Below are 72,089 nucleotides of genomic sequence, written 5' to 3'. Positions count from 1 at the left end.
TTACAGGTCAAGCTCTTCAAAGACTGTCAGCTCAAGCAAATCCACTCTGCAAATTTAAAGCTCTTCACCCTGAAGCGTCAAGCAATTTATTCTGTTTTAGAAGAGAAATAAGCTGTGACCCTGTTTCTTGTATTTCTAGCTACTATCTTTGACTTATTGTAGTCATCATTCAACCACTTTGTGAGAGGCATGTAGCATCGGTAACATGGAAAAGTTCCCAGAAAGCTTTTCAGTACTTACTCTGCAAGTCGAAAAGAAAGATGCTCAGCTACCTGCTCTTTGACATCAGAAAGTGCAGTTTGCTATCTGCAGAGATTTGCTACACAGATTTAATTTAGGGACGCTTTTTTAAAATTAACTTTGTATGCCGCTATTGAACATGTCTACCTGAAAAATGACGGAGTACCATGACTACAAGTAACATCTGTATGTGTCATTGCCCCCCCGCATGCGCCTACGGTTCTATACACTCACCTGACACATACAGAAAATGATATGCGAATCAAGGAGTAGGAAAGTCTGTTTCTTACTGAAGCATCTCATGTCTTAACATGGCCCCTTCTAAAATAATTTTTCATATAAGAACATTTCACACTATTGATACTCTGAGTGTAAGAAGGAAGAAGCGAGGAGACACCCATAACCATTCAGACATGCTCGCATCTGCGCGTCTTTGCCCTTGTTACCGCGCAACACTAATTATCAGCTGAAGTGCTAGAAGTTTTGAAACATGCCAGTTTCAGTTGAGAATTGGAATTGTCAAATACCACAAAAAAAAAGGCAGTTGGTCACATTTCCAGCTCAGTTTTCCAAATTCAAAAAAATGTGGACAGGTTGGACAAGCTTCAAGTAAACACCCAAACAGTTCAAAGCAGAGCAGTAGATCCAAACCAAACCAAGAGCCTGGATCTGAAAGTTCCCGCATTTCATAGACACTTGGATGCAGATCCAAAAAGCTCTGTGGGCCCCATATGTACAAAGGGATGAATCAAAACCGTGTCCAAATCACCTTTCTTTTCTTCTTCCTCCTTGAGCTCTGAAGATGTTTGAATCCGAAACCAAGTCTGAACATCGCTTCTTACGTCGTTCTCCAGTTGGGTGGTTGTTCACACTTGAACCTAAATACGGATCTTTTGAGGCTTGGCCAGCAAAAAACAAAGGCTTGAACAAATACTGTTGACTTGGCTATGATCTCATGAGACAGCATAATTGTGTCTGCTCCCAAGGCCAAAATATTTCAGATGGCAATATGAGCTACTTTATCAGTGAATACAGTGGCAGTGAGAGGTTCAGCACTTGTAGGCTTAGTTTTTCAAAAGTAACCAGTAATTTGGGATTCTTAGTTTGAGACACCGTATGCTTAATTTTCAGAAAATGCTGAATATCTTGATTCTGAAAATTAGAATATCTCAGAATTACTGGTCTTTTTTTTTTTTTTTTTTATCTTTAAAGCATCAGGTAGCAGTTTCCAGAAATATGAAAATGTTGCCACACTAGACATTATTTCTGTAAAAAACCCGACTCCCAGTCTGCTGTTATTTTCTCACTTCTACATAGCGGGCATTTTTGTAAATGATGTCTACACATCCTCTAAAAGAAAAAAAAAAACCAAACCAAAAAACCCTTTGTTGCATCAACTTTGTCAGATGCAGTCTGATATCTGAACAGCTGCATTAACCGCTAAAGCATAAAATACATTCTTAAAAAAAAAAAACCACAATAATAATAATAAATCAGCCTAATGCCTAGTGCTGGACTCCGGCGAGGTGTGTACGGACGTTGGCCGTTAATAAACGCTTAAAGGGAAAACGCAGGCAGATGCCCCCGGCTGGTACCACCGGGGTCACCTGGGGAAGCGCGGACGGACGGACGGACGGACGGAGGGACGGACTGACTGACGGACGGACGGACGGACCGACCGACCGGCAGGCCGGGCGGGTTCCGTGGGGGGGCAGCGCCACCTGCCGGCGGAAGCCGCCCCCGGGCGGCGTCGGGGGAGGCGCTGGGGGAGCGGGGGACGGGACGGGACGGGACGGGACGGGACGGGACGGGACGGGACGGACCCCCCCGCCCCCCGAAGTGTCCCCTTCCTTCGAAACACAGTGGGCCTCTCTCAAATTCCGCCTGTGGCTGCAGGGCTAGCAGCTCCCCCATGGCCGAATGGGGTCTCAAAGCTGAAGAGCAAACGGGTGGATAAAAGCCCCCGAGGCTTCGGCAGCCCCGAATGAGGAAATTCCCCAGCCGGAGGGTCCGGGGGGTCTCTGCAGACTCGGTGCTTTTGTAGGGCTGCGTGGCTTAGCAGAGCTGCCCGTTGGCTCGGGGTGTAAATAAAGGAAACGGGACGCATGGGGTAAACTGAGGGTGACAGGCGGCCTCCGAGAGGGAAATGCGTGAGACCAAATCGGCTGGATCAGCGCAGAAATTAATTAAGATAGGGCTGGGTTATGAACTGAGGCTCCGACTGACTAACAGGGATGGATTTACAGAGTGGAATCAGAAAATAAGGTAAACACCTGGGTTTACATACATGCTTTTGTCATTTATAATCTCGGTGTAAAGCACTGAGGAGACCTCTTCAACTTCAGCGTTGAGCAATTTACAGTTTTCATCTTTGTTATTTTATCCCCCCCTTGCTAAAATGTCTTTTCAGTACTCCAAGCGGTTATACAGTCCTTGCAAAATACACAATGACAAAAAAAAAAAAAAAGTGGTTACTACCCAAAACCAGAACAAAACCTAAAAACTTCCCAAATTTCTTCCATCATTCCCCTCCTGCAAAAAGAATGCTGTGAGAAAGACTTTCCTGTGCTTGAACTGATGATCAACTAACTTGGATTCCAGCAAATAAGAAATCAGGAGATATTTAGGATAGATAATACTTAGTGTTATTTAGAGCTAATGATCACTGTAGATTAATCAGAAAACAATGTTGGGGCTCAACCGCATATTTATCTGCAGTGGAGTCCCACTGCTGTATTAGTGGGCTGGCTCCTCTGGCAGCGCTGAAATATAACTTTCTTCAGAAAGTATTCATTTCAAGTGTAAGAACAAACTGAATGCAGCGACTGACTCAGTCTTTGATGTTGCATGTAAGGATATGGTAGATCTCATCAATGGTAAACGGCTAACAAAGAATCAGGCATTTAACAGTAAGCCATTGCAGCCTTCTCTGGGAATGCCTGTCTGGAAATAAAGTTCTTCAGAAGAAAAAAAGAAGTGAATCTAGACATGGTTTTTGAATTATTTTTACCCTTCCTTTTTACTTTTTCTGCCTGCATATTCTCAGCCATAATTATTTGTGCTGGTTTTAAATACATACAACCACCTATCCATGGATGAACCCAATCAGGGTAATACTTTTGCAGGTTCCTTGCAGCACAGGAAAACTGCAGTGTTGTATCTGAAATAAATTGCGAGCAGAAAGCTTAGTGTAAAAAAAAAAAAAAAAAAAAAAAAGTTAGTTGGAGCTTTAAAAATAATCCGGATTTGGCATGAAAACTAAAATTGTTGCGTCTGTGTTGTCTCCAGTTATTTCAGTTACGTAGTTGGTCTCATGGACTCTGCAGAGGAAAACCAGCCATTGGGGGTCTGCTCTGCTAACAGAGAGATGAGTAAAACGGTTACACGCTCATTTGTATTTTTTACTTGAGAGGATATAAGATGGCATTTATCTTTTTTGGCACTTGAGGTGTTGCTGATATTGGACTGTTAGTCTATATTAAACAACTGAGGCACAGTTTAAAGAGAGGTCAGTATTTTCACTATTAGACCGGTTGATAGAATTGGCAAATGACGCAACAAACTTTCCAGCATGTAAGCACTTCTTCAGATATGAAAAAGAATTTGTGGACCTCATTTTTCCTCTTCTTGATAACATGAAGAGATATAATATCAAGTTATTGCCTCTCTCTACGTACCGAGCTCCACTTAACATCCTTAGTCTATCATGCTATGGGTTAAGCATAGTCCAGTTCCACCACCTGCTCAGTGCCTGGAGGGTGCACTATGACACTGGTGGGTGACCGGACTTTCCTTTTGTTCCTTTGCTGAAGAATAGCTTTGGGATACTGATCACAGAGAAGTTTAGCAGAAAACTAATACAGGAACAGAGCAATAAAGTGGTATTTGGCATATTTGGCAGGAGAGAGAGATTTTCCAGAAGTCCTTTCTTCCTTGCAGCACTGCTTCTCTTCCCCAGTAAATTTCCCCGCCTCCCTTGGACTCCTTCCAGCCACTTTATGCCACCACCACTATGACAGCCCTTTTCTGGGTGGCAGCACTGGCAGTGACAGCAGATGAAGTGTCTGGGATATCCTTACTCCCATTTGGAATGTTCCTCTCACCTCCCCCTCGCTGACTGCTGGATAACCTCAGGTGCTGGTGTAAGGCAGCAACCAGAATTGTCCTCGATCTATTCATTCCCAATTTCTCCCCCCAACCCACCTTGCCTTGCTGGGGAACAGCAAGGCTGTGGCAGTGGTCACAACGACTCTCTCCACTGCTCCGCGCAGGGCACCCTGCAAGCTGCGGTCATGAAGCCAGGGTCATGCTGGAGGGAATGCCATTTGCTTCACGGGTAAGGTTAGGGAGATGCATAACGTTTTGTGAGACAGAAGCCTAGGAAGGAATTTAAAAGAAAGGAATGTGGGCAAGGGATCAGGAATTGCTGTCCGAGATATATTACAACTTGGAAGCAAATAAGCCTAAATAATAACCAGTGACATGCTGAATGCAGTTTTTAAATTACCAGGATGGTGTAAGTCCCCACTACTAATACCTCTGTTCCCACACACACACATATGCACATGTACATACCTACATGTAAAATCTCATCTGGTTTACAACTGTGGCCTCTGTTGAGAAGGATCTTCCCCAGAAAAGCTCAAGATCTGGCACTCTATCTTTTTGAAAGGGTACAAGCTCCAAAACACAACTGTTACAAGAGTAAGTCACTTTGCCCTAGAATAATGTTATGAACTTGATACCCCATCCAGAAATGAGACTGCAGCGAAATGAGGTGGTGTTGTTTATGTGAAAGAATATTTGTACTAGATACCTGATTTTTTTATTATTTTATAATCAGTCCTAATAGATCATTATCAAACTAAAATAAACCTCTTAAATGCTCAATTTGTGCATGTGTAAATGAAGCTATGCAGAAAGGCCTCGGGATAGAATGAAGTTTATGAGATTGTAAGTGAGCTCTATTTATAAAACTGTTTGGAAATGAAACAAAGAGTTGTTCACGGCTTGCTCTGCACACACCATCATCCCTAACAACCAGCCTGGGACACTCTACATTTGGGACTTCCTCGTTCAGAAGGATTAAAATATAAAATTCCTGTGTTTCAATACAAACAGGGCTTTTTCTAGCAAATAGTCTGATTTTGAAATGTACTGGAATAGAATATGCTGGAAGTGTAAAAGGATAGTGGGTCAAGTTCAGTTTGTGTCAGGAAGTAAAATGTTGGTGCGAAAATCTATACTGTGTTTTAACAGGCCTGATTTGTGCCCCTTTTTTTTTAGGACATAATGTTTCATGGATATCAGAAATTACTGGGACTATTTTCCAGTCTTCTTCAGATTTACAGGCTTGACTCCACTGTAGTTACCATGCATTAAAATACTATATATTTATTAGTCCATGTCCTTGTGCGTGTGTATAATTGCTTGATAGAGAATTTATGTCATAAATTAACTATCTGAAGATCAAAGATTCGTTTTAGAATTTCAACGGGTGTATACCAGGGTCACTGTTTCCTTTGTTTTTTTATACAGAGTGAATCATATGATATTTAAAAGAAAGTCATTGTACTAGATTTTTTCTGTGGTCTTGAGGAGCACGCAAACCCTTCCAGGCACTAATCTGTCTTTTTATGACCCCTTCTTTCAGTCCTAGGAAGTGACTTTTTATCTTACTTCATAAGCTGAGCATCTCTACAGTGCCTCTATTACAGCAGGATCTGATGAGGAAAATTATCAAAATAAACCATTCTGGTGACGCAGTTATTTTTGTCTTTAGAGTTTGCACCTGTTGAACTGTTGGCAAAAATTCAGTTAAGATTCAAACTAGAACAATTATATGCCACAAATGCAGGTTGTTGGGCTTGGGACCATGGCGTTGGAACAAAGACAACCGGTATTTACCCTTTAGAAAGTTTACCCCAGCCTAGATAAAATATCCTTTAGCCTCCCATTTAACTTTCACAGATCTGTCTTTATTAGCAGGCATGCGCTTTGAAAAGACCTTTAAAATATATGTATGTATCTATACATGCTCATACACACGTACATATGTACAAATATGAAGAGCTTGAATCATAGGTTAAAATGGTTGAAAATGCCTATGGAGGGGAAATCTTAAATTGTCTGTTGTTTGAACCATTTTTAAGTTCAGGAACTTTGTTCAAAGACATGCAGATTTAATAGCGAGTGTTCAGCAAAACTCATTGCAGAGGGTTGTGCCACAGCCTCACTTGTGAACACCAGCACCGCCCAGGGCTTCCCCTGGTCCCCTTCCCAACGTGTCAGGACTTTGCACCTGGGGTTTCTCTCACACGCGCTCAATAGCTGTCTGGATCCAGGAGCAAATCGGTTTATGGCGAGATCTTGCAGGCACGGGCACAATTTGAAGCTGGCTTCCCAAAGAGAGAGCGCAGCAGCACGGCTGTGGGCGCTGGGGTCCGTGGCTGCTCCTGCCCCATGCCCCTTGGTCACCCGCCGTGTGTGGGTCCCCCAGCTGCCCTGCTGGCACAGGTCCCTCAGCATCACCACGGCTCCTCCATGGCTCCACGTAAGGAGCAGGGCTCATCCTCGCTTCCCGACAGGAAGTACCGTATCTGTCGTGGTTTAACCCCAGCCAGCAACTAAACACCACGCAGCCGCTCACTCACTCCCCCCCCACCCAGTGGGATGGGGGAGAAAACCAGGAAAAAGAAGCAAAACCCGTGGGTTGAGATAAGAACGGTTTAATAGAACAGAAAAGAAGAAACTAATAATGATAATGATAACACTAATAAAATGACAACAGCAATAATGAAAGGATTGGAATGTACAAATGATGCGCAGTGCAATTGCTCACCACCCGCCGACCGACACCCAGCCAGTCCCCGAGCGGCGAATCCCTGCCCCCCACTTCCCCGTTCCTATACCGGATGGGACGTCACATGGTATGGAATACACCGTTGGCCAGTTTGGGTCAGCTGCCCTGGCTGTGTCCTGTGCCAACTTCTTGTGCCCCTCCAGCTTTCTCACTGGCTGGGCATGAGAAGCTGAAAAATCCTTGATTTGAGACTAAACATTACTTAGCAACAACTGAAAACATCAGTGTTATCAACATTCTTCGCTCTGAACTCAAAACATAGCACTGTACCAGCTACTAGGAAGACAGTTAACTCTATCCCAGCTGAAACCAGGACAGTATCGCATCGCGGTATTTGGAAACCTCCCTGGGCACCGAAGGATGCAAGTCCAGGACCATGGGAGCAGAGGGAGGTCTGGGCTCCAGTCCTCTGCAACTGCAAATGCTCTGGCACAGAGGGAAATCAGGAGTGATGTCCTGACAGCCTCTTCCACATACGGTCTAAAATGTTTCCTTCTGTACAAAAATGCAGACAAACTGAATGTGAAACGAGAGACTTGTTGCAGGACAAATGAAGCTTTCCTTTTTTTTTTTTTTTTTTTTTACTTTGGCAAACAAAATGAAAGCCCTTCATTACAAGCCGAATTCATTTTTCCTTAAAAAATTAAAACCTTTTCAGCTACAGTGATGAATTGCATCTCATGTCTGAAAAATGCACTTTCTGGCTGAGGAAAGTGGGTTTTTTCTCTCTCACTACTGGCATGTTCCACCATGCAAACAGCTTGAGCTAATATTTAATTAGGTAAATAGAACATTAGCGTTAGAGCAAGAGGGGCTGGTCAAGCATTCCTGTCTCAGGACAACCTCTTAGACACTCTGACCAGAAAGGAAATACTGCTACATGTGGGCGAATGAAAAATGAGATGTTTTATATGCAGTATTATTTATTGTTCTATTTGAAGTTTGGATAACAATTGTAAACCATGTGCATGCATACATGTGCATGCACTTAACATAAATAGTTAATGAAATCTGGACACAAATGCCGCTGCTGATCTCCTTCTATATATAGTGGACCTAGCCAAAACACAGTCCTCAGGTTTTCCAGACCTGGATCGAGATCGAAATGTCGTGGCTCGTGCCCACCCCTACTTCTTTTCAAGGAACTCATTCATCAGTGGTGCGGACGTTTCCCTGGACTTCATTTTAGCTGCCAGAGATTTTTTGGCATTTTATAATAAGACTAATTGCAGTGCATGTGAGCCCCAAGGAATGAAGACGCTTCTCTGCTTTAAAATTAGTAGCTGTGACTGCCAAAGTGACATGCAGAAATATTCTGGAGGGCAGATAGAAAGCTCAATGAGAGTTTCCAAGGCCACACAACAGAGTGCTGACTTTTTCAACTTAGCAAATACAGTTTTCCAAAATACTTGTCTTCCTTTTATTCCTACGGGGTGCTGCAGCTAAAAGGGTAGAGCGAGCAATTCTTGGACTTAACCACTGGATTTCCTCTCTGATGAGCTTTCATCTCTTTCTTACTGCACAGCACAAGTCTTTTCTTGACTGTTTTGAATATTGGCTCCTTGGCTAATAAAATTTTACAAGTGATTTTGAAAACAAACAATACTATATTATCCCTTTTTTTTAACTCATGAAATAAATATTCCATCAAAGAGACTTTTATGTTTCACAGTGGCAGCTCTCAAGTGACCAGCATGGTATCATGTTCAAAACAGGGCACGGTCCATTTTTACAGTAGATTTACTCAATCACAGTTACTAATCAGATTAGTACTGCTTTTATGTCTGACAAATTTTTAAAAGTTGGGGGTCATTAAAGCACTTGCACACAGAGAGCCTGTGGTGCTGGACTGTGTTTTTCCAGTTAACCATTTCTGCTTTGAAACAAATCAGGCAATTTTTTTTAATGCACGTAGAAGCTAAGTTGCTCTTTTAGATTGCAGTGTCACTGAGCATTTAAATCTATTGCTCAACTTAGCAAAGTACATGCCTATGTATGGAGTTAAGAAAGAACATCAGTTTAAAAGATAGGAGAGGCTGAATGCTAGGAAGGGAGTCATGCATGCTACTATTATCCAAAAGGAAAACATTTACTTCTGCCTTGCTCTTCTCTTTCAACCATATGCAGGAACTAAGCCTTACCATCTGAATCATAGCTTTTGATATTATTCCTTCACAACTGCTGTCCAAAGTTCTAAGAAAAAATATTAGGGTTAGAATTAGCTGTCACAAGCTTGCAAGTGATTTCTCTAAGAAGTTAAGAAGAAACTAGATGTACCTCCAAAGGGAGAATTTGGCCACTAAAAGGCTAAGTTTTGCTTAGTGGGCTGAACTCCAGTATTTCAGATCTTGTAGAATTATGTTACAGGCCTTGTTTGGATGCTAGGGGTGTGTGTCCTACTTCAGCTGTTCTCATGAATTGCACAGGAAAACAACTAGAAACCTTTTACTCATAGAACTATAGGAGGGTCCAATATCCTCTATCAGACAGTTGGCTGAAAGCTCAAGTAGAGTTAGTCCTGTATAAAAAGGAAGCAGACAAAGCAGAGAAAAAGGGTAGAAAATGAAGCCTGATCTTTCATTTCTACTAGAAATTCCCTCCTGGAGCTGAAGGAGGGAGCAGAGGTCATGCAATAACTGTTCCAATAGCTATTGCAGCATTAAAATGGTAGGAGTGGTTCTGACTCATTGCTCAACAAGCAGAAATGGGATGTAAAATTGGTCAAAAACATACAAAACATTCCACGTGTCATACTGTACCAAAAGCAACTAACAGTGTCTGTCTTTTTTGAAAATCAAGTCTATTTTAGTTTTAAAAGACTGTTACCAAAAGGCTGTCTTGCTAAAATCACCATAGATGGTTCCACTGCTGCCTCCCCCAAATGCATGCAAACAAGCAGCTTTCCTACAGCCATTGAAATGCCATTCTTTGCTCCAGTTTAGTAAGTCTGAAGGGTATAGGCAAAGATTAGATTTCTTAATGGATAAAGAAAAATAATATATTTAATTTTTTTTAACACAAATCAGTTATTAAGAAAGATTTCAGTAGAAACAGATGCACTAGAATACAAAATAACTAAACCAAAAATTGAATGAAATATGTCTCTGTTTGTACATGCTCTCTATAAATACTAACTTTATGAGAAAGCGAATGGGTTAGCATCAGCCAAGCACAAGTCAGGAAATGATCAAATTAAATTTACACACTGAAGCTTAGACTCTGTCCCCTGGGTACGTGCACTGCTGTGAGATCTTTGATATTAATATCATATGTCATTTTCCAAACAATAAAGTGCAGTAGCATACATCTTTTTAAAAAACTTAATTCACATATATAAACACGTATACAATGGAGTCTTGCTGCCTGTGTGTCAAATCTCTTTGGAATGGAAAAACAAAATAAAGATAAAACCTAAAAGCTGAGGTCTCCTCTGCAAGACTGCAAAGCTCTGTTGATTTGTAGAGTAAAAATAGTATATAAATATAAATCTAGCTTGTTATTTGTTAACAGAGCTATTAGCTAGTCTGAAGAGGAGATTATTAATGCAATTCTGTCTCCTTTTTGTGGTCAGGGAGCAGTTTCATGTCTTCTCAGTGGAAAGCAAGAGAGGAGTCTTTCCTTTGTTCTACCCCAAATCAGTAACTCCTCGAGTCTCAGAGCTGAACACCATCTGATACCTACAAAGACTGTGCAACTAGCACTAATTCCTCAGCACTTCACAAATTAGCACAAATAAACTATACAGAGCAACACACTGACAGAGTTATACAACTTCGAAGCAGTAATAATTTCTATTAACATAAGGCTGCTACTGTGGAGACACTGCAAAATACTGTATACGATGTGAATAATATTATATTAGATATTATAGTATAATATCGTATTGTAATAGAAAGCTCTTCTAGCAAAATTAAGGCTCAGTGAGGTTTTGGCATTTATAAGCAAAGGTAATGATTGAATTAAGAGAATCCCAATTAGAAAAAAATATTTTCTTCTGTGGCACAGCAGGTCTTCCAAATGCTACTGTTGAGCAAGTTGCCAAATCCATGAACAACACCTCCTGGATCAGTAAGTTTGTTTTAAAGGAAAACTCATGAGAGATGAAATCAATCTCTGTTGTGTTTTGTCAGTGCAAGTTCCTCCACATCTTAAATCCCTTTTAAGGTCCCCTGTGAGAACATCAGCACCACTATATGCTGTGATTAGAGGGACAAACTGACCCAAATAAGTAGTCCTTAACCCGGGGCATGTTGAGAAATACTAATTGTGATCCTGAAGATTCAGGAGCTCTTCTGCAGGGGCACAAGGAGCAGGCTTCAGACAGAAAGTCACCAGAATTTAAGTGTCTACTGTGAGCCAAGATCATCTTAAACTTCCAGAGTAATCAATGGAGACCTAGCCAATACCGTCAATGAAGCCAAGAGAGAAATTCACCTTATCCTAAGACAAATGAACAAAAGAGGCATTTGCTCTCCTAAAGAGAGATGTCTAGAGCTGTTTGAGATGCTCTAGGATGCTTGGGACATAACCAGGGGAGGCTGAGCACAAGACCTACAGAAAATCTTTGCCCTTCAAGATCAGCAAATGGTTGCCAGATGAAATATCCTGGCGCATCAAAAAGGTCACTAGACACACATGATTAGGCAACCAAATCCCATCTGCACTGGATAGTCAGTTGAAGAGCTCCCTAAGAAGCTCTAAGTTTATGCGCTAGACAGATAGTGCACATATGCATTCACTGCTAAATTTAGGTAGACACCTAAATCCCAAGTATTGTGTCAGTTCCATAGCTCCTAACTACAAGATGGATGGCCACGTACTTCTGACTGCCTGAGTACATGGGACACTGAGAGCAGAGAAGAGGATAATCTTAGGAGCAGTTACTTGCTGAACACTGGACAATGATGACCCTCAGAGAAGAAAAACATTGAAAGCACTAACTTACACATTTCATGTGTTGAAAGTCTTGGCATGTAACTAGTCACGCTGTCCCAGTTTATTTATTCTTCTCAAACAAAAATAAACAACCACAAATCCTCAGGTCTATGGCAAGAAGACACTAATAGTATTCATCTATTTCCAGAAACAGATGGTGTAAAAGTATGGGCAGTAAAAGTTCATGGTAAAGATGGTCAAACAATTTGGGGATAAAGAATTACCACGGGAAGGACCCCACTCCTGGTTCATTTGCTAGGCTGTCTTTAACTCAGACCAGCAAGCCCTACAGTAGCACAACATTTTTCCATCAGCAGGTCAGGAGGAAAGGCATATTTCATGCTCACGTCGCTGACCCAGACCTCTGGCCGAAAGGGAGTGATATTGATGCACTCTGGAGCAGGTTTATCTGACTCTTAATCAGAAAGCCATTAGCCTGACACAAGGGTCAAAGTAGGGAGTATAAAATGCACTGATATAGAAGGGATCCACATGATTTCCAGAAAAGGCTTGGAAAAAGAGAGTCTGTGGCACTTCCTCTAATTATTTTTATTACCATGTTGGACTTCAAAACAGCAGCTCAGGAAAAGAAACAGCGAGATAAAGCCTTGACCCCCATGAAATCAATGGGAATTTTATTACTGACCTCAGTAGGACAAAACTTGACTTTTTCCTAAGTTTAAAAGAGTGCCTGCTTGTTTTGAGCATATAAATATCACAAGATGGGCAGAGATTTCAGTGAGACTGAGAAATGTCCCTCTGATTTCCTGCACAAACCAGAGGCTGTCAAATCCAAAACATTGGCGCAGCTCGTCCCTGTTGTGTATGCTTCCCTGTTGTGTCTGTCAGGGCCCTGACTGCACAAACTGGCTTTAATTGCCCTGACCAGCCTCACCTGGGACACCCACCACACCTTCTGCCCACAGGAGCCCCATTTCAGTCTGGCCCTGAGCTGCAGACTGGCTTTCCTGGATGCATACTGGGCCTGTGTGGCAGACAGCTTTCTCTCCAACCCTATTTCTAGCTGCAGCTCCTGGACGGACATCAGACCTGGGCAGTAGCCTGTTCCTGACTGGTGTCCCTGGCTGGACTTTGGACCTAAATCATTCCTTTGGCTTGTCAGAGACTGTCAGCTGAAGCTAGCTGCAGCAGCAGGACCCTGTTCAGGTACTGTGGGACTGTGGCTTGGTTACACGTGTAACAAATGACAATTGTGGCCAGTTTTCTAGGGAGAGCAAGAGTAGTCATCATTGCTCCTTTGCTGCTCTGTTTAATGTCTATCTCCCTAATATGATACTCAGAAAGTTAGGTTCAGCAATTGCAACTAAAGCGTTCAAACCGCTGTGTTTCCCATTTGTTTTTTGTTTTGTCATTTTTACACTGCTAGTGTGGTAGGTGGTTACTCATCTGTCCTTAATGTAGCTAGTGTGCTGCTAGAAATCTATTCTTATTAGAAGTTTAAAGTAATCATCAACAAATTAGACCTGGTGCTTGTTAAGATGTGGATCTCTGCATATGCAGTTTCCTGTCACACTGCAACACTAACAGCATATCAAAGATTCTGGATGATAAATTCTGATAGCTGCGTTACATGAAAAACCTACTACCAGTGGCAGTACTCCGTCTCCAGGTCTTGTTCTTCCATCACCTTTGCTTGTACTAGACTGGAGGCAAGCATCTTTTAGACTGGTGGTAAGGAACTGGGACAAGCTTGTGCTAAAATTGTATCTATATTTAATAGCCCTCAAATAATTTTTATTTGGGGGTGGTGGTGTTTGTTTGTTCCCCTCCTCCCCCCCAGTGGCTGAGTAAACTCACACAATCTCTCAACATCCCCTGCATCTATGGCAAGAGCTTTCATAGCATATAAAAGTCTCTCCTTTTGTTTTGAAAATGGCACATCTGTTTTATTTGATTCCCTGTTCTTATATCGCTATGTAAATAGAGAGTGATTATTTCCTTTTCTGTGTCAATAGCAATTTTGTAGACCTGTAGTATATCACCTTTTGGTTCACTCTAGTCTGAAGTTTTGATATAATCTATTTTTTTCTGTGAAAGTTGTGAAATAGCTTTAATCATGCTTGTCTCCTTATAGGTATCTTTTGTAATCATATGTTCTTCTTCTGAGATGGCACAATAAGAATTGCATACAGTATTTGTGGTCAGCACATTGTGGAGTTGTAGAGTGGCGTAATACTGCTGTAAAAACAATCCCTTCACAAAAGTGTTGAGAAACAAGATGTTATCTCAGTTTGGAGTTCAACTGCAGCTCTTCTGGCTTAAAGAGAAGCCAGGCCTACAGTTCATCTACAAAGGCAAGTGACTGACTCAGTAACACAAGGAATTTTAAACAACTTAAACTGCAATCACTTAAATTATTATCCCATTCAATTAAACAACCGATCAACCCTTGATCTGTTGGACCAAGGCTTGGGTAATAGGGGATTGAAATAGTCTTCTCTAATAATCCAGAGATTCCTACATAATCCTAGGATAATTATAATTCTTCAGGCAAATCCAAACCCTCAGCCTGTATTTATGTACCTAACCTTCACTGCTTAGCTATGGAGGTGCTCAAGCCCACGAGTTGAGTACCTCACTAGATCTTCTCTGGCTACTTGCTAGCTCCACTGAAGTTCTCATCTGGGGGAACTGCGGCAATTTAATCACAGAATCAAAACAAGAGAAGCTAACAATTCCTTATCCCACACTCTAACTGACATAAGTAACACCGATGCCACTTCTTCCACGTGGCAACTTTTCTAAAAAATTTTAATGTTCAAGTTCCTGCTACCTGACCTTTTTCAGGCTGACACTGGTTAAACAAAGAGCCTGACTTGATAGGACAGCGTGGGTTGAAAACATGCCATTACCTGTGTTGTAAATTTTTGTGCATAAAAAGAGAAATTCTACTGCTGGCATTGTCAACCTCCCAACTTTGTAAGCCAAGGGAAAAACAAAACCTTGACAGATAGAGGGGGAGTAGGGAGTAAAATGGAGTGATACAAAATGTTGCTAAAAAAATTTAGTCTGTGAAATTATTTTTGTGCCTGTATTACATTCCTTTCTTTGATAATCACTTAGGCAATTAAATTTCCAAAATGGAGAATGCGTTCTTCACAGACTGAAATTCTGACATATCGTGCAAGGAAATCATCATACCATGCCCTGATGCCTATTTGAAAGATTGCGAAGTCTTTTTAGTAATTCTGCAAAGAATGTGTTTCTAATGGAAACTGTTTTCCAAATGAAAATAGTGCCTAGATAAAGACAGTCGACTGCATGATGAATGCTAGAGCTGCTGATTAATAGTTTATGCATGAAGTAGATTAGTTGGTAGGTAACAGACCAAGGATGTCAAAGAAGGATTAGGAAAATGAAAAGCAGCCCCCACACTTGTGGTTGCTCATACAGTAAACAATAGTGCCTCTCCCAGCACGGCAACAACTGTTTTCATTATATATGCGAATGTTTTGTAGTGCTTCTTGCTATTTTTGTTAGTATCATGTTTGCTCTGTTTGTTGTACCAGAAGACATCACTGGCAGAGATGCTCTTTTTGCAGTCAGCTGTGTTGCCTAGAGTAATAGGGGTAAAATACTTAAGATGAAACAAATGCAGATTATGCAGACATATATAAGCCAGGCTATAGGAACATAAGTTAAAAAGAAGAGACGTCAGACTCTGGAGTCCTGGAGTTACTGACCCAAGCCAGTCCATCCGCATGGATCAGTGAAGCACTGTGGGGATATTTTGGCTGAAGCCCAGAGGCCCTTACTCACACAGCACCATAACTGCACTAACAAACTCTCTGTGCCCAAGATGCTCACTAAGCAGCTCTCTGCAGTACACTTCTTGGTGCCTCCCTTCACAAGGGGTTTAGAGCCAGTCCCCGTGCCCTTGCCTTCGCAGCATGGTCAGTCTGCAGCTCGTGTGGACACCCACAATGAAGATGTGACTCTTCAGCCTCACTCTATAGGAAGTTATGGGAACAGCAATCTTAGGAAGGGTCCTATGGTATTGTTAAAATATGTAGGCTGAGATTTTTCACAAACCATATAAATAAGGAAGACTACATCAGGCTTTTCTATTAATATTTAGGTGTTGAGAGCCTTGTAAAAGCTACAACTCTTTCTGGCAATTGGGTCCATGTTGTGTTTCCAAATTTTACCTAGAAACCCTGAGTACTGTGGCATGCTCGTACATTGCAATGCTATTTCAGGATCTGGGGTCTTTTCATGGTGTGCCTCCTTTTTCAGGTTTTTCCAGCCCAAAATTCCAAAGTATAACTATATTTTCATGTGATAACCTCCAGCAATAATGAAATATAGACAGGAATTGCATTTCTTACCTCACTTTCACTGGTTATTCAAAATATTATGTAATAGGAATGATTTTTTTTTTCGAAGACTTCTGATTGCTGCTTTTCTATAGTTACAGAAATTCCCCAACTGCAGTCCTGTTACAGCTGCAACATACAGCAATGTTCCTGGCTTGGAAGCCACGTTGCTGTCTGAAAATATTTCCTCTTCACTTATTCCCAGTACCCTTTCAAGATTATCACTGTGAAAATTAGGGGTTTTTTTAAATGTTCCTAGTTTTGTCTTGTTTGCTTACCTGCAGATGACTTGACACCACTTCTGTGTGCCCAGATGTAGTATACTAACTTCTGAATGTTGCAGCTGACTGTTCCCTGAAGTACAGATGACAGAGGACAACCCCTTTTAGCTGGGGGAAATTTGGATGGATATGAAAGAAGGTGGAAGGACAACTGAAGACCTTTGCATCTGTTCAGATAAGCCACTAATTCAAACACATTTGCAATTGATTATAGATCAAAGAATGGTCAGCAGAACTAACTAGCATGTTCCAACATAGTATGTCTTCTTATCTTATCTTACAAACACCCCAGCTGGCTCTAGGTGTCCCTGCTTGAGCAGGTGGACCAGATGACCTCCAGCAGTCCCTTCTAACCTCAGCTGTTCTGTGATTGTGACAGAGCTGGACAGAAAGAGAAGTCCTAAGTGAGTAACAAAATCATGTCTGGGCCAGAAGTACAGCTATGTCACTGGTGTACGCATTGGAGGGTTGAGAAAGCACATAAAAGCATGAAGGAACAGGACAAGACCTAGGAAAATGAGGATGAGTGCACAGAAGCAGTAAAATGGTTGAAATGGGACATTGACAGACTGCCTTAGATAGGAAGAATGGGTGGAAAAGACACTAGAAAAAAGTTCCTTGCACTTGCTGAGAACCTGCTTCTAGATCTCAGTAGGCAGTAGGAGAATCCAGGCATCTAAAACTTATGAAAGAGGCTTTTTATTTTTTTTTTAGCATGGTACCCTATTGAATGGGTTTATTCCCCTAGGCAACACCCATCAGCTTCCTGAGATCAGCTACAGTAAACCGTATCAGTAACCACAGATTCTTTCTAATATACTGCTGAGAAAAACCTTTTTTAAAAACAAAAACTCAGATGAAGGTCTTACACCAAACCAAGAATTCTACATGATTTATGGCTGTCTAACACATACATAAGATACAACTGACACAATACTGTCGGGACTTTTGTAAGCAGTAAATAGATCATTGCTTTGACAGTCACCCTTTTGCACATTTTATTGATAAATGGAAGCTGGAAGTGGAAGACTTAGTGTTTTAGTGGGATTCTGTTGCTTTCTTCTTAAGTGGTTGAGCTGAAAACTCACTCCATCCTTTCTCAAAACACCCAAGCATAAGTAGCCATTAACCAGTGAACAAGGAGCCACCCACTTTACATGTGGAGTTCGGTAACTGCTGAACCTCAGAGGTCCAGCCCACTTTGGTGGGGTGAAAACAATCACTGCCCATGACAAGGCCTGCAAGTTATTTGTTTCTATTCTCCCATGCACAATCCCTCATTAGCAAAAAAACCCCTTGGGCTTTTGCGTTTTGTTTTTCTTTCTGACTAAAGAAGGCCACACCCAGCTGCTTTAATTATATTTCTAAATACATACATGTAAACATTATTTCTTTGGCTGGGAGAACATAAGTGAGAGAAGGCTTTGGGGGTTTTAATTTCTTTTTTTCAAAGAGAGGCATAAATTCATTACTGATATTTACAATAGCTGTTCAAGTCTGATTATAATTATAGACATTAAATCACTAATTATGATTTTATATTCATTTTTTCACACAATAGTCATTCTTGTTTGAAACTGCCATGCTTATTTCTTTTTATAAAATTCCCCAGATGTTTAACAGAACACAGTAGAAATGGACATGCAACTTGAAAAATAACTTTGCTTATATTATGCTTTTTAAAAAGCTGTTGATTATGATAACTGTCTGCCAAAGCGTAAGCTCATTAGCCTATGCAAATTCTGATACTGTAATTTAAGAAGTTGTTTAGAAGGGACTTCTTCCATGCTATATGGCCTAGCCTGTTTTCCCTCGTGTTTATATAACTGTGCCATTCAGCTTTGCAGACTATAAGGTCACAGTCGGTTAAGATCATGTAGTCGATGCCATGGTAGAGAACCCAGGGAGAATTCACCAGGGTGAGTTCCTTCCACTTCTCTTCTCAAGTGAGAAAATGTTATAGGGTCATATCAGCAAGTTGCACCTAAGCAAAACCTAATACAAGTTGATATGCATTTAACTTTAAAATACTTAAAGTGGTTGCTTACTACAATGAAGGCGCTAATACTAAGTTTCAGAGGAAGGTTACTTATTTCAACATGCTGTTCAGAAATGGTCCAAAGGCTTTAATAAGGCAGTCTGAAATTCTAAATGTAAGCCATTATGCAGAAGAAGCAAATGAGATTCAAAGGATCTCAGCATCCCAGAGAAGTCCATGTGTATAGGAGAAAGAAGATGCATTCTTTATGTTAGGGAATGTTTTGACTGTTCAGTGCTACACGATTCTGATGACAAGGTGGAGTGCTTATGGGTGAGGGTGAGAGGGAAAGCCAACAAGACAGATATTGTGCTGGGAGTCTGTTATAGACCGCCTGACCAGGTTGAAGAGACGGATGAATCGTTCTACAAGAGGCTGGCAGTAGTCTCAGAATCGTGTGCCCTTGTCCTTGTGGGAGACTTTAACTTTCCAGACATCTGCTGGAAATACAACACAGCAGTGAGTAAACAATCTAGGAGGTTCCTGGAGTGTGTGGAAGATAACTTCTTGACACAGCTGGTGGGTGAGCCAACCAGGGGAGGAGCCTTGCTAGATCTGTTGTTTATGAACAGGGAAGGACTGGTGGGAGGTGTGATGGTTGGAGGCCGTCTTGGGCTTAGTGACCATGAAATGGTAGAATTTTCAATTCTTGGTGAGGCAAAGAAGGTGGTCAGCAAAACCACCACTATGGACTTCCGGAGGGCTAACTTTGGCCTCTTCAAGGCACTGGTTGAGAGAGTCCCTTGGGAGACGGTCCTGAAGGGCAAAGGGGTCCAGGAGGGATGGACATTCTTTAAAAAGGAAATCTTAATGGCTCAGGACCAGGCTATTCCCATGTGCCGCAAGTCAAACCGCCGAGGAAAACGACCAGCCTGGCTGAATGGGGAGCTTTTGCTAGGACTTAAGAAAAAAAGGAGAGTTTATAATCTCTGGAGGAAAGGGCGGGCAACTTGGGAGGAGTACAGGGACCTTGTTAGATCATACAGAGAGAAAATTAGAAAGGCAAAAGCTCAGCTAGAACTAAATCTGGCCACTATTGTAAGGGACAACAAAAAATGTTTTTACAAATATGTTAACAGTAAAAAGAATCCCAAGGAGAATATCTATCCTTTAATGGATACAGAAGGGAACATAGCAACCAGTGATGAGGAAAAGGCCGAGGTACTTAATGCCTTCTTTGCCTCAGTCTTTAATAGTGAGTCCAATCATCCTCAGGGTACTCCACCTCATGAGCTGGAAGGTAAGGATGAAGAGCATAACATACCGCCCTTAATCCAGGAGGAATTAGTTAGGGACCTGTTACGCCATCTGGACACTCACAAATCTATGGGACCTGATGGGATCCATCCAAGAGTACTGAGGGAACTGGCAGAGGTCCTTGCCAAGCCACTCTCTATCATCTATCAGCGTTCCTGGTCAACAGGGGAGGTCCCAGGGGACTGGAGGCTTGCCAATGTGACTCCCATTTATAAGAAGGGTCGGAGGGAGGATCTGGGGAACTACAGGCCTGTCAGCCTGACCTCGGTACCGGGAAAGATTATGGAACGGTTTGTCTTGAGAGCACTCACACGGCAGCTCCAGGATAAGAGGGGGATCAGGCCCAGTCAGCATGGGTTTACGAAAGTCAGGTCCTGCTTGACCAACCTGATCTCCTTCTATGACCAGGTGACCCGCCTAGTGGATGAGGGAAAGGCTGTCGATGTTATTTTCCTAGACTTCAGCAAGGCCTTTGACACTGTCTCTCATGGCATACTCCTTGAGAAGCTGGCGTCTCGTGGCCTGGATAAGTGCACTATTCACTGGGTGAAAAACTGGCTGGATGGCCGAGCCCAGAGGGTCGTGGTGAATGGGGTGAAATCCAGCTGGCGGCGGGTCACGAGTGGTGTTCCCCAGGGCTCGGTGTTGGGCCCTGTTCTGTTTAATATCTTTATTTATGATTTGGATGAGGGGATTGAGTGCACCCTCAGCAAGTTTGCAGACGACACCAAGTTGGGAGGCAGGGTCGATCTGCTTGAGGGTAGGGAGGCTCTACAAAGAGATCTGGACAGGCTGGATCGATGGGCTGAGGCCAATTGTATGAAGTTTAACACGGCCACGTGCCGGGTCCTGCACTTGGGTCACGGCAACCCCATGCAGCGCTACAGGCTTGGGGAAGAGTGGCTGGAAAGCTGCCTGGCAGAGAAAGACCTGGGTGTGCTGGTTGACAGCCGGCTGAATATGAGCCAGCAGTGTGCCCAGGTGGCCAAGAAGGCCAATCGCATCCTAGCCTGTATCAGGAACAGTGTGGCCAGCAGGAGCAGGGAGGTGGTTGTTCCCCTGTACTCGGCACTGGTGAGGCCGCACCTCGAGTACTGTGTTCAGTTTTGGGCCCCTCACTACAGGAAAGACATTGAGGTGCTGGAGCGTGTCCAGAGAAGGGCAACCAAGTTGGTGAGGGGCCTTGAGCACAAGTCTTATGAGGAGCGGCTGAGGGATCTGGGGTTGTTCAGTCTAGAAAAGAGGAGGCTGAGGGGAGACCTTATCACTCTCTACAACTACCTGAAAGGGGGTTGTAGTGAGGTGGGTGTTGGTCTCTTCTGTCAGGTGGCTGGAGATAGGACAAGAGGAAATGGCCTCAAGTTGAGGCAAGGGAGATTTAGGTTAGATATTAGGAAAAATTTTTTTACTGAGAGGGTTGTCAGGCATTGGAACAGGCTGCCCAGGGAAGTGGTTGAGTCACCATCCCTGGAGGTATTCAAAAAGCGAGTGGACAGGGTACTCCAGGGCATGGTTTAGGGGGCATGGTTAATGGTTGGACTTGATGATCTTGAAGGTCTTTTCCAACCGAAATGATTCTATGATTCTATGATTCCCACCATTCAGTTTTTAGCTTTTTCAATGGTTGAAATAGCCGACTAATATCCCTATATAGACAATCTGAAGAAAGATTCTTGCTGATAACTTACTGGGGTTCTGCTACATGTGATAGAATTACTATCCAAAGGGTCAGTTATATCACCTAATTTTACCTACCTAAATTGCATGCTGTCAATGTTCCTTCTGTAGTCAATGGAAAAGGGTACCTCTAAAGGAATATTCATCACATCCTAAATAGGTAGCAGGGTAGACAGGATGACAGTCCTCTGGGTGTGATTTTTTTTTTTTTTTTTCCCCTCCTCTGTTGATTGTAGAGGACCCTATACAACTTACCATCCAATTGGAATTAATTGTGTATGGCAGAAAACTGAGATAAATACCAACCTACAAGCAAGGGTACCAACACCACTCTGATAATGCTGCCACGCATTAGTGACTGTGGCAAAGCAGCACAGAGCTATATGAGGTACTGTTTTGCTGCTTTGGAGTGCTGACAAAAGCAACTGACAGGTGACTAAGACTTATCCTTTTAAATCTAAGTTTAGGAACGACTATAGCCCAGGAAAACACAGCCCAAAACGGCTTGGAAGAGACCTGCAGTATGTAATCTTTTGCATTGTTGTACCTATTGTATGACGCCATTTTCCAGAGCTCAGATTACAAAAACACTTTCTTCTCACACTGCCTTTTCATCTAGTTCAAACGGTATTACAAAGACCTGACAGTTTACAAAACCATCAACAGCATGCAGTCTCGATCATGGCAGTGGCACATATCCCCACACAGTGTAACTTCAGCCAGGCAAATGCATTTCTTTTCTCAGCTGAATAATGCAATGTCCACTGAAGATGTACATTTTCATGTAGGACATAGTTTTGGAAAACTACAAATATAGGCATAGCAGAATTATAAAAAGCCAATGGACTTTTCCTCAAGACTCTCAAACTTTTATGTGAACACCCAGCTAAACTCCTATCACTAAACATTTGCCATTGAAGAGGAGAAGCTGTTTTCTAGACCATGGGCTGAATATTCATGGAACAAATCTCTGAAGGAAGCCAGGCCCTAAAGAAGGCAGGAGCTGAACTTCATCTTACAGTTAAAACCAAACACCCAAAGGGGAAAGAGCAGATAAGGCAATGCTTCTGCACAAAAATATTTGTGCTACAGTGCATTGAACATGAGTCACTGAAAGTCACGATGTCATAAAAAAAGACAAAAACTGTAATTATGATATAAAAATAGGATTATAGCCTGTGGACACAAGAAGTAATCCATCTGATACAGTCAGCAGTAGCTAGAGTACTGCATAAAGATATCGGTCCTATACTTCAAGGAGGACATGGTCAACTGGAAGAGAAAGCAGAAGGAAGGATCATCAGTCTAGAAGACAAGACATACATGATTAAGTGGTTTCATGTGTTTGGCACGCAGAGAAGTCTGAGAACATAATAATTATATTTAAATATGTAAAATAGTGCTTCACAGAAGAAGGAAACCATCTGCTCTGCAAGGCAGGGAAGACAAGGGGCTCAGACTGCAGTAATGAGGCTGGACACAGGAGGCTTCTGACTGACAAGACTGTATATAGATCTGGGGGAGATTAGTTGGGACATTGTGTTTTCTAGAACCAGTTAGAAAACTTCTGCCAGGAATGGCACAAGCACAGTGGTCCTGCTGCAGGACAAGCTACAAAATCACGTTTGAGGTCCCTTTCTGCTCTACTACAGCATGACACACTTCAAGTTGGACCAAATGTGTAGAGTATGCTACTTTGAAAAGGGCTGAAAAACACCAGCTCCCACTGTCTCTGTTCGCTATGCCTTCCTCTCCTTACCTTCATCTTTGCAAGTGACTTTCAAACATGTAGCTTTGTTGTTTACTTTCTCACAGCAGCCAGGAACTGTACAGGGACATTTAGCCCTTGATTTGCAGAAGTTGACCTACTCCACAGAGAACAAAATGGGTAACCATCTCTTCTCCAAGAGGTTTGTAAGCTGCCATTAAAAAATACCTGTGTTTAATCAGAGAGACTTAAGATCACTTATAAGCGCTGAGCAGACAAAGCATGACAGAACTTTACTACCAACTTTTTGTTGCATTCCAGTTGCAACAGATACATATTCTTCTAAGTATTGTCATCCTAGACACCTGGACAAAGTGCCAGTAGTAGTAACAATAATGGTAATGATGATGATGATTTTGTATTGAGATTAGCAAAATCACACTAGAGTTTCTGAGGTATGAATGTGCACTTAAAAGCTTCCTATCCTTTCTCATTCTGCTCTGTTATTTACAGCTGTGTTCACTGTTCGAAATAAAACCAGTATGCTAAAAATAGGAACATATATGGAAACCCACACACAATCATAGGAAGGCCAATGCAGTTTGTAGTTTCAACAGGTGTTAGCAGGCTAAGGTAAACTTGAAGCATCACTTCCTATCCCACCAAGGTCTACATTTTACTGAGTAAGACTTGCATAGGGGGAATCTTCAGTGACTTCTATTTGTTATATGTTAGCTAATTGGAGGTAAAAGAAGAAAAATTTTTTATGCAGGTGAATTCCAAGGGGTTATCTGCACTCCATTCAAATACTGATTGTACAGCCCATCTACCGTGCTATTCTATTACAAATCTGTAAAATGAAACTAAGGTGCTAGGAAGTAGAGAAGGGCACAAAGAGGTAGAACAGGAAAATTCTTCAGCTGGAATGACTGACAAGTACATGTATTGCCTCAGGTTCAGACAAGATAAGTTGCTTAACCTCTCAAAGCTTATCTTTTTTTGGAAGAATATACACATGCTAAAAACTGGGCAGAATGCAGGTAAGCCTAAAAACAGATACCTTTGAGCTGTGTGCATGCTTCTACACTGCATAATAAAAATGAGAGATGCTAGTTTTGAAACCATCTTTGAGATGTAAGACTTTCTGGTAGAAAAAAGAGCTGGTACTTTAATGTCTAAATATACAAAGGTTAATGTTTGGGCTTGGGGCTTTTAGAAAGAAATACGTATAGTACCAGTAACAAGCAAGAGGTGTAACTCAGCACTCTGAAGGGTTAAAGTGAACTTTAGTCTTCCACCAATCACCCTCTGGTACTGTGTCTTCATAAATTTCCCCCATTTATGGAGTGTTTTTGATGGCAGGCAATTCTTTGTTGAAAGTTAAGTGCTCTTTTATATGAATAAATAAAGAAGGCTTTGGTTTGAATGAATACATTATTTTGACAAATGTTTATTGGAAGCTCAATTATGGCTTCATAAATCAGTGCTATCTGTGGTACATCAGGTGAGCTCACCCATGCCATCAAATGGCACGTTGAATATTAGTAGGATAATTAAAACAATTCTGTTGAATGTTGTCCCTTTTACCCAGGTCTGACAGTAGTCAAAACAGGAAGAAATTGTTTATTATTTTTATTTAACTTATTAAAATACTTCTTGTAAGATGTAATGGACATACTGAATGAAAAAGAAAAAAAAACATTTGTTTTCAATTTGCAGTTAGATTAAAATGACAAGGTCAGGCACAATGCATGAACTGAGTGGCAGCTGAATTTTAAGAGTAGTTGGGGAACAGAAAGGATATGTATGAAGCCTATTGTTTGAACTTTACACCTAGGTGAAGTGGGGCTTTGTTTTGTCTGAAGTGGTCACTGGTGATATGAAATGTGTCTAGAGTCAATTCGTGTGCTTCCTTGTCCTCCCTGCTACAGTGATTCAGAGTTAGAATGACCAAATGAATGAGAAGCCATTTTCGTAAGTATGAAAATGAAGGGAATCAACTGAAAATCTTCAACTTAAGGTCAAGAAGAAAGGGAGGAGGTTAAAGTTGAAAGTAAATAAATAAAAGTCTACAGAGGACAAGCTAACAGGAATCCCCATCTCTTGAGGCCCTCTGACTGATGACAGCAAAATGGAGACATTTACAGTATCTGTGGCAGGATACCGAAGAACTGTTTAAGCTTTATGAAAAGAATCTGCGTGATTTCCCAAAAGGATTATTTCCCAGTTTTAGGATATGGCTAAATTTATATCCACTACGACTTACAAGCATAAAATAGGGATTGAAACTTAAGTAGTTGAGTTTGGTGTATATTTGAATTAGTGTGATATAAATAGCCACCTAGATGCCTTTCTTACTAACTCAACTTCAGTGTAACATTCTTCTCAGTAGCACAGAAGAGGGAATGAGAAGACGTAAGGAGAACAACAGAAGGCAGCACAACATTCGCCTTCTTTCCCATGAAAGAAAATCAGTGTTAGGAGTTGGCCAGAGAGATGGCAATGAACTACTTTTATTTGAAATTTGTCAGTTCACTGAAAGGAAAAAAAAAAAACCACCAAGACAAATTTTTTTGTTTCACCAGAAACTAACCTTCCTCCAGAGCAACTCAGGCTCCAGATTTCTGGCATCTGGCAGCAAGCAGACAACCTGGAGGCCCCAGGGCTGAAGCTCTCGCCCTAGGACTTCTCAGAAGCTCGTATTTCCCCAGAGATCTGCTTCTCAGATAATGTACAAAGTTTGAGGTCGTCTTCCAAATAACAGTTAGACAAAATTTTGTAATTTTCTGCAAGATGAGATAATATTCTCCCTTTTCCACCCTACCTTACCCTAGTCCCTTCTCAGGATTTCAGATGAACAAACAATAAAAGTCTGGGAAGCAATATAGGGATAGTCCTCACTATTTAGGGTCCTATTTTTTCATAGCAATATAAGAGTACATTGAACTTAAAACCAGGCATGCATTCTGCTGCCGAGGGTACCGTCACCAGTAATAAATACTCTGTAGATAAAGGAGACACAACTTAGGACAATCATGGTACATGAAGCAGGATGGAGCCCTGGGCTTTTTCTCTTGCCTAAGGAGCCATTCCAGGGCAAATAAATCTGGAAATCTCTTTTCCAGAGTAGAGGGAAGTGAAAGTACTGTTTTATGTATTCATTTTAGGAAAACTATTGCTTAAGTCTCATGGATTGTGCTTTTTTATGTCTTAACTTCTGGACCCACATTCTAGTCAGCCCTAAGTGGAAATGAGGGATTGTAGAAGTAAACTCTTCTTACTACACTGCTTTTTCATGTGTATCCTCAGAAAGGCAGACCATTCAGTCCAAGCTATGCACCTAGAAATTAATTTCCTTGAATAGGATTAAGGAGATGTAAGTGGTTGGCCTAGTAAAAAGAACTATGGAAATGGAACGGGAAAGAAACATATTTAGAAACTTTCCTGAGCTCTGCTAAGGCTGGAAGGGTAACAAGAAAAAGGCAGTCTGCTGTCCAAGGACTTGACACAAAAGGCACAAGACACAGCTCTTCAGCACCCTAATTATCAACCAAAGCATCAGCCCTTCCCCCAAAGTTTCAGGGAATTTTGCTGTTGATCAATAATGCAAACAGATTTGGTTCCTGGCAAAGTTTATCAGTTTTTCTTATCTCCAGTCTCTTTTCTCAAACTCGGTTTCCTCCCTTTGCCTGTGGGTACTCTAACTGCAAATGTGAGTTATTGGAAGGGGGAAGGAGGGGAGAGGAAGAGCCCACTTTTCATAATTCAGATTTAAAACACAGCAGCTCTGAAAGACTTCCCCTTAGATTTTATTTCTGAAGAAGCTGTGCCTACCAACCTTATTTCCTTTGTTGTTGATTTAGCATTTGAACACAGGACTGAAATGTTGTCTAATTTCACTCTGCCTTCTGCCAAAAAAATCTTGAGGGACAAGCTGGTTATTCCATGGTTTCCCAGCCCCTGTGAGTGAAATGCATCAGAACAGTTGCTTCTCTTTTCTCCAGTGACAAAAACAAAAGAAGCTGCACCACTGCATACCTTGCATAGCCTCCTATTTCATTGGAAACCAGCATTTAAAGTATTACATCTTATAGCTCAAATGAGAGGAAAGCTTCAAGGAAGATAGTTCTTCCTTTATATGCAAGACTCCTGTTGCCATCCATAAATCACTCAAGCTGCTATTATAATCCCAAACAACAAGCTGGCATCACCCCTAAATACAGAAGGTTGTGTGTAAGTTTAGCAGAACAAAAACAATAAAGGAGTCATTAAAACACCTAGAAGAGAAAATGCCTGAATATATCTCCCCAAATTTCCTTGTGGCAAGACAATGATTGAGCCATAAATCAAAGCTATTTTTCTTCAAGGGATATTTAGGGAGAAGGCAGTATGGTTTGTAACTATGCTCATCTGAAGAACTGCAGCTCTTACACTAATGGGGAGAAGCTGATAACTGATCACTGCCCTCAATTATTTCAAATGCACTCCTCTTTCCTTCCAGCACGAAAAGAAAAACAAGTCTTGTTTTTAACAGAGTCAACATAAATGAATAGACTATGGTTTAATGCTAGCTTTCATTTGATTAACTTTTAGCTTTTCCTATGTTTTATTTGCATTGCTAAAAGGTGACAGTGGATTGTGTTGGATGGATCGATTATATTTCTTCTTCTTCAAAAGTAACTTTTACCAGCACACAGAGAAATATTTATGTTATAAAGGCTTTGTACAGCATCACAGAAAACAATAGTTATTCAGAGCCAGTAACTCTGGTCCATTATGTACTACTCAGTGATGATACACGAGAAACAATGACAGAGAAACAGACTATCCAGCAAGTATTTGCTTTGAAGTCCACACAAAAAAATCTGTACTGTTCATTGCATTATGAAGTTTTGAAATCTACCAATTTTCACTCTATCTTTTTGTCCTGCCTCTCCATCAACTTCATCTGAACATGCCTGTGGTCTGCAATAAGCAGTGGGATGAAAATGCCTATAATAAACAACAAGAAAAATAATACCTAACACCAGACTAAGAATAGTTAGGATGCTTACAATTGTAAAATGTATTTCCTTGATAATGGAAGGTTTCCAGAACATATATACAAACAAAATACCTAGAGTTACAACAGTGTGAGTAGCATAATAAATAGAAATGCAAACTTTTGTTTTTTTCCCCTTTATGTTAAAAAAGGTAAAAATTAGAATGATTCCAACAACAGTTCTGTACAGATATTCCATCTTCCTAGATTTGCAAAATGTCGTATGTTGTTTCAAAGTCCAGGTGAAGCCACAGATCCAAAGAAATATCAGCAGAATTACAGAACTTCTAACACTTAGTACAGTGATCAGTGAAATACTGAGTATCCAAGAAGTGATGGTAAGCAGTTTATAGAGGAGATACACTAACTTGGGAAGCACACGAAATTCATCTTTATCAGGCAGAGATTTTCGTAATGATATCTGATAATCAACCATTGAAAAGGAGATACCACAAAAAGACAAAATAATGGCAGCATCTAAAAAAAACACAAAGAAAAATGTCAGACTGAAGAAAAAGATACTTATTTTACATTATAATTTCTGAATGAACTTTTGGACAAGTCTGTGCTTTCTTAACACTTTCTTTATACCAATTTTATATTTACTCTGTGCTCCTGAACAAGTCACCTTAATTTTAAGGCTCAGTTTAGTTACCTAAATCTAGGCATCTAATGCTGTTTGGTATGCCTATGTTATTCTGCCCGGCCTCTGGCCGTTAATGGTCTTGCCTAAGTTGTGTGCCATATTTGCCATCTTCATACACAGATGACTTAGAAATTCCCCAGGAATTGCAAATAGCCCATAAAACCTTAAGCTTCAGCAACTGATATTGACTCTGGGGTGTCTATAATGTCAAAATCTATAACTAAGACTTGACCCTTCACATGGTGATATTTAAGATGAGATTCGTCTGACCATTTTGTCTGAGTACCTATTAACTCCATGGATTATGAAGGAACACTAGACAGCAGTGCAGGTCTTGTTTAGATAAAATCCAGCCTTAAGTCAATGTCTTGCCAATAATCCTGCTAGTTTTAGAGCTGGAAATGGTAGAGCTGCTGTCTTGCTTCTGAAACTTGAACCAGTATCTCTTCATCATACTGCATTCTGCAATGCTGACACATCCTTAGTTTTTTTCTGACTCTGTCCCTCATCTGTAACGTGGGTGATGGTAGTGACAGTTCACAGGGCTGCTCTAAATACATTAGTGATTTCAAGATGCCCAGTTAGCAGTTTTAAAAGAAACTGTAAGCAAAAGCACACACAACAAACTGCTCTGCAAATCATATACTAATTGTACTCAATATCTCATTTTCAAGTGATGTATCATTATGTTTCTATTAGATATTATGACTTGTTATAGTGAAATCTTCCTTCTCATGGATTTAGCAGAACAGACCATCTACTAGACAGAAATTCTAACTAAATGCAGTAATATTACAGTGGACTGTATGTTTTCCAAGGTATGTTTAAAATGTTATCCAATCACATAAGTTATCGTTTTAGGTAAGATACTCAACTTGCAAATTAAGGAGAAAGACAGACTCACATTGACAGAAATTATTTTTCTCATGTTCCATGAGGATGTAAATCTGGACAAAAAGCTGTGGTGTGGTCTCAAGAAAAGTCTTGAATACCCTGAGCATGTTAATATCAGTCACTACATCAACAGCTTGTTTTTGAATGAAGTTGGGAGGGTCTGTTTCTGATGCATCTCTGCTGCTTTTTTGTTTAAATGCAGCTTGGCAGCCATACTTCAAAGCAAACCAATACCTATAAAAAAAGGAGACTTGATTAGACAGTGTTTTTTGGAAGTGCAACTCAATAAAATGATATAGCCTAACAATGATTTTTCCCATTTCATTCTCCATTCACATTTTATCTTTGAATGTAATCCAGCACCTCCTACTAAGATAAAATTTTGTCCAGTATCTGTCTGGTAGCAGTGATATCAGATAATCATTTAAGTTCAGCGATACCGATGCAATGTAAAAACTACTAGAACAGAATGAGCCTTGCCTGAATAAAGATTACAAGCTTTATTTTGTTAGGTTCTTATTTCTTTAAAAGTAACACATTTCTGAAAATTCCCTTAGCATCTCTCCTCAGTCTCTCTTTGAGATACTCATTCACTTTCTTTGTATGCTTTTAAGGGTATTAGTGAATATCCAGCTGTGAATATCCACATCTATGTACATATAATATAGATCCATAAGCCCCAAGGATATCTGATGAATTGCAAACATACAACAGACTTGAAAATAACACTGTAGTGATTTTTTTTTTTTTTAAATACTCAGGAAGACTTTCATTTCAGAAAATTATTTTCAAGACACATGGATGCCTGGGTTGACAGATTCTATTAATAATCTGAGTGGTTTTACATGAAGAAGCCATTTGCCTTGGCAAATGAGTGCACCTGAATGACTTCAGAACAGTTCTGGTTTATTTTCAATTAAGCCTAAATGAACACTTTCTCTAAAGAGCAGTGAATGCAAAGCTACATGGAATTAGTTAGTCATGACTGGTGTACATTCTGTGTGGTAAAGAACCTTTTCTGTTCAGGATATCTCTAATGCTTTGCTTAGAGATAAATAAAACCTAGCTCTTATTCCCATTTTCAAGACTTTTGCTTCAGGCCTGGATGTGAACATAGCACCTCAGAGGGGAGAGAATGCTTAAGTTTTTATCAAACAAACTATTTTGATAATGAAGGGAGGAACCAGCTATTGTACCTGGTAATCTTTATGGCTGTGTTTAGGAAAACAGGGTGATGGCTACAACCTGACTGATGTAGGACCAAAGCTCCAGCTGCTGGAAATTACAGTTTTTTCCACTGTCCCTAATGAACTCGCACAAACACACACAGCCCTGGTGAATGACCTGGCTCATTGCAGTAGTTCTTTGGAAGCCAAGCAAGGTAGGTAATGCTGTAATAGATGAAATGGAGCAATTCCAGAAGAAGGGGTTTTCACAGCTAAAGACCTCCTTCCAGTTGAACTGTCCAGCAGCAGTCTTTTGGAACTAGTTAACAAACGAAAGCAGGGAGAAGTATCCTCGTAAGTATGCATGTAAATCCTATCTTGAAGCAAAGCAATGCTTGCTCCCTTCTGCTGTTTGCTTGATTTCAAGCGATCAGTAGCACTGGCCATGCACATTGTAGACTAAGCCTTCTTACTCTGCAGCACCGTAATAAGCACTGTCATTGCTAGTAACACAGCATAAGCTTTGCAAGGCCTCAGGACAGATGCTTGTCAGGCTTGCTCTCATTTTTCATGACCTGCCTGTGACTTTGCTTGGTTTAGCTTGGATTTTCTGCAGAAAAGTTGGTGATTTCTTCCAAGTGACGAGGTGGGTAATTTGGTTTACTTTTGTTTATTTTTGTGTGGTACAGCCATAGTTTTATATAGGCAACAGTAACAAGTAGATATTCTATATTGAATGAGGTATTTCTGACAGACATGATGACCTAGAATAGGGAAATATAGTCCTGGTATGATAGCAGAGGTCCTGAGATGTGGAGACACCAGAGGCAGTGTGGAAGAAGATGCATAGGATGCTAAGTGATGGCTTGACACTGGAGACTCCACAGCTATAACCAGATTGCCAATGGTCAGTTATAGAAATGAGGACCTGGAGCTGGGTGGAACCAGTTTTAGGGGTAACAGAGAAAAAAGAAATAGGATCTAACATGTGTAAAAGGCAGCACAGATACCGAGTTTGGATTAACATGAAGCTGCAGAGAAATTAAGAAAAAGCAAAATGTGTTAGCAAACATACAAAAAAGACCCAAAGTGGATCCTAAGGGTGAAGAAGCAATCATCGACGTGAACATCAGTCATGTTCCTCCCAGCAAGACTCTAGATGTGAAGGGAGAAGCCACTGCCCGAGCATTCACACAGCAATCAAGGAGTCGTGCACACACACACACCACCCGAGACTTTAACTGCTCGGAGCAGAGTCCCTTCGCAGCGAGCGACTCCGGTGAGCCGACAGGTACCCCTTGCGATTCCTCACACGCACACACTCACCCTCGGGCGCTTCTTCTTCTCTCAGGCTCGACCCTAGGTTCCCCGAAGCAGATTCTCTAATCAAGGCCTTCAAAATAAAAAGCGCAATTTATTCTATCTGCGGTGCACAGACTTATGGGTGCCTCCGGAGGGGGACCCCAAACACTACAATCCTTGGGCAAGTATACCATTACAATTGAAATTCCTGCCCCTCACACCATAGTCTGATCCAATAGTAATATTCAGGTCTGGGGTTGTCTTCTCTCTCATTGGGTCCTTTTTCTCACCTCTAGGCAGGTTCTTTCTCTTTCCTGTTTTTCAGGCTAGTTGTTACTATGTCTCCTTTTCCTGCCTGAAACTGGCTCTGGGGCTTTCCAAATCTTCTTATTCCTCCAATCACAGAACAGACCAACGAAGCAAAAGCATTAAGCAAGCTATGAGTTCTGCTTTATCATGAAAGACTACTTTTAAGCAGCTAAACAAAGTCCTTAAAGCCCTCCAAAACATACTAACAACCTCTATAATTTATATACATTGCTCTGCTATCATAGGCTCACAGTCTTATCCCATTATTGCCACGTGCTGCTTACATCTCGTTCAGGTGTGATCCACGCGCTCCTGTAGCTCGGCTTTGCCACCTTCCACAGCACAGACACTGGCAACAGCCGTAACCCCCCCCATGCACCATAATGGAACTGTTGACCTTAAGACCCAGAGGAGCAGAGGAGAGGTGAGCAGAACACAAGGAAAAGGGATAGCAACTAAGAAAGGTGTGTCTAACAGTTGTAACCGTATTATTATTACTGAAACTTTTTATGCATAGAAGTATTATTTCTTTTCCTGTAATACATAAATCTAGACTAATAATGATTCTTGGAATCAACTGTTACAATTTCACTTGTACTAAGTTCTTGGCTTTATAGGTATATAAATCCCGTGTGTTTGCTCATAAACAGGATTTTGAGCATAAGAGCCTTCAGACATCACTTTCAAGCCTGTTTCTGCCTATTCAGTTCCCAGATGTCTTGAGCTTCCAATATTCTTCTCCAGTGAACCCATTTTTACTATAACTGGCAGGCAAGGACAGCAAAAGCAGCCCTTTTCCAAGAAAACTCACTGTTATTCAGCCAATTTTTCTAGCATTATAAACATTGCTAAAGGCCTTCCCCCTCAACAGAAAAATTTAGTCATCTGGATTATGAAGATTACACTGTTCATTCAGATCTATTTTCCTGAGAAATCAAGCAGAACACCACAGACCATCACTTGGTGATCTTACACGGTTGTACAAGCCTGCTAACGTGCAGGCTGAGAAAGGCAAGGTCCTATGCCTTAGCTTGCCTCCTACTTCCATTCCCTAAGGCTGCATCTGAGACGATTTCAAGATTCATGCTAAAGTGCCGCAGGTTCCCAATTCCCTGATTGTCCACAGGATCATACACACTACGGACCCCGTGAAACCCATGCAGTTGGATTTCCTTTATGTAGAAAATGGGGGGGCAGCAGATCATTAGACACCCAGGTCTCACAGGATCATCTCGTCCCAATATAACATTGGAGCACAGTCCCCCTCTGCTTACAAAGGGAGCTAGGAAGAATTCCTGACTCCTCCAGGTATTAAAAGTTTAACACCTTCACCACCTCTAAAGACCAAATCCTTTGACCGCAGGGGAGACAGCGTCAGGGGCTCTTCCATAGCTACAAGCAAGACAGATGGGATTTGCAGGCCCTGGGTTAAGTGCATGCTAGAGGAATCATGGCTTACTCCCTGGTATGTTAAAGAATGCAGACCATACAAGTGAGAATTGCAACCTGGAAGCATCAGTAGTAGGTGTGGAACAGCTATGTTACTGCTGAAGAGCCTTAGGGGAAGATCCTTTGCTTTTCTCCTTGCAGAGATTCATAGACTGCAGCCCTGCCATTCAGGCCATACATTGATTCTGTGAGCTGGCTCTAGATCCATTATTTACTCCCAAAGGAAACTGTTCTCTACTTTTATGTTTTTGTGTATTTATCTTACTGTTCTCTGAATAATCGCTCATAAGCAAAGAACTGAACTGTTTGGCAAGGCATCTGTAGCTTTTTGAGTTTATAAAACAATTAGTATTCCAAAATATTTGGTTCTTGCATCCAAGATGTAAACATCTGGAGAGTTTGCAGTGTTTTCAAGAAAAAACAATTGGGTAGACCAATCTGTTAGTTGTCCATGGACTTATTCACCAGAGCCTGTGTTTGTCCAAGCAGCAAGAAGTGGAAACCAGCTGCGCAACTTTCAAGCTGCAGAGCTCACAGCTGACAAGGCAGATGATACACGAGGCAAGAACCAGACATGTTGTAAAAGGAATATTTCAGCTCGATGGCACCTGAAATCACTTGTCAGTTTTCCAAAGCATATTCCTTCCGAGTATGGTATACTAGGTTTATATTTTTATAAGATGGTATGCTATAGTATTTTTCACTATTTGTAGCAATTTCAGTTAGTCCACTTCTGACTTTGAATACTGTATAAAATACATTGGTTTTTTTTCTAGAAAAGTCCAAATACTTCCATTGCTTTTTGACTATGTATTAAGTGAGGTGGTATTCCCTGAGCTCCACACGCCTATGTCATTTACTGTAGTTCACTGTGACAAATCTTTTATCCTTTAAGAGTATTTTGAGCTTACACTCCCGTTCCCATCTGCCCATTTGGTATGCAATATTCGGACATTTTAGGAAGGGCCCATAGCCAGCTTTTAGGCCTAACTGCGTTCACAGCCAAGGGCAAAGTTCAGTCTGTACTAAGGGATAGATCAGACTCAAATTTTCTCCTTTATCGTGCCCACGGCTCACCTAAACACTGTGCCTGCTATGAACCTATCAATCATAATTATATTCCTATATTAATATCTATTGCCGTAGCAGCTCCATGTTTTAATCTTCATACACTGAAAAAAAGGCTCTTAAAAATCTACTTCAACTAGACTAAAAATACATTAATTAAAAGTATTGGATTGGTTATGTATTTTAAGTAGACGTACATCTTAAACTGAAGGTGAAATGGGTATGGGTAGTGTGTCATTGATACAGACAAATGCAGGGTTACCATTTACTTTTTCTCCCTCTAAACTCATTAAAGAGGATCCTTTTTTCATTAATCCAAGGTATATAAGCTACTTGGAAGCCAACAGTGTAAAAAACCATAATTTCTTTACAACTGGAATTGTCATATGTGAGCAGTAAAGAGTTATCAGTGTTCCTAAATATCATATTCACTTTGATAGGAAAACAAAAGGTTTCTGCCTTTGTAGTGTTGCTTTGCGGAGAATGCAGATGATAGGACTCCTACACGTTACAAACACTCATTGAAACACAGCTCCACTGCCCCTCTGTTCTTGAGACGCTCCTACGTTTTCATCATCCTTCCAGAAGGGATAAAGTTTGCTACTGGTCTCCTGTAAAATTAGGAGGGCTTTGGCTCTCCAAGCATGACTGGGAATTCACAGAGGTGACAGCTACTTGTTTTTGTTGCTTCACAGCCTTCACATGTCACAGGCAAACTGCCTTGCCCGTGCTTCCATATCACCTGCTTCCCCTCAGATTTCCACTGAGGACTTTCCACCACAATCCCAGTACTACACTTCACATCCCATCTCATCAAACTACACTGATAAAGATTTGGGTGCCATTTAGAAATTCATGCAGGGAGGGTCTGAGAGAGACCTGGCAGCAGTGACTGTCCCTTCTAAATTCCAGTCATGCAGTCACAGTTTGCAGCATCGTATAAATCCTTAATCAAAGGAAAATTATTCTCTGCTGCATGTTAAGCTTAATCTTCTAAGTATCAAAAGGCTTGGATTAAGTCCATGAAACTGATACAATGAAGTCAATACTTAGGACAGTAAATTTATATTAAGAAAAGGTGATCAAGCACATATTATTATGTAACGTCTAACTCACTTAAAGTAGCATTACAAACTTTCCACTTTTAATTGACTCTCTGTACCTCACTGACTTTGTATCTTAAATACCTTTCTATTTATTTTGTCCTGTGGAACTTCATGTTATACACATAAATTGCTGGAGGCATGTTACCAGCTTCAGTCCTCACCTTTGACCCATTCTTGGTTTGGGTGTGACTTAACAGGTGCTAAATTCTTACAAGTATAAATTGAACATCACCTATCTTGACTGAATTTTTCTCATCGCCTTTTAAAAATGTGTAATGAAATAATCCCAGGTTTAGCAAAGCACTCACATTTACTCTGATGTCTCATGGATTTATAATTCATCTTTGCAAAAAAATCTTTTTCATCTGCTTCTGTTCAAAGATGCAGTGCATCTTGAGCCTACCTTTAAGCATCAAGAGACACAACAGCAGCTGCCAGTATCACAATGGCTGCTGCCTGTATGGCCTTCTGTTCTGACAGTGAAGGTTATTAATTGCTAAAATCTAGTCTTTCTCAGGTGTCCTTGACTGATGCTGCAAACTGCTACATGTCAGTGGACTCCAGAATTCATATAGTGCCCCAGGGAAATGTCCCGTTTTTCCACAGTCACTGACTGTGTTATTGTCTTAATGTTGACTGTTGTGCGGCAGTCTGTTCTCAATTCTACCAACATCTGTGTGACTCATTTAAATGGGTCAGGCTGAAAATTGTTTTAGTCAGCATAGCTAATACATACTTTACCAACCTAATTTTCCTCCTTGCAGAGAATAACATTTCATATGAAATATAATTACAGGTCTAAATTCTTTCCAATAAAATAAAGTAAAGCCTTATTAGATATGAAATAATTTTAATTTCATTTTTTCTCTATTTTTAATATATATGTACATAAGTGTATATGTATGTGTATACACACATACTAGTTCCATATTTATTACTTAGCATTGGCGGTGTGATAACATGACCAGAGTGATTCCCATTGTGCTGTGCACTGTACAAACGTAACATAATGAAGTTCGCTGTTTCTAAGATGGAGCAAGAGGTGTAAAAGACATATGAGAGAGGGAAGAAGGGAAGCAAGAACGGAAGAAATTAAGGAAGAAAGTTCGGTAAGGTGTATTCATATCTTATAATTTCAGGCATATTTCAAGTCATATTTACTGGCTAGGCCCCTATTTTCCTCTGTAGTGAATGGAGAATATAGGTTCCTGCCCCAAATGACCTTCTGGAGAAGCTCACCTTAAAAAGTATGACCCGACTCCTGACAAAATATATTTTTGTCCATCGACTATAGAAATAAGCCTGAGAGACTCATTGTCTAAATTAACTGGATAAATCAGATGACTAAGAAGGAGGACAGGAGGGAGTTGTACATAGATACACCTAAGAAAACACATATAATAGGAAGTATATAATAGTTAATCACAAAGGTACAAGCACAGATGTCAGCTTGCTGTTATCAGTTTATACTTTACAGTATGCATTATCACACTGCTGAATTTTGAGGAGTGGCTGAAAGAACTTTGTAATTTATACATACCAACTTGGAAACTTTTTCCAAGCATAAGTGGCAGCATAGAAGAAAGTATCATTTGTGCAATAGAGAACAGGTGACCAAGTTGACAACACTGTCAGTGCAAAGGGCAAAATTATGTTTACTAGATAATAAGCCACTCAGAGAAGATGGGGCTAATTCTAGGAAGGAAGCTTCGAAAATTATAGAAACTCATGGTAAGAGGTATTCACTGAAAAGGGTATGAGTTCAGGTAAATCCAAGAGTTTAATGGATTACTTTAGAGTTAAGGTAATCCATGAAGATTTGCCCGTAAAAGCAGCATTTTTAATAGATACAAGTGCTGAGTCAAGATTACAGTATCTAGAGTTGTAGACAATCGGAGCTTGGATCTGAATTCTGAAAGTCTGTGTTGAAAGGTGAGGTCTTAGAGATAGGCAGTAATCAGCAGGAAAATTTAGGGGCAACCTGGGAGTGTAAAACCAAGCCAAAGGTGAAAGCAGAATTACAGTCCTGAACAGATTACAGAGAATGAGGTCATGGAATAGAAAGGGGAAGAAGGGTGGTTTTCTGCCAGACATTGAAAGAGCGGCTTCTGCCATTCTACACCGTGGTTACTGGCTTAACATTTATCATCAGTTATCAGAAAGAGAGGCCATGGCTTTAATTTCCTTTGGAAGAAACAAACTCAGAGGGGCAGGTTTGTAAGTCACGAGCACAAGAATGGCACTCCCAGACATACCTGCAGATTAAAAGCCTTGGGGACAGACAGAAAGGAGAGTGCCACACTGGGCCCTGAGACATCCCCTCTAAAAGGCAGAACCTGGCAGAGTCCCTCTGGCCAGGTCTTGGTATATCTCACATGAAACAACTCATGTCCATGCATCTGGTTAGTGAATAAGAAACCATCCAGAAAAATTGAAGAAGGATTTTCTTTTTCTTCAAAATGTAGTATTTCTAAGTTTTTCTAATACCTGACACCAGAAAAGTTGAACCTGTCAGTAAATAATCCTTTGTGAATTCTAAAACTTCGGGATTGTAAGAGGAGGAAGAGAAGGAAAGTAAAGCTGACAGACAAAAGGAAAAAGAATATTGAGAGGCAAAAGTTAATCATGACATGTAAAAGCTCCACCATTTTCCTTAATCCATGATAATATCAAGTGAATAAAACATGCATGTGAGGGGAATTTTTACATTGGCATAAATATATTTTTCATTGCTGTCCATAAATTAGTATAGGAAGTTAAAGGAGGATTTTAAATAAGTATTTTATTAAGTGTCTCTGATAAGTCTATATTCACTCATGTTTCTCACGTGTTGCATACCCAAAATAATTAAAGTTCAGGACTTTTCAGAAATACCTTTCACCTCAGTTTTAAAATGGAGGTAAAATCTTGGCATAAATGATGTCTATAATAATGATAATTTTATAGCAAAGCCACCACAGAATGTTAAGCATATGGTATCTTAAACTATTCCTGGACATGTGCCTTTCAGCAAGCAAAGGTTCCTGTCACCATTAACTCAGTCCCTGCAGGAAGTACTGCTGCAAGTATACTTACTAACTATTCAACTATTCATGTCTCTTCTGAATCTTGGTGTTTTTTCTACATATGGTTAGACTCTCAGGTTCAAAATTTACCTCTTACTTTAGCTGTCTCACCTGCTTAGTGTGAATTCCCTTCTTAACATCACTTTAAAAACTTATATTTATCAGTTACAACAGTATTACTCTGTAAAGCAAGCATTTTTATTAAATATGCCCTATAAAAAGGCTGATTAATCAAATAGACTTAGGCTGTGAATGATAAAAATTATTACTTACAGGTAAAATGAAAGAAGATCTACATTTCCATCACAACCTGACATAATTTACCCCTGGAATAAGCAGACAAAAGTCTGTTTGCTTACATGGAGCAATTGCTAAGGCCAGAATTGATTTTGTCTCTGAAGCCATATTAAGCATTTCTTAATGAACTGTCTTAAAGCAACATTATTTCTCTTTTTAAAATAATTGTTAAAATATGCTTACCTTATAAAAATTCCACACTGAAAGAGATGAACTAGAAAAATCCATTTCGGCTTCCCAGTATCGGTACCTTCCCAGTCATTTTTAAACCACTCATAACTGAATACCTGAGTTATTAATGATGAAAGACCTCTAAAACACAGCAGCAATATACCCCAACAATATTGTCCTTGACAGAAATATTTACTAGCTACCCAGAAGTCCACTCCAATATCAACTACATAAATTATAATTCCACCAACTAAAAAAATAAAATTCTGCTTAGTAAATTTCATCATTAGACTGTCACTGTTGTCATTCTCTCCTCACTTCATGTAAAGGAAAGTCAGAATTAATCTAAATGCTTTCCTACAATGGAGTCTTTTTCCTGATGATACCACCTGCTCATAGTGCTTTATACAAAGGAAAGTTGGGTTATGCATTTTTATTATGGCAAAGGGACTTGCATTTTTCGGGATTCTTGATTGAAATATTAAATTAACTACACTGATACATGTCTATTCTGGAAAAGATAAATGTAAATTGTCTTTTTAATTGATGCAGTCATTCTTCATTACTGGTTCCTAAAAAGAAGAGAAAAAAGGAAGAACAGCAGTAACAGTATTTTCTTTTAAAGTATATACAGCAATTCACATGACCATTTAAACAAGCAAGTACAAAATGCAGAATGTACTGAGATATCTGTGAACAATCAGCCCAAAAGAAGCCAAACCTCTGAACCTGCTGAGGTCATCCTCTCTCCCAACAACGACTCTCCACTTACCAAGCACCTGTTGAGATAATTCTTACTAGTTGCAAGAAACAAGCTTACCTCTACTAGTTTTTAAAACCAGTTTATGGAAAAAAAAGATTGCTTCCTTCCCAGAACTTTCTTAACTTCTGAGCTCTTCTCCCTTACTATGCACAGCACAAAACACTGAGAAAACTCCTGCCTTGAAGCACACCGCTGTATCAGAGTACACATCATTATGTCATTTCCAACTGTGTTACTGCATTTGTGTGCGTACGTCTAGTGGTTTTATCATTTCTGCTTGTTTTTCCATATGCAGCAAGTAAGGGCTGAGTAGGATTGCAGCTCTCCTGTTAAAGACACTTGTAAGGAGCCAGACCTGAACCAGTCTACACCTCTTTGGGAAATGTCTCGTAAGCTGTATGAATAGTAGCTACACATAGATGACCTAACCACATTGTCTACTACAAATAGAATTAATTCACAGCCTGAACTACATTTACATTGCAAGGATTCTTGTGACCTCTTTGAGTAGTCCTTACACATCTTTCCTCTGTAGATCTGTGGTATTTGTCAGGTGAAACAGAAGAGCTGTAAGGTACATTCTTTTCTCATTCATTTCCACCTCTGCAGTGCCATAAATTTTAAAATTACAAAGTCCCTTATTTCATTTGCATATATTAGGAAAAAGCTGCTGGCAGCAATCCCAGAGGATGGGATGCAGGACATGCCAAAGCACCGGGTTTGGGCTGGTGCCACTGCCAAACAGCAACAGACAATACACGGGGAACAGCTGCGCCAGAGAACTCGGGGCAGGGGAAGGGCATGTGGAGGCAGGTCTCCTTTGGATTTTTGTGAATTTTGGCACGCTGACACAGGGGAATGAAATGAGACAATTGGTTAATATCCCATGAGCAAAGCTTTTGAAAGGTAATGACTATTCTTTGCTTGTGTTGACTGGGCTAGTCTATGCTGTGACCCAGGTACAAATCCAAAAAAAGACAACTTAAGCTCTTAATTTCCTAATGAAGACAAGTGGGAACATAACAGCCTAAAAAGGTTCTGGGTGTTTAAACATTATTTTTTTGGATCTAGGCCTTAGCTATTTCTAGCCTCTTGTTCTATCTCCTACTTAGGTTTCATGTCCTGGCCCAGAAGAGGTCAGGAAGATCAGGGGATTTTACAGCTGGGATAGCTGGAATCCTTTCATGTTCTTTCCTCTCCTCTCCAATAAAATACCACTAATCTCTTTCAAATCAATGCAATTTATATCCAATTCATAGTCAGATTCAGGGAAATGGACTTTGGCACAAAGTCCAGCATAAACTGAGCTTTGTGTTTACACGTTTCATATATGAAAACTTGTGTATGAACAAACTTAAGAGTTTATTACTAGGATTCATTCAAAAAAATTCCAAAGGAAACTGTATTTACTCTATGTAAGAATATCATGTCATTCTGCAACTTGATATGTAGCACCTTCGTCAAGCTGTATTCTTTTTTGTGACAAGAACATTATGTGTGGTTTTTAGAACAGATGAAAAAAAAAAAAAAACCAAAACCTGAACAAGTTCACTATTTGACTGTTGTAAGAAACACAAAAGTGAAAGGTAAGTCAATAACTGAATCCAAACAGAAAGTTCTTTGGATAGGCAATTTATGGCCGAAGTAGGCAGTATGCCAAGGTTCACATTTAATGAATAATACTGTACTAGACATTGAGTGGCAAGGAGTAGCCTCTAATTTTGTACCTGAAATGAATAAACAGGGTAACTGGATTCCTCCCTCTTTACAACCTCCCTATCCTTTTGTATCTGAGCATTCACAAAGAGGAATTATCTCATTATCATATTATTCCTAATAAAAAGGAAGATTTACAGGCTATGTCCAGACTCCTCTGAAAAAACAGCATGAAGAGTAGCTGTGAGCCAGGTGATTTCTACTTCAGACACACATACTGTCCAAACTGCTGCCATGCCAGCGGTCTGCAGACCTGTCTGGACATCTTGGTGGTATATGAAGCCATCAGGTAAGCTGAGATAAATGAGGAGCCACACATTATCAAGCATGTCAGCTTGCTCACAGTCTCATAATTATCTTGAATAAGGAATCTAGTCTTGTAAGAGCCTTTGAAAGGCTGGTAAAACACAGGGTTTACATTTTGCTCATGGTAACCTAAAAAAAAATCTATCAATCAGAGACTCACCAATCTGTATTCCCAAATGTCCGATGTCTTAATTCCAAGCCCAAGCACTAATGCCTGCTCTCAAGTGCACATGGAAACTCCGTTGAAGATCTCAGCCCTTAATATCCCGTATATTTTATGCATGATAGCACTCCAAATAGCACCACGGTCTCATGTACTAGGTGGGGTACAATTAAGTGCCACAGGAGTGTCTTGTATCACTCAGAATTATATTGTCCCTGGTCTTATTAAACATATGAGATCTAATGTGACAGGAGCAAGAAGAGTAAAGTGTCTGTCAGCCAACATAAATATAAGCCTGCTCTAAAACATACTTTTACAGAATCATTTTGTGATAAAGCAGAAACAATAAAAAGTGGTTAGCAAGGTCTTCAGTTCTCACAATACATTTAAAATGCTATTACAAAATACAGACTTACCTTAATACTGGCCATGGACAGAGATTTTTCACTTTAAAAAAATTGTAGATTTGCATATTTGCAGATTTCCCATCCATACTTTTACAAGACTTGCAATCCAAGAAGAGTTAAAGGGCTTACAGATACAACACAAACTGAAACTGAAATCATATGGAAACCATGTGACACAGTTAATGATTTGCTACCGGTCAAGAACTGCCATTCTTATGAATATACTATAAAAATTCTATTCTAAAAATTCGGTTTAGAAGTCCCTGTCTATATTTAATACTAAGTTTAATATATTATAAAATTCCTTTCAATAAATTAATTTCACACTTTGCTCCATAAAAGTAAAGAAAAAAAAGTACCACTTTCCCTCTGTACATTTATATATCTGTGTATGCATGTTCAAACTTAGACTTTAGTTTGTTAGACCTCTTGAGCAAAAGCCAATAGATATTTATGGAAACATATATGTGTATATGTGTCTGTTTATATGTATATGTTTGTATTTATACATACATATTCATTTATTTATTTGCATACACATTTATATATCTCAAAGTTTTATGAAAAAAGAACAATCTTTTTGGCTATAGTTGAAAACTGTAGTACAATGCACTTTAAAATATATACAAAAAGCTTTTCTGTGCAATGATATATGAAGAGACTGCATGTGTCCAGGGACAAGTGATTAAAATTGTTTTCCTCTGGTAAAACTACAGGCGTTTGCAAGAGTCTGCTCCAGCTGAGCCGTTGGCACTCAACATACAATTTTTCTGCATGTTTAAAAGAGCTGCGGGGTACAAGGAGCAGGTGTTGTGATTCTGCCTCTATGACTGTGCTGCGCAGGATGATGCATACCCTCAGCCAGAGCAGTCTATAGCTTTTCTAGCACTTAGGACAGGAGATACAAACCTATCAGTGTCCTCATAGCAAACATAGTATCAGTGCTTGCCTTTTCTTGTGCTCCTTCCTGCTTCCCCCTTACAGGTTAGAAACATCCTAATCCTAAGTAGTTCTTGCAGTCCTTGAAATACCACTATTTTCATGTCATTACTTGAAGAACAGACTCAAAGGATCAAGTTAATTTTCCAAAGCTAAAAAAACAGTGTCTGAATCCAAAGCAGTACTGCAGAATTCCTGGTTCAATTGCACATGGTTCATTCTTGCAAGACAACACATTGGGAAAACACCTGAGGACATCAGTGGGGCAAAGCATTATCCATAACAGCCTTCTGAATAAATGCAGCAGAAGCCCTTCTACCTGTGCAGAATCATCTCAGTGATGATTCAAAGATAGCAGGCCTACTGCGTGCATGCCAACAAGCTCTTCATAACGGCTGTGAGCATCATGAATGCACTACTTCTTAAAAATGTAGTTGTATATTGCTCCACAATAAAATCCCAGTGACTTCAGAGAAGCAGCAGCTCAGGAATTACAATGACACCTGTTCTGTCCTATAAATGATCAGATGAATACAAGCACTCTGTTAGAATATAGCTTTTGTGGACAATATTTCTTTCAACATTGGACTAAGCTACTGTGTGCTTCTGCAGCAAATTAAACATCTGATAGCAGCATAAACCTCCATAATCTTTGCTGAGAAAAACAAAAGTGATTCATCATGCCCATCCTGTCTTGTATTCCCCTGACTTGATTGTTCCACTTGCATAAAATCCACTGGAATGGACTGGACCACTGGTTCTTCACAGCCTTCACTTCACTGGGACCTCGATGGATGAGACTGCAAGAGTAGCTGCAGACAAGACAAGACTGGTAAACTGACTGTGGACTAGACTATCCACATTTAGAAGCTTTTAACAAGACTGCCCCTTTCCATGGATCTGGGTCAGATCTGAAAAGCAACTGCCCTCCAGTACAACACAGATGTCTCTATTGATCTTAGTCAATGATTAATATAATTTCTTTATGTATGAAAAATTTTGGTCATCCAAGATATGTTCTTCCTGAATTATAAAAATATACATAATTTAGCAGCAGAACAATAAATACATTATATATTGAATTTCATATATAGTTTTAAATTCTTATAGCTCCACCTCAGCTTTTTTAAGTTTGTAATAGGCTTTGCAAGATATTTGCCCAAATAGTGACTAAGCTCCTACAGCTTTAAAGGAAGGCATCTTAAATCAGCCAAGTCACAAACTCATTGCTGTGACCTTTATTATTATTAAAAAATGACAAAAACTCTACAGCACAGAGAGAGAGACAAGGTTTGTGTATCTGATTCCTGGAGTGTACATCAAGCAGCTCATGAGCTAAATTACTGGCTGGATGATTTATTTGTTTTCTAGTTAGACTTGCCATCAGAGAAAGCACATCTCTAAAATGTGACAAAATTCCTATGGTATTCAGTACACATCTTGTTATTTGCTTCCAAATGGGGTAGGAAGAACCTTTTTTCTCTGTGTTGATTAGTGTTAACAGGACATTGGATATTTTATCTTTGGAAGAGATGACTCATTCCAGACATCAGAAACTAAGGTCCTCACTAGGACTACCTGTATTGGTTTTGTGTGGCAAGGTTTTGGTAGCGGGGGGGGTTACAGGGGTGGCTTCTGTAAGAAGCTGCTGGAAGCTTCCCCTGTGTTCGAGAAAAGCCTATACCAGCCGGCTCTAAGACGGACCCGCCGCCGGCCAAGGCCGAGCCAATCAGCGATAGTGGTTACACCTCTGTGATAACATATTTACGAAGAAAAAAAGTTGGGACGGAGGTATTCGGCAGCCAGAGAGAGGAGTGAGAACATGTAAGAGAAACAACCCTGCAGACACCAAGGTCAGTGAAGAAGGAGGGGGAGGAGATGCTCCAGGCGCCGGAGCAGAGATTCCCCTGCAGCCTGTGGTGAAGACCATGGTGAGGCAGGCTGTCCCCCTGCAGTCCATGGAGGTCCACGGTGGAGCAGATATCCACCTGCAGCCTGTGGAGGACCCCATGCCGGAGCAGGTGGGTTCCCGAAGGAGGCTGTGTCCCTGTGGGAACCCCGCGCTGGAGCAGGCTCCTGGCAGGACCTGCGGATCTGTGGAGAGAGGAGCCCACGGAGCAGGTTTTCTGGCAGGACTTGTGACCCCGTGGGGGGCCCACACTGGAGCAGTCTGTGCCTGAAGGACTGCACACCGTGGAAAGGACCCATGCTGGAGCAGTTCGTGAAGAACTGCAGCCCGTGGGAAGGACCCACGTTGGAGAAGTTCATGGAGGACTGTCTCCCGTGGGTGGGACCCCACGCTGGAGCAGGGGAAGAGTGTGATGAGTCCTCCCCCTGAGGAGGATGAAGCGGCAGAAAATAACGTGTGATGAACTGACCGTAAACCCCATCCCTGTCCCCCTGTGCCGCTGGGGGGTTGGTAGAGAATCCGGGGGTGAAGTTGTGCCCGGGAAGAAGGGAGGGGTGGAGGGAAGGTGTTCTGAGATTTGGTTTTATTTCTCATTACCCTACTCCGGTTGATTTGTAATAAATTGAGTTAATTTTCCTCAAACTGAGTCTGTTTTGCCCGTGACGGTAATTGGTGAGTGATCTCTCCTATCCTTATCTCGACCCACAAGCTCTTTGTTATATTTTCTCTCCCCTGTCCAGCTGAGAAGGAGGGGGAGTGATAGAACGGCTCTGGTGGGCACCTGGCATCCAGCCAGGGTTAACCCATCACACTAGCATAGAAATAAACAGGATGAAATGCCAACCTGAAAAACTTTGGGATTTCTGAAGATTCGTTGTGTGTCTTTACTTTTGATACTTAAGCTTTGCAGTCAATGGATGCTTTTGCCATTGGTATTAATGGAAGTTACAGAAGAAAATGCATGGCTTGAAAGAGTGTATTGGCCAATGACTTGACCTCAGTGTAATAGATTCCCCTGCTTCTTCATGAATTTCTCCAATATACTTGTCCAAGCTGTCAGCAGTTTTCTACCACCACTGCTACTTGGTACCTGCTACACCAGAACCCCTGGTCACCCATCCAGTGAACCCAAAAGTTGAACTCACATAGAGTATTTATGCTCTGAGCAGCGTTAACATACAGATTTTTAGGAGAATCTCACAGTCACAGAACAGCTGAGGTTGGAAGGGACCTCTGGAGGTCATCTGGTCCAACCCCCCTGCTCAAGCAGGGCCACCTAGAGCAGGCTGCCCGGGACCGTGTCCAGATGGCTTTTGAGTATCTCCAAGGATGGAGACTCCACAGCCTCCCTGGGCAACCTGTGCCAGTGCTCGGTCACCCTCACAGGGAAAAAGTGTTTCCTGATGTTCAGAGGGAACCTCCTGTGCTTCAGCTTGTGCCCATTGCCTCTGGTCCTGTCACTGGGCACCACTGAAAACAGCCTGGCTCTGTCCTCTTTGCATCCTCCCTTCAGGTATTTAAATACATTGATAACACCCCCTGAGCCTTCTCTTCTGCAGGCTGAACAGTCTCAGCTCTCTCAGCCTTTCCTCATAGAAGAGATGCTCCAGTCCTTTCATCATCTCCTCTAATCACCTCCTACAAATCAGCTGATCTGGCTTTCTACATTTTCTACACAATGCTGCCTCTTAATGTAGGAAACTTGTGGCCTATGTTCCCTCTGCAAAATCTGCTTCACTTCTTTTTGGTTTAAGGTCTCTTTACTTATCTCTGTACCAGGTAACAAGCATAAAAACATAATGAAGCTGAAAGTTAAATTCTGCAAGTACGAAGACATACGTGCATATCTTACTTAAAATATGTTTTATAAATAGCAGCTAGAATTGTATTAAAATAACACAAAAACCTACCAGCCAAAAATCCTTTCAACAAGACTTTCACATACCAATGTCTATGAAGATAAGTATCTCAAGAAATTTTCTGTGTACTGTGCAGTTGATTCTGTCAAATTATCACAGAATTACATGCTTGTGCTTAGATCTATTAGGCTATTATACAGCCACAGTGGAGAGGCATTTACACTCAACATTTATGCTGAAAATGGGGAAGAAAGCCAAGTGCCAGTGCTCAAAGGTTTCCTGAGTACTAAAAATGCAAACAGTGACCTTGTGGGATTTTCAGAAATACCAAACTGCATTTTATGTATCTCATAGTTGTAGAAAATTAATCCTCCATCAAAGATCACATTGTATATCACCAGCAATCTCACTTTAGGTTTATTGAAACTCAGCTTTTCTTTTTTTTTTTCTTTTTTTACTGGTAGTCTAACATTCCCTGCTTCAGAATATTTTTCCCCTCAAAATTTTGTCTTAACAACATAAAACAGTCAGCGAACCAAAAGAACTCGAGGCTATACACTCATATTTTCTTGTACCACATTAGAGAGTATAATAGCAAGACTTTCACTACGTGCCTATTAACCTCTGTATTATAAGAGAAACACTAGACTTTTAAAACCAATGGGCTTGTGCAAGAAATGGAGATGTAAGAACCTGCACTTCGTTCTCCAAAGGCACCCACTGCTGCCACCTACAGACGAAACAGATTCGCAACTCCTGCCTAACAGAAAATGTATTCTTTTACTACAGGACAGTAACAGTAGTAATAAGTATTCCCCGGGAAACAAGTCTACAGTTCCCCAAACAATTCTTAATTTAGAAAAAAAAAAAAAAAAGTCTTGTGATGTTAAAAATAACTGGCACCTTACTACTTCTGAGTTATCAATGACATGTAAAGCTTCAGGTAAATCATTTCAGAAATCTTCTCTAACTTTTCAGAATTTTCTTAGAAATAAGAAACCACTGAAATAATACACAACTTGCCTTTGCTTAGTTAGTACCTTCTTTTAACGATACAGCAACTAAACTTTATCTAAGGACTGAAAATGGGTTGAACATACCACCAAATATGTATGCAGGTGTGCTATAAAATCAGCATAATAGGGTACCTCATTATTAGGTAAGTTCAGGTGTAGTCACAGTTTCTTATAAAACAGTATACATGAAAATGATATAGGAAGAGACTGGAATATTGTGTATAGGGGTGTCTTGCTTACTTCAGCAGCATACCTGCACACAAAAAGGCTTCTTTCCTTTGACCCGAAACATCCTTTCTGTTGTCTGTAGTTCACACTTTGATGAGCTTGAAAATAAAAAATAAATGTAAAGGGTTTATATCTCAAATGAGTAAAGTTTTGACTTAGGAGATAAATCAAAGAAATCGGCTTGAAGGCCTAAATATAGGGATGGCCGGTATCTGTACTGTGGCATTTTCTGTCTGTGGCTTTTGTGATGCCCGGCAATTAACAGCTGCAATCGAATTCCATGCCCAGGAGTAGATTTTTTTTTAATTGCTGCATAATATAGGCCTGCACAATGTACTGCCAGCAAGCCTCTTGTGCACCACAAAGCAAACTGTTTGGCTGAATGGGTGACTGCAAGGTAATGCATACTGTTTGTGTGTTTGTGTAGCTGAAGGGTTAGCTGGCACTTTAAGTGTACTAACTGTACCTAAATTAGCACTGATGAAGCAGCCTGGAGGCAAGCATGCTGTTGGTCCCTGCACAGCGAAGATGCAGCACTGCTGTCTGACCAGGCAGCTGAAAGGCACCATTTGTTCTCTGACCTTGGAGGCCAGCTGCAAATCTGGAGTTGTGAGCCAACACTATCAAGTGCGGCTTGGCTAGGCAAGTAGCAGGGCCTACCTCAGAGCTGCCTCCCTGCCTCGTGCGGTCCTCTGCCTCGCGCTGCCCAGGAAGCCAAACGCATCAGGTCGATCTGTGGCAAACTGAGAACCAGCAATGGGGAAAGGAGGAAAGAGACGTGGTGTTAGAGTGGGGAACACCAGTTTGTCATGCATGGCAAGATGCAGACCTTTGTTAGTGTGTCAAAGCCTTTAATAGCTCATCTCCCGGCATGTATTGCATGTATTACTTGGCCACATTAGTGTTTCAGCAAACCAAAAAATTTAAACTTTGAAGTTTCATGAAGTTACAAAGTTCTGTTGAAGCCACGAAGTTTTGTTTTTCAGTTCCACACTGTACTCCAAGTTGGTTGTATCTAACAAGTCTTTTGGAAGTTTGCATATCAAGATGATGTTTGGGGATTTCTCCCCCTTCAGAAGACAGTGGGAAGGTGTTCTGTTTGCCCACACAAATCCTAGAAATGGCCTCAGATCACATATAAGCATTGCAACTCTATTTTCATATAATGAAAAAGCATTTAAGCAAAAAATATGCTACCACCAAACACTTTTTTGTGCTTTGTATTGCTATGATCAACCTACAAATTTACATTTATTGTTACAGGTAATATATAGGATTTTATATAGGTATAAAACAATCAGATAATATTTGAAGTTCTAATATTGGTAAAGTTGTCCACAGTAATATTACTTCCTTTAATTTCAGGTTAAATTATCTTTATTCTTCCTTTACAGGTACTTTAAGGAAAGAACAAGTCTGCTCTAATTTCTCTAACAATGCCAGTTGAAAGGCAATTAACCAAGCATTTCAGAGGGGACACTGCAAAGCCAAACAGGTGAATTTCAGCACCTTGCAGGCTCTAGAATGAATGCTGTTCGCAAACACGGTATTACTACTTGGATGACAGTGGCAAAATTTCACAGAATCACAGAACAGCTGAGGTTGGAAGGGACCTCTGGAGGTCATCTGGTCCAACCCCCCTGCTCAAGCAGGGCCACCTAGAGCAGGCTGCCCGGGACCGTGTCCAGATGGCTTTTGAGTATCTCCAAGGATGGAGACTCCACAGCCTCCCTGGGCAACCTGTGCCAGTGCTCGGTCACCCTCACAGGGAAAAAGTGTTTCCTGATGTTCAGAGGGAACCTCCTGTGCTTCAGCTTGTGCCCATTGCCTCTGGTCCTGTCACTGGGCACCACTGAAAACAGCCTGGCTCTGTCCTCTTTGCATCCTCCCTTCAGGTATTTAAATACATTGATAACACCCCCTGAGCCTTCTCTTCTGCAGGCTGAACAGTCCCAGCCCACTCTGCCTCTCCTCACAGAAGAGATGCTTCAGTCCCTTCATCACTTTAGTGGCCCTTTGCTGGACACTCTCCAGTAGCTCCCCAATTTTCTTAAAAATCCTGAATCCTAGATAGCTCCTATATGCCATACAGGAGCATATATAGCTCTTACATACGCTGTAAGTGGGCACGTTCTCATAATAGACAGAAGATGCAGCTGTAGCTACAACAAATTCCTCCCGGCTTTAGGAAGAAGCCAGCAGAGCAGGACCTGCCTCTCACTGGGCAGCAGCGAGGCACCGACCCGTCGAAGGAGAACATCGCCTTTATTTCACTGAATTACCGCAGCGTTTGTTCCCAGAGGCCGAGTTTTAAGCGAAAACCCGCCGTGTTCCTTTAAGCGAAAACCGTGGCCGTGGGCCGGGAGGAGCCGCCTCACTGAGGGCGGCAGCCGGCCCGCCCCGCAACCGGTTCGCCTCACGACCGGGCGGAAAGCCCCGCGGCCGGCGCCGGGAGGTGGAGCAGGGGGAATAGTGGCTTCCGCCTTCCCGCCGTCGCCCGTCGGTCGCGGTGGTGGTGCGCGGGGAGCGAAGCCGGGAGTTTGCGGGGTGCCGCTGCAGCGATGGCGTCGCTACTGCCGCGCATCGAGCGGCTCTCGTCGCGGGTGGTGCGGGTACTGGGCTGCAACCCGGGGCCCATGACGCTGCAGGGCACCAACACCTACCTGGTGGGCACTGGGCCCAGGTAACGACCCTGCTCGGGGGCGGGGGAAGGGGCCTGGGCGCTGCCTCCGGCTCGAGAGGCGGCTACCGGGCTGTTCCGAAATCCCTTAGTTGGGTAAAAAAAGAGGAGGGGGGGGAAATTACAGCATTAGGTTTTCGGGACCGGCGCCCGGAGGCGGCTTGGGCAGGAGGGGTGTGTGCCTCGGCCGGGCGACTGATCGGCTGAGGCGCGGCATTCCGTGAGGGAAGCGGGTGGGGGCCTCGCCTCAGGCCTCGCAGCTCCCCGGCGGTGCTAAACGGTGGTTCCTGCGACGTGTCCGGGAGTTGCAAATGTGTGGGCTAAATTTACTATTTATCCTCCTTTGTAAATTGTTATGCCTCGGGGGTAGAGTATCACGGAGGGAAAGAGATGGCGTCCATTACTGCCACATTTCTGTGCAATGTTGGGTTCTTTCTTTAGCGCTCTTTAACTGTCACATGAGCACTCTACATTCTCTCACTGTTGGTTTTTTTTTTTTTTTTCCTCCATGTGTAGAAGAGTCCTTATTGACACTGGGGAGCCAGCTACTCCTGAATATATTGGCTGTTTAAAGCAGGCACTGTCAGAGTTCAGCATCTCAATTCAAGACATTTTAGTGACTCACTGGCATTATGATCATAGTGGTGGAATACCTGATATCTGCAAAAACATCCCTAATGGTAGGCCAGAGATTTCAGATATTGTTGAAAATGTTAGATATGTGGCAAGAAAAAACTTTTACAGAGTGCTTCTATGCAAATCAGCTGGATTATTGTTCTGGAACCTCCATATAAACTACATGTAATTTCATGATACTGTTACAGTGCATAGGATGAGAGCAACGAATAATCTTGATATTGTAGTTGTAGACTACAGTTTTTCTTCAATACCTGTGCATATCTTCATAGTCAATTTTTCTTATGTGTGATTAATAAGAACCTGGATTACCATCAGCAGTTTACATGATATTAAGAGATTTGAGAAAAACTTGAAACTCCTTCCTTTCTACATTGACAGTAATGACAAATTGACCATTATTTTCACTTGTGTAAAAACAATAAATAATTTAATCTCTGAAAAAGAAACATGCATAACTTTGAGATTCCTTACACAGACCATTATAATTGGTGACAAATTCATAGGCCTCATATCATGAGGGGAAAGAGGGTAGGGCAGTCTGCAGGTAAATTCTGATCTGAAAATGTGTATTTCATGTTGATAAACAGTAAGGGACATTTCTGCTTTAGTATCTGGGAAGAGAATAAGCAGTATGGGTAATGTGGTTCTTAGTGTTGTTGGACTTCATCACAAACTTTGTCACAGGCTTTATCAAATTTTGTAAAGTTGCCAGGTGCTTATCTGCAAAGAAGCCTGGGCACTGCTGAAAACAACATTGGTGTCTGTGAGGGTTTTGGTCTTGTCAACCCATGAGCATGGTTGTAAAGACTAGCAAGGGATATAAATACCTTTCTGGGTTGCTATCCATAGCTGTTCAGCCAAGGCATTCACAGTTCATGCACAGTTCAGAATGATAGGTGCTGAGGGAAGTTGCAGGTAAAAAGCCTCCATCCAGTGTTAGGCAAATGTTGAATGGTGCTTCTATGAATCATCATGCAGAACTTGAGCACAGAAATCTTAGTGGTGTTGTAGAAACTTGGGGGTTTTGGCTCTTGATGAGTCAAGAAGGAACATTTGTAAAATATAATAATTGCTGATGTTATTAATTCACTTGTGCTTTTTTTGTCTTCAAAACTACTGCTGGTACAGAGTACAGTATTCAGGTTCAGTGGCTTTCACTATTCCGTGTTTGTGGCTCTGGAATAAAGTTCCTTTGTAAACATAAAGTTACTGTACAGAATTTCTTGTGTCTAGTTTTGTATTCATACTGTGTAATAATTAATAGTACTTGTTCAAAAAGTAGCCTTTCTGTGGAATTAGCTTTGTTAGTGACAAATTCAAAACATCGTTTTCTTTGCTTTCTTTAAATAGACTCTGAATATCGCATCTGTAAGCTTCCTCGTGTCCCTCACCGTGAAGAAATAATAGAAGAAGGACGTGAATATTTTTATCTTAAAGAGGGAGATGTGATACAGACAGAAGGAGCCACACTCAGGTAAAGACCAATTTCTGCAAGTTTGCTGAATCACTTTTTTTCTTCAGAATTCTGACACATATATGTATCCTAACTTCTAATGATTGGCAATCCATACATCTAATCTTTTCAACACTTACGCATGTAAGACTTGCTATCATGATCCAGCAGGTTATGTTTATATGAAGAAATTGTTTTATGAATGAGGATTATCAGGAATTAGCCTTTGGTTTTCGGCCTCAGCAGAGAAATTAAGAATATTTCCCTGGAAAAATATTTCCTCTGGGAAACCAAATAGGATTTGACATTCTTTCTCATTACTCTTATCTAAATAATTACTACTAAAAATGACACTTTGGGGGAAGTTTATGGTAGTCTGGATGGATTATTTAGCATGCCTTTCTTTTTACTTTAAAAATATTTCCCAAGGAGACACTAAAACATTTAATACTTAAAATGTTAAATTTTAAATCTTTAACCTGTCAGGTTCTTGTAGGGTGCGAATTTGGGGGGGGTTCTTCCCAGAGGGCATATTGCCTGTCTTGCTAGCTTGAATGAGTCTGAAGCAGAAAGCCACCCTGCCTCAAACAAACACGCACACGCTAAAAAGATCTGACCATTCTGTTTCCAGAGTTCATTCGTTAACAAAGCATTACTCTTCTAAGGACAAATTCTGCTTGTTCTCCTCAGCTTCAATGTGAATTATATCCCACTTGTAGAATGTGCCAGATGGCTGATTGGAAGAAAAAATGTAAAAATAAAGAATATATTTGACCAAAAGCATTTTATTTTGTTAGTGTAAAAAAAAAAACGAAAACATGGAGAGTATTATATTGAATATTGAAGACCTATCACTACCCTGAGTGGCCCATGTTTGGACAAAAGCAATTTAGAAATGGAAAACAACTTGTTAAATTTGAATCCAAGTAAGATAGGGGTGGCACATTTTCAAGTTTGGGGTAATGCAGCCAAACTTTATGCTTGGTTAAAAGCAGGTATTCTCACCTGGTTAATTCAGTAAGCACTTAAAGGATACTCTTAGATCCACCACTGGTTCCAAAATAGCAGTATCTGCATGTTAAATTTTAGTTAGCAACCTTCAAGTTTTCAAGGTGTGCCAGGCAGTGTTGGGTTCTTTTTCCTTTGTTTTTCCATGTTAGCGGTTAAGCTTTCTGGTAAAGTTTCATCAAGAACTGGAGGATACCACTTCCTACAAAGGCAAGATGCAACCCATCAACTTGATTTTTATGCTGCCTCCAAGGGACGATGGCTGACCTGCTTTCTGCTGAACTCAATATTCAGTAAGAGCTGGAAGTCATTGCATCAGATGGTGCTGTGCTTCTGGCCTCCCAGCCCTGCAGTGACATGGCTGGGTGCAGTACATTGGCCTGTACACGGTGCTTGGCACCAGCTCTGCCAGTTCGTGATCACTGCTTTGATGCATCTGCCATTAATAAGAAGATTCTGATGAATTTCAGCAGTGATGCTGGTCTGAGTTGTGTTACTTTGTTTGAATCAGCCTCAGCATGAGGCCTTCTGCCTTTCAAAAACTGTAGTGAAATGACACTGCAGTGCAGCTCCTTAGCATCTCAGGTTACTATAGACATAGCAACTGTCCATTCACCCTTTGCTGCGTTCTAATGCAATACTCATTCAAGCTGTGGGGTGCTAAATCCTTACCATTCAGATGTTTAATGACCTGCATATAGAACAGCTAAAAGACCATGAATCCTTGTTGTATTTGACAGCTCCACTCCACTGTGTCATGGGGCTTTCAGGGAAAAATAAATTTCAGGAGACAGAACTTTATCTGGGTTGGGTCCAGAAGCTTATAATTTCCAAAAGAATTGGCAACATCATCCTTACCGTTTTTTGCTAAGTGCAAGGTGTGTGTCAAGAACTTCACACATTTCAATCTGGAAATAACATGTCAATTTTTCTTTTTTAAAGCTTCAGAGTAAAGCCCTCTATAACACAAGTTCTACATGACTAGCCAGCTCCCTTAATGCACTTCTATTATGATGTGTCATCTAAGTAAAAGCATGTGAGAGATGATGATCAGTGTTCTCTACATGGTATAAGAAAATCAACTGGGATTAGACAAAGTGATACCCTGTTTACGTCAACATTTCAGCCTTTTTTGTCTATTTTTTTGTGGTTCTTGTGAGCTACTTTCTAAGTGATTTTTATCATTCTTTGTTCCTAGCTTCTGAAAGTGAAGCATATATGCTGTATGAAAAACTTACACTTTTTTGTTGTTGTTCTTTAAACAGAGTTTTATATACACCTGGACACACTGATGATCACATGGCTTTACATCTAGAAGAAGAAAATGCTGTGTTTTCTGGTGACTGTATTTTAGGGGAAGGAACAACAGTAATTGAAGACCTGTATGATTACATGAAAACTCTGAAAAGGTTGTTACAAATGAAACTAGATTTAATATATCCAGGTAAGTGGTTCTATTTTTAACTGTTCTGTTTTACTATATAATTTTTAAATATCTCTAAGAATTTGAGAACTCTTAATACAATCAAACACCATTACTAATGTAACAGTTCAAGTTTGTTACTTAATATATGTCCACTGCTAAGCTAAGATGACTTTATAGCATGGTGGTTTGCAAGACTTGAAAATTTTTCAGTGATAGATATCTTTCCTTCCTGAGATTTCTCCATTTGAGGGTGAATCTTGTGCTTCTGTGCCCAAAGCCTACAGAGGCCAGAATCTTTCACTGTTGGAATCATAAGCAAATTTGGTTTTTTATATTACTCTATCCATGCGCCTTAATGTTACCCTGGAAGAAAAAATAATAGTTGTTCTTTTGGTCCTTTGCATCCCCACGTACACTGCCAGTGTGAGTAACCTAGTAATGTTTTTTGAGAGAGGTATCTGTCCTTTGCAGCACAGATTAATCACAAATTCATCTTGGGAAGCTGCAGAACTGTCAAATGGTTGTCTTAGTTAATGACTTAGCTTAAATTTGAACAAAAGCCAAGAGGCCAACATCATGTTCTGAAAGTTGCCGAGTCATTCAGTCTATGACTTTGCTTTAATTTTTTTCCTCTATCTCCCCCAAACCTTGGGAATGCATTTACTTTTCATATAAACCATGTGTCTATTTGACACGACTGGATTTTAAGAATTAGTTATGTAACTAAGGCTTAAGCTCATTTGCTTTTTCAGAGCTACATCTCAGGATTTTTTCTGACTTTTTCTGTTTCATCTGCTTCAACTTGTCAATCTGAGCAACGGTGTCTGCATTCTCAGTTCTGTCTTCCTCCATTAACCATCTATGATTAGCCTGCATTACCAAATCTCTTTTGTGTTCATTCTTAAAATATGCTTCTTTTGAAGTAGGTGTTCTTTAAGTGCTTTAAGATGTAAGCATTAAAATGCTGTGTAAGAAAATATCATTATAGATATTCCATGGATGTGGAGGCTGATATAGACAGAAATAGTGACTTGCTCATAGTTATTGACTTAACTACTGGTAAAACTTAAGAATATTTTAGCTTCCAGAATCTCAGTCTATTGATCAATCAACTGTTCTACTTTCTTTCTTACATACCTACAAAACACGGTCTGTTCCTCTGATTGAATTTCTGCCTTCCAAAACCCCATATATTCCAAATTCTATCAGGTTTATCAATTTTATCTGTTGTATTTCACTCTCTCCTTAATCATTATTTATCTAGATTACATATTCACCAAGGTTGAATATTTGTGCCATTTATCTGTAACTGTTTGCTACTCTGTTCTAAGTATGTTCATGCTGTACTTGCAATTAGGAAGCCAGTTGGGTATTATGCATTTTCAATGATGAGTAGCTATGTATTGAGGTGGTTTGGAACCAACTTTCTTTTTTTATCCATGCATCACAAAATGTATGTGCAATTGTGTCAAAGATAACTACTGCCCAATCAGAACAATTGTTTATACTATTGGTATGTACTACAGTAAAATGGTAACTATAGCAGAAGGTAGTTTGCTTTACCAATAAATTCTATATAAGCTCAGTACTTTGACTTTATTGCAGTTTTAGGTCTTCAGAATTCTTGAACTGTTTCTCTGTTCCCCATCCATGCTTTAGCACTGACATTGCAGCCACAGAATTAGACAGGGAGCAAGAATTTTTGTAACAAGCTGACTGCTGGCTAGGTGTGAGTAGCTGAATTTTGCTAATTCTTCCCCTTCCACATTTCTTTCTTAATTTAATGTGGAAATTATTTCAGGCACAATACTCATGACAATCTATTTGCAGCCAATAGTTGATGAGAATCCTTGGGACCAGAAAAGGGCATTTTCGTCAGCAGAGGGCTCCCCATCCTGTAATAATAAACGATGATCCTTGATAATACAGAATAAAATGGTACTGGAGTTAGGAATCTCTGCAAGATTTCATGAGCCAATTATTTTCTTCAATTTTATCCTTTGTGCTTTAATTTACTGTAAAGTAGGAAAATCTATATTACTTCACAGGGTGTTATGAGAATCAAAACTGTTTCTGATCATCTGGGCTGTACAGAGGTCTGCAATAATATGAAGCTGTCTGATACAAAGTCTAAATTACTGGAAAGAGGGTCATGTTTTGAAAGATCTATTTCACGTGCTCAGAAACACTTTACATTTATGCAGATACTAATTTATTTATTGGTGAAGTTAAGTGTGTTGCTGTCCCTGAAAAATTATGGATGGGAAAGGTCCGCATCTGGATTTAGTCCCAAGGTTTCTGACATCATTTTAATGTATGTATATGCATACACAATGGCTATGGGTCAGATGATGTAATGGATATGAAATGCCTTTAACTTTGCAAAATGTGGGTTCCACTCCAGGTACTGACATTGGTCTTGTAGTCTAAGTCAATTAAATCACTTGGAAGAGCAGAGACAGGTTTTAAGACTGCCTTGTGATTCCATGTGTGGGCCTTAATTTTGAATACTTTAATGTGACTTTTGTCATTAGATATGCAAGAGAATGGACAGTTACCATTACAGTCTCTGCTCTGTGTATCTTAATGTGTTTTTTCTAAATTTAAACTTTTGTTTTTATAAATGGTAACATATTTACTAGAGATACTGTTATATTTGTAATTTATTTTGTAAGGACCAATAGCTTCAGATTAAATATATTTGAAATCATTAAATATATGTGTATATGACAGTATGGTTTTATATTTACATGTTACATATCTTTTATTTATAATACTGTCTTTACACAAGGCAAGCTTCAGTCTATATTTAGTAATTTCAAATCTGCTGAAGTGAGTGTGTAAGTTGAGATATGCATAAATATTTTGACTTGCTGAAGGATAGATTCTTTTGACACTTTTTTATTTCACAGATATTCAAATTGTGAAAAATCAGTTGCTCTTTTTCTATAAGCTGCCTGTCCTCAGGCAAAATAAGCTCTAATTTAAAAAGCCTTAAAACTAAAACCTCATTTAGTCAGTTAACCCAAAAGCACAAGTCAAGAATATGATGATTTTTTTTTTAAAATAGTCAGAGAACCTCAAAAGAAACTGTCTGATTTGGATTATACCCCATAACTTCTAAAAGAAAGCTAGGCTTTTTTACAGTAGTTTCTGTTCTACTCATTTTATAAATTACTTGGAGTTTAGACTGGCAGAGCTGGAAGTTGCTGCTGCTACTTCAGGTGAGGTATACAGGCAAAGAGACAGGAAACCTTGCTATAAAAAGCATGTGACAAATATTCATGCAAGTAAATTTCTCTATAGGTAAAATATTAAGTTTAATTTCTATGCATGTAACTCTCATGTCTGAAAAATATTTTCATTTCTTCTGTCATTTTAGTGTATCATGAGGCAGCATTTGATTTTTCTACAATTAGTGCTTTACCAATTAAGCCTTTTTCTGATTAGATTCAAAGACCTTTCAGTAAGTTGAACATTTCTGATCTGCCACACTAAGTCCAGAAAAAACCCATGTGTTTTGTTTATTAACCAGCCAGACATAAAATGATCTACATATAACCTTCCTTGTGCATTGTTTATTCCTGCCCTGACACATTCCAGTTGGCTCGCTGATTTGTCTTCTATTAATTTTTTTGATCATATTTATGAAAGCATGTTCTTAAGGGAATAAAGTACAGTATGTCACAACTAAAGATGTTACTTCCCTCACCTGTGTTTGCTAGATAGCCCCACAACAGGACAGTACTACATGTGTCCTTTGCCTCAGCTACTACTGTTCAAAGACCAGTATCGGTTTAAATCATTGGTATCAATATCCTTTGGGGAGAGTGAGACAGGCACATAGAGGTAATAATGATCTGAATCTCATCTTTAAAATCCGTTCAGCAGTGAACTCTTCCGTTTTTTAATGGCCTAAAGTAGTCTTTCCTTGCTTTCCTTATTCCATCTGAAGTATTCCCTTTCCCCATTCAGACGTCTCAGATCCTAATTCTTCCTTTCCATCTTAATGCTTTTTAATTGCAGACTGTGATGCAGACATGCAAACTTAATTTTGGCCTATTAATGCGCAAGAAGAACCCCAACCCAACCCAAACCAAAAAAACCTGCAACCAGCCAAAAAACATGCAAAGAGCATCCTACAATTTAACATCAAGGATACTCTGACAGGGTGGTACATACAGGTGCTACTCCTTTCTTATGACTTTTAAGTCTACCAGAGTTTATATAAGAATGATTCAATTATTCAACAGCATACTTAATTTCAAATTTAAGTAATAGTGCTCTGGTACATGTGTTTTGATTTAGGTCATGGCCCAGTAGTACGTGATGCAAATACTAGAATCCAAGGCTACATTTCTCACCGAACTGCACGTGAACAGCAAATTCTAAATGTTTTCCAGACGAATGCTGGAAAATCATATACATCCTCGGAGCTTGTAAAGCTAGTATACAAGGTAACTGTTGATTAAAATTTTTTAGATCAAACTAAAGAAAATTGAGGTTATGTTCATAAAATTGTATGTAACAGTTTAAGTATTTGAGTGAAGACCATGGTGGCTTTTTAAAAGAGAAAAAAAAAAATTCTGCTTGTTCAGAATTCATATATGACTGTGCATTTAAATTGTATTGTTTAAGCACTTCATTGGAGTGGGGCCCAGGTGATTCTTACAAACTTTTTATTTCACTATCTAGATGGTCCTAAGCACAGTTTCATAGGGCCAAGCAAAAATAAAGTTGTTGTGCTTGGTTCTAAGTGAAAAGTATGAGATGACTGTTAATTGTTGATTTGTCAAAGTGTGTTTGGAGTCTCCTGAAAGATGGGTTAAAACTTCTAGTTCCTGATTTATAAGTCTGCAGGAGGGTGCAAGTGAACTGCAGTTCCACAGAGGTGGATATTGCGCTCAGAAGTTGGGTAGCTTGCGTGTGTTATTAGACAGGCGTAAGTGTACTTTTTCGCTACTTCATCATTCTTCATGTAACCTCGGTAATTTGTACACGTGGTATGAGAGTTACACCTCCTAGGAAGTAGAGATAAAAGAGATGCAGCATTTGCTTCAGAGGAAGATGTCAAAGTTGCCAGTGGCTGTGGTTTGTGAACAGGTCTGTAACAGCTTCACAACTCATTTTTCATGGTTGTGCTGATCTCCAATTTCCAAAAGAATGGCTGTGTCATATTGAACATTTTGCTATGCTGATGTACCATTACCTGTGGCTGTTTAGCTCCTGCAGTTTTCCTGCCTGAACGATTACAGTTTTTAAGTATACAGCCATTCACATGTTCGTGTAAATCACAAACCACTTGTCCTGTCACTATATGATAAGAATTTTTTAGTACTACTAAAGCTTTCATATTATGAAAAAAAAAGTAATCTTTCAAAGCTTTTTAAAGATTCACAATTTATTGAGCTACTTTTCTAGTGATTTTCAAAAAGAAGGCTTTACTTTTAGGATGATAGAGCTAGAGAGGGGGATTTTGAGAAATGCTATTGGTTTTTACCTAATGAGCATTGGAAAATTTTAAGAGACATTTTGTCCTCCTGAAGCTGTTGTATTTTTAAATTGTTTACTCATTTACAGATACTGATTGTTAAAAGATATTTAAACCCATACAAATATTGTCATGGAATAGAAGTGATAGGTATCTGTGGAGAAATGCATCTTCAAATTTGTCTTTTAAAATGCTCAGCTACACTGACAACCCAGTGCAGACCAAGCTCAGAAGAGCACAGTCTTCTTAGGGTTGGCCAAAGTTTGCGCAATACAAATGGATAATGCAAAAAATAAGCAACATAAACAAAAATGTGATATTAGGCTACTAGTTTAACTGGTGTAAAATTGATTTACTCATTTCAGTTTGTTGTTATTATATAACTAACTGAATGTTCAACAGAGCAATTCAGAAGAGGAAAATCTATGTTAATAAACCATGAGTTCTGTATATTGAAAATAATTGGGAGATATTTAAACAAATACAAAATGCGTATTTGTGTTTCCTTTAGGACATCCCTGAAAATTTACTTCGAGCAGCAGAAAATAACCTCCTAGTCCACTTGAAGAAGTTGGAAAAAGAAGGCAAAGTGTGTAAGTTGTGGATAGAGGGGTAGAAGGAGGGTCATTTTCATTTTGATTTTCTAGGTACTGTTTCTCATATTTTAGTGCATTATTTCCTGGGAAAAAACAAACAAAAAAACCCCCAAAACCTGCAGTTAGTTTCAGTAGCTGTCCTTTGGACAATTTGAAGCAGAATTATATACAAAAAGCCTATGGTTATACAGTATTTCCAAACTTTTAGAAAATATTTTATAAAGTATTTGTGACATGCTTAGACCACACATTACTGCAATGCATATACCTTTAAATTTTTATTTAAAACATACCATGGAATACATTCCTAATGCTAGTGTTTATACCTTTGTGTATTTTCTGAAATTCATACCTAAATATGCATGTACATAGCGTTTTATGGGATTACACTTTACATTTCTGCCTTTCGTAAATGCACATTGTTGTATGTATGTGTTCTAGAGATGGTTAAAATCACTCAAGTGTAAATTTTTACAATTTCTGATTAGTACAATACTTAAGTAGAGCAACTATATTTAGTTTACTGTTTTTACATTGTGCCTTTACTTTTAGTGAACAAGGTGAGGTATTCTATTTCTGTAATGGCATGCGCATGTGGAAATGTTAATTCAGCCAGCAGCTAAGGAAAATACTTTCTGTACATTATGTAACTGCACCCAGGACTGTCTACTTACAAGTAAATAATTACACAAATATTTACAACTGTTTCAAATTTTCAGCATTTACCCACCTGAATAACAACATGAAATAAGTGTATGTTTTCCAACTTAGACCTTCTGTTTATTTAATGATAAATCAGCTGCTAGGTACTAATTGTTTGAACAATTGAGACTTAATTTTTATAATAATAATGACCTGCTTTTTATTCAAAGAAGATAGACTAGAGTCGCATGAATACAGTCATTACTGAAGTTCAGAAAATGATGTCTTTAAGCATATATTTTGCAGAATGCCATGGAAGCTTACCAGTGTGATGCTTACTGCACCAGCTTTTAAATGTGATCTCAATTCTTGGTTATTAACATATATTACTGATCTACACATTTCTCCAGTTTGGCTCCACAAGATTCCTCTGGGGTCTCAGATGCTGTTGACTATTTGTCCCTTCCCTTGACTGCCAAAGTAACTCAAGCAACAGCATTTTCTGTTTAGATGAAGTAGTGGATAAATTAACTTTCTCTTCAAAAGGTAGACTTGCAGTCTTACCTATAAAAGACCCTGTGTGTGCATCTTAAATATCCAGGAATTAATTTGTTTGAGTGAGCTAGTGACTATCATTTCTTAAGCCACGTTTTTGGTTGTGTTTTTTTTCATTTGGTTGGGGGTTTTTGTTTTGTTTACCCAAACACCCTTTTCATGCCTACTGGACAAAAATAGCTCAGTTTTCCTGAGAAATCACCTTTGAATTTTGAAGAGACAGCAAATAGGGAGCTTCAGTCAGGTATCTGTTCACAAAGTAGCAACTGCTTGAAATTATTAGAGGAGATATGATTCAGAAGAATTGCTGTGAGTTTTCTAATCCAGTTGAAGGTCCTAGTTTCAGCTGTGTGCTCCTGCTTTCCATGAAGCACAAGAAGTGCCCTTTAAAGTTTTTTTGTTTGGTTTGTTTTTAATCTTCAATTTGTGCTCACAGAGAAGAAAGCAACTTCATCAGAACACTTGGGGTTTTTCTGTGCTGATCTCTGCAGTGTGGAAACAGTTGCTAAATTTTTAAGTGCAAGCTTAGATCCAGATCTATGATAAACACTTAACATCATGTGACCTTAGTCCATTTTTCAGTTCAAATTAAGGACATCTGTTAAATAAAATTGATTCTGTTAGTTCTGAGCATGTAGCATACAAGTGCTTGAGTACTCATGGTACTTGTTCATTTGGTTTTGATACGATTGATGTCCTTCCCACATAGTCTGAGTTGCAGTATTTCAAGTTTTGTTCTCATTATGGAAGACTTGAGTTGCGGTCATAACACTCCCTGCTTAATTTTCACAAAGTATTTTTCCAAAGAAACATGTTGTCAGTATTGGTAATGAATGTGACAGGCATATTACAACCTTACAAGAGAGTTACTCAGTGTAAATTATGGCCATATGCTGTCTGCTGCAGTGATTAATTCACCACTTCATTCTAGGGATTGCAGTTTATGGTGGTACATAAGTTTCATAACTTCAATTAGGTGTGATACTGCCTTTACAGATTTGATTTTTCTCACTTGCAACAGAAAAATAATGTCTTGTGTACAGGAGCATGGCACAATATGCGCATATAAGCTTTCTCCCTTGTTTGGATATAAATATCTTCGTCATTGTTTCACATTTTTAAAACACAGCTGATGAAGAGATAAAAACAATTTGACTGTTCTTAATTCAGCAGCACAGATTTTTTTTCTCTAAAGTTCATACATTTCAGAAAATGCGACAAGTACTCTAACTCAAATTTCTTAATATCTAGAAATTTTAATATTCTGAGCTTTAACTATAGGATTATTAAACCCTTTTTTAGTAATCATTCTTTATATTGCTAGGTTACATTGTGAAACAGTTAATGTTTATCACCTTCCATTAAAACTCAACACTGGCCTGAAGGAAAGTATTCCAATAGTTTTAATAAAAAAATTACATGTATGACATACATATGCATGTACAGGTTAAGTTTGAGATAGATGCTGTATATAAATACTAGACTAAGTGTTAGCTTGTGACTAATTTGGTCTTTTTTTTCTTAACAGTACATGAGGCATCTTCCAACTTCAGATGGAGAAACAATTTATAAGTTATGCAAGATTGCTCAAGAATATTTTTAATCTGCACATTACAGCATGAAAAAATAAAATTATGATCTCAGACAATATGTAAAATAAAAACTAATTCTTCCTTTTTTTAAAGTGGTAACACAATTTTAAAGCAATGTCACAGTCGGTTAACTAATGTTTTTCATATTCTTCTTTATGGGAATTTTTAAAATGACCTGATAGGTACTGAGTTAATAAAATGGAATGAGTGTGAAGAACTGAATGTTATCTCTGCTATAAAAGACCCAGCTTTATCATCGGTGGCAGAAAACAAATAGCAAGGTCTTATAAACTTAATATTACAGTATTATAAAGCAATATTATAAACTTAATGAATCAGACATATAAAAAAATCTCTGGTAAAAAAAATTTAAAAGATGTTATTCTAAACCTGTTTTCATTTGCTTGTGCTTTACAAAAAGTTACTTTCTAGTAAGTTATCTGTACATTCTAAAAACCAAGTTATTTTTGTTAACAGATGTAAATACTGGGGTTGATATTCCTTTTCTATTTTAGCTGCCTGTCCACATCTTTGGTGGTTGCTCACTGCAATAGGATTTAGCAAACACTGAAAGTAATTCCAGACTTCTCTGGAAATGGTAGTGGAAACACCATTTCTGTGGAATTCTTTCAAAGGATTCATTAATTCTAACTAATCAGTGTCAATGCACAGCGTCGGAGCAGACACTTGCATTCTTTATCTTACAGGATTCTGCAAGAATGTGATTAAAAAGCTGTATAAATTGAGATATGTATTACACACCACATGAAGTTAAGTTTGTCTATCACTTTATAACTAACAAGCTTCAAGTTTTGCTATTAAATCCATTTAAACTACAGATATTTTAACTAAAGGTTGTATTTGGTGGTAAGATACTGTATAGTGTATTAAAATACAACATTGGAAGATTGAACTGCAAGTTCAGTTCTCTGTGTAGCTTAAACTTTCAGAATAGTGTATAAATATTTGCATTACTTGCTTTCAAATTTTTTGTGATATATACACTTCTTAATGCTAGCTCAACCTTAAAAAAAAAAAAAAATACCAAAACTACCAAAGACAAATATATGTCCCTGAAAATCCTTGAAAACCTTTCACCATTCAATCCTGTACCTTCATTTGTGAAACATGCATATGTTTGGGTATTTAAGGCATGTCTTAATAATTATCATTATTTTATGAAGTTGGTGGCATTTCTTCTAATCAGCTGAGCCAAATCCAGTACAAAAGTACTTCAAGGAACAGCAATCCAAAACTGAAATTGTATTCTGAAGTAGTAACCAGACACCTGAAGAGTGGAAATAATAACTTTCTGCTCTATAAAATGATGCTTTTTGTGAACTTCATTTATCTGATTTTTGGCCACGTCATGACTCTTGCTCACTTTCAACTTTCTGTGCAGTGCCATTTTGAGGTCTTTCCATAATTACTCAGAAGGTTTCACGTGGACTTCTTGCCATTAATAATTATTGTTTTCCTGTAGCTATTTCATGAATTTATAGTTACCTTTTCCATTGTTAGGAATGAAGAGATAATTATCAGTGTTTTCTTTTAAAAAAGCTTAATTCACATGCTCTGAATGATGTCATTTTGCTTCAGGAAAATAGAAAGATCAGTGAAATGGCACAATTTTCTGTCATGAGGTCTGAGAACATAAGCCAGCAGGAAACTCGTATGAAGAGGTGATGTCTCATTACCTTTCTGAGCCAAATAAGAAATCTGCTGTCAGGCAAAATGTCACTGAACCATTTTCTTCTGTTTTACTACACTTCATTTTTAAATACATGGAAATGGCTTTAGAATTCAGTTCAGGTATCATTGGAACTTGCAGGCAGCAAAGAAAGCAAGAAGATACAAATCAGAGAATTCTGTGCACCATGCTGTGATGCAGCAGATGCCTGACGTTCTCAAAAAAAATGAGGGAGATTGCAGTTTAACCAGACTTGTGATTAATGATTGTGTATGGTGTCTCTGGAATATTAAAAGCAGAGGTTGCACTGTTACTAAAATGTATACACAATAAAGGATACTTACATCTGCTATGATATGTTGCAAAAGTCTAAAGACTCCTTGTTGATCATGAGATTATAAGTCAGAAGGAGTGTTTATTTAAAAAGAGTGGTAACGTAAGCTATATGCCATGTATGTATAAAAAGGGGGATTAGCCAATTTACGTCCTTTGTATTGAATACATTCATCTGTGCAGAATGCATTAAAAGTTAAGAATAAAAACAAGACAAGGGGCAATTTCTGTCTCATCAAGCTAGAATGGCAAATGTCATTTGATGCATTAACTTTTTAAACAGCTGAGGACAAATTGTGTTGCCAGCCTTATTGCCAGCTAATTTGAAGATCCTGTCTTAAGAGGCAGCATCATTTACTAGGTTTAAGACCTAGGAAAGAAGTTTGATGGTAATAACAACCTTTTGGGGGTTTTCTATTCTGTTTCTTGCTAACTTCCTTACTTACACTGCATTTAAAATGTTGTTCTTGGTTATATCTTTAAGCCTGTTTGATGACGAGTGAATTCAGGAGAGGCTCCCAAGTAGGAAGGGCATTGTTCTGTTTGCATTTGTTACTGCAGGTGCAATAACATGCTTCCTACCAAATCCTCCACAGTCTTGCCATGTGAAACGGTGTATTGGGTTTGCGTGGCAAGGTTTTGGTAACAGGGGGGCCACCGGGGTGGCTTCTGTGAGAAGATGCCAGAAGCTTCCCCCATTTCAGACTGTTGGCAACTTCCTTCCTAAATGACGCAATCATTTTGAAGCCTAGTATTTCAAAATGTGGACATCGGGAAAGAAACCTGGCAAACATGGGCCAGCAACCCATTGGCAAACAGCAGACTGAGGGCTGCAGTCTCGGGTGTTTTATATTAGCCCGCTTTGCCTGAAGAGCCCTAAGAAACGTGATGCAGCAGAAGGGAAAACTCCAATAAAAGGAAGGTGTGGAAACTGTTCCGATGAGGCAACAGGTTGCCTTGTTTTCCATTTCAGTATAGTAGTTTGCACTGTATCATCAGGACAAACACAAAACCAAGTGGAAACCAAGGAGCTCTGTCCTTGTACGAGAGGACGTCGAGCCAGATGCTCAGCACTCGCTGATTATAGCTTGAGGAAAGGATGTCTTGTCCCAGTTGAGTCCTGTTTGTTATGTTCTGTGGAGATGAGATGACCTGATTTCTTTTAAAGGCTGAGGTGGGAAATAGATGCAAGACTACCTTGCAGAAAGGATTCTAATTTTTATCGCAGCCCAGTTTACTTTCTGGGTGCAGTATGTTACATCCCTGACTACACAGTATGCCATCAGGGATATACTTTCAAATTGTTATTGTTGAAATAACGTTCCTCTTACTTTAGAGTTACAAAATACTGGTGTGGCCAGGGGATGAAGAGATTTCTATGATATAAACCAACTTGGGGCTGAAATATGACTGCTTGTTCTGTTTAAACTTTTATATTTAAAAAAAAAACCTCCAGGTGTGTAAGCAAAAATTTCTGTAGCCTTTTCTGTATTTTTAAGTAACCCAGATCATCTCCAGATACCAAGTATTCCTGTCTCCCGATTTAATAAATTCATTGTGCTGGTTTCGGCTGGGATAGAGTTAATTTTCTTCCTAGTAGCTGGTGTAGTGTTATGTTTTGGGTTCAGTATGAGAAGAATGTTGATAACACACTGATGTTTTCAGTTGTTGCTAAGTAGTGTTTAGACTAAGTCAAGGATTTTCCAGCTTCTCATGCCCAGCCAGCAAGAAGGCTGGAGGGGCACGAGGAGTTGGGAGGGGACACAGCCAGGACAGCTGGCCCAAACTGGACGAAGGGGTATTCCATACCATGTGATGTCATGTCCGGTATATAAACTGGGGAGTTAGCCTGGGTGGGGGGATCGCTGCTCAGGAACTAACTGGGCATCGGTTGGTGAGTGGTGAGCAATTGCATTGTGCATCACTTGTTTTGTATATTGCAGTCCTTTTATTAGTATTGTCATTTTATTATTGTTATTACTATCATTACTAGTTTCTTCCTTTCTGTTCTATTAAACCGTCTTTATCTCAACCAACAAGTTTTACCTTTTTCCTTCCAATTCTCTCCCCCATCCCACTGGGAGGGGGGAAAGTGAGCAAGCAGCTGCATGGTGCTTAGTTGCTGCCTGGGGTTAAACCACGACAGTCCATTTTGGCACCCAACGTGGGGCACGAAGGGTTGAGATAACGACAGATCTGACCAGAGCGTGTTAAAACTAATTTGTTACAAGCATTCATTATGTTAGTTTAATAGTCACTGGTCACAATGTCAATTTATGAGCTTAGAGTTGTGGCGCTCATTTTTAGAGTTCTGTTATGTATTACCTCACTTGCTGTATATAGTGCCTGTGCTGCTGCTTATCCGTGGGAGGTGGATTAAGGTTTTCACTTTGATGTATTGTGTAATACTGGTTTATGGTATGATGAAGTTATCGGTTATGGGACTAATCCGGTATTTGCACTCAGCATTGTCGTCACCTCTATACTTTGGGAGCCATTTGTGGGAAACTATTAATAATTACCCCATTTACCTTTCCTCCTTGGGGAGCCAATCTATGGGCAAGACACCTTTCTTCCCCTTTCCCTTCTCCTCCACTCTAATTAGAGTGGCATTTGAGAATTTTGAAAAATTTGAATACCCTTGGGATGTTGAACCAGCATGGTCCTAGTGCTAGGAACTAGCATGTTCCTGAATGTTGTTCAGGTCTTGTTTAGGGTTAAACAACTATTTAAGAAGATCACTCAGAGATCTGCCCCAAGGCTGGATAATTAAGAGTGGCAGGGTGTGGGGGGTAGTATGGGCAAATGCCTAGGGCGGTGGGCACCTCCAGTGTTTTGGTACTTCACCCTTGAACAAGTGCAGAATCCTGAAAAACTAGCAGAACATTTGGAAAAAGTATGCTGTCACCCCGACAATGCCAGGGAGACACAAATTACTGCAATGCGCTTGGGCCTGGCCCATGCCTATCAAGCTCTGTTCAACACCACTCAGTACCCTCAAGGGGAAGAGAAGGTCTCTGGATCTAACAACAAGGTGACAGGTACTGCGGCCACTCCAACCGCCGTGACAGGGACTGCAGCTGAACCAGTGAACCAACCTGCACCAGTATCAGTTGCCCCCATACAGAAGAAGAAATATACAAAAAATTTAGTTCGCTTAGCGAAGGATGAAGATGAACCAGGGTCATCACAAGAACAGGAGGAAGAAGCAGAACCAGAGGTAATCACCCGATGTCTATCCCTGAGTGAGCTGCAGGATATGCAAAAAGATTTCAGCCGTTGTCCAGGTGAGCCCATTATCACCTGGCTGCTCCCATGCTGGGACAATGGGGCTGGTAGCCTGGAATTAGAAGCAAGGTAGGGAAGCAAGCAGCTGGGATTTCTTTCCAGGGAAGGTGGGAAGGTGGCATTGACATGGCCAATTGGAAAAGGGACACAAGCCATCAGCCTCTGGAGGCGACTCCTGTCAAGCGTGAAGGAAAGGTACCCCTTCAAGGAAGATGCTATATGTCAATCAGGCAAGTGGACCACCATGGAGAGAGGTATCCAATATCTGAGGGAATTAGCCGTGCTAGAGACGATTTATTATGACCTGGACAACACACAATTACTCAAAGATCTAGATGAAGTCCAATGCATACGACCCATGTGGCCGAAGTTTGTATGGAGCGCACCATCGTCCTATGCCAACCCACTGACAATACTGACCTGGAAAGACGAAGAGGTACCGACAGTGGATGAAGTGGCTCACCAACTCCAGCAATACAAAGAAAATCTCTCTTCCTCCCTAGAAGCCTGCATTTTGGCTGTGGAGAATGTCTCAGGATTTCCAGCAATTCAAAAAGGGTATGTCCTACTCCCCACCTGTACAGACCAGTATCTCAGCTACTAGGAGTGAGCGTTCTTCTGCCCAAGAGAGAGAATATAGAAGGTACACACCACGAGGTGCCCTGTGGTTTTACCTATGTGACCACAGAGAGGACATGAGGAAATGGGATGGAAAACCTGCCTCAGTCCTAGATGCACGGGTACGTGAGTTGCAAGGAGAAACCACCACAGAAGGGGATTCTTCCAGGAAAAATGCCGCTCCAGTTTCCAAACAGAGTAGAAAAGCTGATCTTACTTCTGATCCTCTTGAAGGGACTTCTAAGTCAATTTTACAAGAAGCGAGTAATGGACACTCTGACCAGAATTAGAGGGGCCCTGCCTCCAGCCCGGTGGAGGAAAGGGGATAACTGGGTCTATTGGACTGTGTGGATTCGATGGCCTGGCACGTTAGACCCACAGGAGTACAACGCTCTAATAGACACCAGCGCACAGTATACTCTAATGCCATCAAGTTATAAAGGGGCAGAACCCATCTGTATTTCTGGTGTGACAGGGGGATCCCAACAGTTAACTGTATTAGAGGCTGAAGTAAGCCTAACTGGGAACGAATGGCAGAAACACCCCATTGTGACTGGCCCAGAGGCTCTGTGCATCCTTGGCATAGACTACCTCAGGAGAGGGTATTTTAAGGACCCAAAGAGGTATCGGTGGGCTTTTGGTATAGCTGCCTTGGAGACAAAGGGAATTAAACAGCTGTCTGCTTTGACTGGTCTCTCTCAAAACCTTTCGACTGTGGGGTTGCTGAGGGTTGAAGAAAAACAAGTGCCAATTCCTACCACAGAGGTGCACCGGCAGCAATATCATACCAACCAAGACTCCCTGATTCCCATCCACAAGTTGATTCATTGACTAGAGAGGCAAGGAGTGATCAGCAATACTCGTTCACCCTTTAATAGTCCATATGGCCCATGCAAAAGTCTAATGGAGAGTGGAAACTAACA

At 40.1% G+C, this 72,089-nt stretch overlaps 2 protein-coding genes across 4 annotated transcripts; one reads left to right on the top strand and one right to left on the bottom strand.

The window, feature by feature from the left end:
- Positions 1-24,769: 24,769 nt before the first annotated feature.
- On the bottom strand, positions 24,770-49,248 carry XKR9 (XK related 9). 3 transcript variants are annotated; one of them, XM_052788496.1, is made up of 4 exons: positions 43,214-43,346; positions 39,862-40,421; positions 29,927-30,150; positions 24,770-28,853 (listed from the first exon to the last, which is right to left on the bottom strand). In XM_052788496.1, the coding sequence occupies exons 2-4, from the start codon at positions 40,134-40,136 to the stop codon at positions 28,210-28,212; spliced, it is 1,143 nt and encodes a 380-aa protein (XP_052644456.1). In that variant the 5' UTR covers positions 40,137-40,421; positions 43,214-43,346; the 3' UTR covers positions 24,770-28,209. The 3 variants fall into 3 exon arrangements, with proteins under 3 accessions (XP_052644456.1, XP_052644457.1, XP_052644458.1); XM_052788497.1 differs by lacking the exons at positions 39,862-40,421; positions 43,214-43,346 and adding an exon at positions 49,181-49,248; XM_052788498.1 differs by lacking the exons at positions 39,862-40,421; positions 43,214-43,346 and adding an exon at positions 32,409-32,463.
- Positions 49,249-51,625: 2,377 nt separating this feature from the next.
- Positions 51,626-68,688, top strand: LACTB2 (lactamase beta 2). Its single transcript, XM_052787741.1, has 7 exons — positions 51,626-51,838; positions 52,352-52,515; positions 53,825-53,948; positions 56,201-56,379; positions 60,670-60,818; positions 62,364-62,445; positions 65,174-68,688. Exons 1-7 carry the CDS (start codon positions 51,717-51,719, stop codon positions 65,215-65,217), a joined length of 864 nt encoding a protein of 287 aa, XP_052643701.1. The 5' UTR covers positions 51,626-51,716; the 3' UTR covers positions 65,218-68,688.
- The last annotated feature ends 3,401 nt before the right edge of the window (positions 68,689-72,089 follow it).

Source organism: Harpia harpyja, chromosome 5 (assembly GCF_026419915.1).
Source record: "Harpia harpyja isolate bHarHar1 chromosome 5, bHarHar1 primary haplotype, whole genome shotgun sequence".
NCBI classification, from domain to species: Eukaryota; Metazoa; Chordata; class Aves; order Accipitriformes; family Accipitridae; genus Harpia; species Harpia harpyja.
Note: the sequence above shows the minus strand (reverse complement) of the source record. Positions and strands in the feature narration are given on the sequence as shown.

Excerpts from the sequence above, each read along its gene's own strand:
- XKR9 (XM_052788496.1), bottom strand. The coding sequence starts at position 40,136 with ATGATGAAATTTACTAAGCAGAATTTTATTTTTTTAGTTGGTGGAATT. Across the intron at positions 30,151-39,861 it reads CAGTGTGGAATTTTTATAAG|GTATTGGTTTGCTTTGAAGT; the intron begins GTAAGCATATTT and ends CTTTTTTTATAG. Across the intron at positions 28,854-29,926 it reads GAAAAATAATTTCTGTCAAT|ATGCTGCCATTATTTTGTCT; the intron begins GTGAGTCTGTCT and ends TGTTTTTTTTAG.
- LACTB2 (XM_052787741.1), top strand. The coding sequence starts at position 51,717 with ATGGCGTCGCTACTGCCGCGCATCGAGCGGCTCTCGTCGCGGGTGGTG. Across the intron at positions 52,516-53,824 it reads CTGCAAAAACATCCCTAATG|ACTCTGAATATCGCATCTGT; the intron begins GTAGGCCAGAGA and ends TTCTTTAAATAG. Across the intron at positions 56,380-60,669 it reads ACTAGATTTAATATATCCAG|GTCATGGCCCAGTAGTACGT; the intron begins GTAAGTGGTTCT and ends GTTTTGATTTAG.